Source organism: Sceloporus undulatus, chromosome 5 (genome assembly GCF_019175285.1).
Source record: "Sceloporus undulatus isolate JIND9_A2432 ecotype Alabama chromosome 5, SceUnd_v1.1, whole genome shotgun sequence".
Classification (NCBI taxonomy): domain Eukaryota; kingdom Metazoa; phylum Chordata; class Lepidosauria; order Squamata; family Phrynosomatidae; genus Sceloporus; species Sceloporus undulatus.
Window position 1 is genome coordinate 193,176,385 of NC_056526.1, and position 64,193 is coordinate 193,240,577.

General features: G+C 56.0%; 5 protein-coding genes across 9 annotated transcripts in view; 2 read left to right on the top strand and 3 right to left on the bottom strand.

Moving 5' to 3' along the window:
* Window positions 1-2,412, top strand: part of WBP1 (WW domain binding protein 1) — a 4,897-nt gene extending 2,485 nt beyond the window's left edge. Inside the window, exons 3-4 of the mRNA XM_042466992.1 lie at window positions 101-262; window positions 984-2,412. Of these exons, the coding sequence (XP_042322926.1) occupies window positions 101-262; window positions 984-1,636 (815 nt within the window). The 3' untranslated portion in view covers window positions 1,637-2,412. The remainder of the gene's footprint in view (window positions 1-100; window positions 263-983) is intronic.
* Window positions 2,413-5,745: 3,333 nt separating this feature from the next.
* MOGS (mannosyl-oligosaccharide glucosidase) lies at window positions 5,746-9,788 on the bottom strand. Its single transcript, XM_042466939.1, has 5 exons — window positions 9,724-9,788; window positions 9,018-9,436; window positions 8,464-8,684; window positions 7,800-7,993; window positions 5,746-7,683 (listed from the first exon to the last, which is right to left on the bottom strand). The coding sequence occupies exons 2-5, from the start codon at window positions 9,409-9,411 to the stop codon at window positions 5,961-5,963; spliced, it is 2,532 nt and encodes an 843-aa protein (XP_042322873.1). The 5' UTR covers window positions 9,412-9,436; window positions 9,724-9,788; the 3' UTR covers window positions 5,746-5,960.
* A 10,341-nt stretch (window positions 9,789-20,129) lies between these two features.
* On the bottom strand, window positions 20,130-30,418 carry LOC121930517 (programmed cell death protein 4-like). The gene is made up of 12 exons (XM_042466955.1): window positions 30,332-30,418; window positions 29,753-30,073; window positions 28,635-28,932; window positions 27,600-27,697; window positions 25,709-25,822; window positions 24,340-24,561; window positions 24,106-24,203; window positions 23,777-23,891; window positions 22,446-22,553; window positions 22,095-22,205; window positions 21,802-21,941; window positions 20,130-20,991 (listed from the first exon to the last, which is right to left on the bottom strand). Exons 1-12 carry the CDS (start codon window positions 30,380-30,382, stop codon window positions 20,940-20,942), a joined length of 1,728 nt encoding a protein of 575 aa, XP_042322889.1. The 5' UTR covers window positions 30,383-30,418; the 3' UTR covers window positions 20,130-20,939.
* Window positions 30,419-31,346: 928 nt separating this feature from the next.
* On the bottom strand, window positions 31,347-46,585 carry CCDC142 (coiled-coil domain containing 142). Of its 4 annotated transcripts, XM_042466924.1 has the most exons (12): window positions 45,428-46,585; window positions 44,958-45,039; window positions 39,743-39,908; window positions 36,910-38,340; window positions 36,262-36,348; window positions 35,915-36,082; window positions 35,651-35,808; window positions 35,174-35,314; window positions 34,681-34,795; window positions 33,065-33,242; window positions 32,751-32,959; window positions 31,347-32,039 (listed from the first exon to the last, which is right to left on the bottom strand). In XM_042466924.1, exons 2-12 carry the CDS (start codon window positions 45,018-45,020, stop codon window positions 31,759-31,761), a joined length of 2,997 nt encoding a protein of 998 aa, XP_042322858.1. In that variant the 5' UTR covers window positions 45,021-45,039; window positions 45,428-46,585; the 3' UTR covers window positions 31,347-31,758. The 4 variants fall into 4 exon arrangements, with proteins under 4 accessions (XP_042322858.1, XP_042322857.1, XP_042322859.1 ...); XM_042466923.1 differs by lacking the exon at window positions 44,958-45,039; XM_042466925.1 differs by lacking the exons at window positions 44,958-45,039; window positions 45,428-46,585 and adding an exon at window positions 40,723-40,842.
* A 1,243-nt stretch (window positions 46,586-47,828) lies between these two features.
* Window positions 47,829-60,710, top strand: TTC31 (tetratricopeptide repeat domain 31). 2 transcript variants are annotated; one of them, XM_042466941.1, is made up of 16 exons: window positions 47,829-48,693; window positions 49,544-49,782; window positions 50,100-50,183; window positions 50,789-50,851; window positions 51,172-51,351; window positions 52,020-52,151; window positions 52,329-52,383; window positions 52,608-52,698; window positions 53,974-54,115; window positions 54,202-54,300; window positions 57,027-57,096; window positions 57,311-57,440; window positions 57,733-57,807; window positions 58,054-58,156; window positions 59,508-59,650; window positions 59,967-60,710. In XM_042466941.1, the coding sequence occupies exons 1-15, from the start codon at window positions 47,853-47,855 to the stop codon at window positions 59,610-59,612; spliced, it is 2,409 nt and encodes an 802-aa protein (XP_042322875.1). In that variant the 5' UTR covers window positions 47,829-47,852; the 3' UTR covers window positions 59,613-59,650; window positions 59,967-60,710. The 2 variants fall into 2 exon arrangements, with proteins under 2 accessions (XP_042322875.1, XP_042322874.1); XM_042466940.1 differs by having other exon boundaries at window positions 59,508-59,608.
* Window positions 60,711-64,193: the final 3,483 nt, after the last annotated feature.

The following is a 64,193-nucleotide window of genomic DNA, read 5'->3' on the forward strand; positions in this document are numbered from 1 at the left end:
GTATGGAGGGCTGACTGTAAATGAAAGCAGGACCCTCCCTCCCTCCCTCTTCTCCTCCTCTGTCTCCTTCTCATCCTTCCCTCCTTTCTTTCCTTCTCAGGGTTCTGGCTTCTCTGGACGGTGCTGTTCCTCTTTGGCTGCTGCTGTGCCTATCGGCACCGCCGGGCCAAACTGCGCTTGCAGCAGCAGCAGCGCCAGCGGGAGATCAACCTCATCGCCTACCACGGTGCCTGCAACTACCCCCCGTCCATGATGGACCTCAGTGAGTGGCTCACACTGCACACATATTGGGGAGGGGCTGCTGCGCAGGTGGCGACAATCGCTGCTGAGGAAGCGGCTGGGGTCCCCTCAGCCCAAGAAGGGCTTGGGGCAGATGCCTGTTTAATGGTGGCATTCACATTTGCTTGCCAAGGCAGCCTTGAGCGCTGGAGGTTCAGCCGTGTGTGAATGTTGGGGACCACCAGGGACTGCTTTGTGTGTCTGAAGGTCCAGCCCAAAGCAGCTGTGCCAGGGAAGACTCCATACAGGACTCCCTTGTCCAAAACCTCCATTTCCCCCCACTGCCCATAGCGTTGACACTACTGGGCGCAAGGGTCACCCCTGCTGGCCAGGGTCTCAGGATGAAGCTGTCTCCCTCGGGGCACGGACAGTACTTGGGTGTTGCCCTGTTCCTGCCCAGCTCTGCCCCTTGAGGAGTGTGCAGTTTTCCTTCCCTCTCAGAGAGTGCCACATGCCTCTGTGATGGCAGTTGCCTTTTTAAGCTTCCTGACAGTGGATGGTGTGAGGGAAGCACGCTTGATTTTTGGTGGTGTCTGGGTGGAAGGAAAACATGCCCAAGTGGAGAGCATTCAAAGAGACTTTGCTGCCCCTGCTGTGAACCAGAAGGCCACCTGCCAGTTCATCTGGCCTCTTAACCCTCCCTGACTCTCATGGGCAACCAGCGAAATCAGATGAGCCTTCTCTTTCCTTCTTTCCCTCCGCAGGGATGCTGGCTTCCTTCAAGCTCCCTGCCTACGAGGAGGTGGCCCACCGCCCGACCACCCCGCCGCCCCCCTACAGTGCCATCCTTGGGGGCTCTGCCAGCCGCCGGGGCTCCAGCACCTTGACTCTGACAGGCAGCTCTGAGAACTACACCAGCTGTTCGTGTGAGTCCAGCTGCCTGACCTCTCCCAGCAGCACCTCCCTCTCGGCCACAGAAGCCAGCACGCCCAGCGAGGTGGGAGAAGCAGAGATGGACGGGGCAGGGGGCTGCAGTAGCAGCACAGTGGGCAGCTGGGAGCTGACCAGCCAGGTGGACACTGGCCCCACGGCCCCGCTCCCCAGGCACACACTCTTCTCCTCCAACGTGGAGCTCTTTGAAGGGGATCCACAGCAGGGCTCCGACAGTGAGGAAGGGCTGGAGCCCATGGAGGAGGGAGAGCATTCCAGGCACCGCCGCCTCACGGGGGACTCTGGGATTGAGATGGGACGTGGCCAGGAGGAAGAGGAGGAGGAAGAAGAGGCTGCCCGCCTGCTTGAAAAGGGGGGGACATGCTCTCCCTCCAACGCCGAGGCCCGGAGCCTGTGTGGGGGAGTGGCCGAAGGGGGCCCAGAGGAACTGGCCCCCTTCTCCTCCTCACCTACGCTGCCTGTGTGAGGGGACTAGTCCCGCTTGGCTGACTGCCCCTCCAGCTTCACGGGGCTGCCCACCCATCTGGTCACCTCAGAGACTCAGCCATAGCTGCCTGAGTGCCAGGCAGCCCAGCGTAGCGAGCAAGGGCTTGTACCCGCTGCAGTTCACTGTGGAAAATTTCCGCCTTAGCACCGACACTGCCCTCCGTTGCAGGCTCTCACACTCTCCCTCCCTCCCCGGCTTACACAGTGTGTCACGCTCCGTCCCTCCAGCTTTGTGACCAAAGGTCTGCTCCCCCTTCCTCCCCCACAGATGTTTGGGTGCTGGCTTGGGAGCCCATGGTGGACTTGGGGCCCCAGAGCCCTGTGGGTCTGGGAGGGCAGGTGTGTGCGGGGGAGCTATCTATCTGCTGGACCATAACTACCGTAGCAGCTCTCTGTGTGTGCGCGTATGTGTGTGCGTCTCCTGCTGCGCTCCATAGCCTTTGGTGCGAGGTGTAGCTCTTGTCATGGGGGCTGATTCCCCCGCCTGGCCCGCCTGCCCCCCGAGCATTTGCACTGGGCTTGGGCTTGGCTGGTTACGTGAGTGAGGGGTTCGTGTGGAGTCCGGTCTCCCCATCCCTGGTCCCACCGGACGGGGCTGGGGATGTGGGGAGCTGGCCTTCCCCTTTCGGGCTGCTTGATGCAGCTTGGTTGATCCATGCCCTGCCCACGCCTGGTAGCCTTTGGAGTGGGGATGCTCCTTGCCTCTGCTCTTGGGGCCAGCGGTACATGCTTACTATTAAAGAGATGTGGAAAGTCCTGGTCCAGAGGCTCTTCAATTGTGTGTCTGTGGCGCTTCTCTTTCAGCTGATGGCTGATGTGGAAGGATGCGCAGAGTGGGTGGGTATGGTGCTCTGGTTACAGGTCTTTTCCTGTTTGTCTGAGAGGAAGTTAATGGGGGCCCAGGGAGTGTGCTATCCTCATGCTTTAAGCAGGAGTAACCTGTAGCTTTAATGCCAGCCTTGCCCAGCTCTTCTGGCCTCAGCAGTTGGTGAACCTGCCAGCTGATTCCCAGCATTCGTTATTGGTTGCTGTGTTATTGATCATAGGTGTCCTACTCTCTTGCCAGCACCCTTTTATATCAGCTGCTAATTGCAGGGCAGGTGATGAGGTGACAATGGTCATGGCAACCCTGTTGTTCCAATGCCTGAGCACAGCATTCTTTTAATGCTTTGGGGTCCCTTTTTCAGCTCTTGATATTGTCAGTGAAGGGGGAGATCACACAGGCCTAGGGCTTGCGTCCCCCCCCCCCATAGGTGGCATTTGTGTCAAATGTCTTGCTGTTACTGCATCCCATCCTGTTCTTACGTCTGTATTTTTGAATTTCTAGTCCATTCTCCACAATATTAACTACAAAACAAACAAAAAGTCCTTCCTTTTTCTGAACATCCGCATAATGAGGTGGCATACCATCAGCTCAGTCAGATAAGGACCCACTTCTGGCACCGCCGGCAGTTTAAAGGAGAGGCATGTCTGTCAATGGAGTCGGGTCAGAGATGTGAGGGCGAGCTTGTGGTGGTGGGGGCCACGAAGGCCATCCAGTCCACACAAACCCCAGGCCAGTGCAGACATCCACACTGAACACGCATCCCAAGGAAGGGCAGTCTGCTGCTTCTCCAGCCAGTCTGTTCCAGTTTACAGTTGAACCTCTAGCCTTGGTCTTGTGGGAGGGAGAAGAATTGGAACCATTTTTTAAAGGAAGACAACCCTCTGCTTTGTGAAATGGCATTGCCAGGTCCCAGTTCCTCAATGGTGGCTAATGCCAGAAAAGGGTGGGACTTGCTGGCAAGATATGTGCAGTTAGATGCCAACTGAGATCCTGCATCAAGGAGATGCAGAGGAACACTCTGCCCCCCCAACACATAAGCATAGGTCTTTTGGACATGGCTTCCTGTCGCAAAGCTCCCCATCCGCCCCTCAGCTGTCAAGCCCCAGGAGGGTACTCCTCACATGGGGGCAAGGAAATGGGAGTGTGTGTGATGGCCCTTCCCCTCTGACCTCCATGGTCTGAATGCCCTCCTCTTTTCTTCCTTCTCCAGTGCTTGGCATCAGCAGCACCAACAAACCCATCCAGGGCAGAACAAATGCCAGGGGAATGCCTAGGGGTTTTGGACAGTTGTCATGCACTGCAGTGCATCCAAAAGTAGACCTTTGCAGACACATATGTGTGTCCATGTCACTAACAGGCATCAAGACACAGTGTCCATGGCAAATTCTCAAATGGGCAGGGCCATGCCAGGGAGCCATGGTTGCTCTTTGTCCCAGAGCGGAAGCCCACGTAGCATTGCAGGAGTGGAGGTTAGGAAATATGGAGGTATGCAAGTTGTTTCTCTGGCCCTGAAAATGATGCCAAGGCACCAGTGCCACCTGGCCAAGGTTTTCAGGAGAGAAATGCCTGGCACTCTGTATGTCTGCTGCAGGGGAGATGCTGCCCCACAGACATCAGGTACCTGGCTAGGACACCCAATATTGTCTACTTGCCGCCAGCAGCTTTGAGGGGAGAAAGGGGTCTCTAAACTCAAAGGTGGATTTTTAAAAAATGCACTTTTTGGCAAAGCGGGGGGGCGGGGGGGCAGTGCAGAATTCATTTATTGACATTTGCAGGAAGGCATGGCAGGCTAGTGAAATGACCAATGTCCAGCCCTATTCTTTAGCTTCTGGATGAAGACCATCTGCCTGAACTGTGGTCTCTTAATGGTGATGGTTTGGCCACATGGCAGTCACAGAATGAGATGGGAGCTGCAATGCAACCTCTTCCGTGTGCCAGTTCCAGGAAGTGGCCCATGGCACCTCTGTCCTTATGGGCTTTGGGGTTTCCTGCTCCCCCGTTACATTTATGCTTCTGCAAACCCCTGCCTCCCTCCCCTCCAGAGGAGATACAGTTTTTAATATCCAAATGGCACAACCAAAGAAGCAAGTGTGCCTTTGCTCCACACAAACTGCCAGGACTCCCTCCAGGAGCTTCTCCATCACCTCTTGGCAGCTATCCTGACTGCTCTCACTGCTTGGCATTCCCTTCGGACAGGGTGATGCCCACCAGTTCCATCCCACGCTCCAGTGGCCTTGTCTGCCTAGAGCCTATGCGGCTCTGTCCTGGGGCCAGTGCTATTCAACATCTTTATCAATGACTTAGAAGACACGAATTGGGAGCATACTTATCAAATTTGAGATGACACCAAATTAGGGAATGGCTAATACTCCAGAGGACAGGATCAAGATTCAAAATGACCTGAATAGACTAGAAAGCTGGGCCACAGCTAACAAAATGAAATTCAACCGGGAAATGTAAGGTATTGCACTTAGGGCAGAAAAATAAAATGCACAGTAAAGGATGATGGGGGAGACCTGGCTGAGTGAAACTATGTGTGAAAGGGATCTGGAGTCCAAGTAGCCACAAGTTGAACATGAGTGAACAGTGTGATGCGGCAGCTAAAAAGCCAATGCTATTTTAGGTGCATCAAAAGAAAGTATAGGTCTAGATCAAGAGAAGTAATAGTGCCATTCTATTCTGCTCTGGTCAGGCCCACCTGGATAAGACTGTGTCCAGTTCTGGGCACCACAGTTCAAAAGGACAATGAGAAACTGGAGCGTTACAAAGGAGGTGACTAAAATGGTGAAGGGTCTGGAAACCATGCCCTATGAGGAACGACTTAGGGAGCTGGGGATGTTAGCCTGGAGAAAAAGAGGTTAAGAGGTGATATAATAGCCCTGTTTAAATATTTGAAGGATGTCATACTGAGGAGGGAGCTGACTTGTTTTCTGCTGCTCCAGAGAATAGGACCCAATGGAGCAACAGATGCAAGCTCCAGGAAGGGATTCCAGCTCAACATTAGGAGGAACTTCCTGACAGTAAAGGCTGTTCAACACTGGAAACTCCTTCCTCAGAGATTGTGGTGTGAGTCTCCTTCCTTGGAGGTCTTTCAGCAGAGGCCGGATGGCATTGTGGGGATGCTTTGATTGTGATTTCCTGCATGGCAGAATGGGGTTGGACTGGATCGGGCCCTTGTGGTCTCTTCCAACTCTACGTTCTATGATTCTATGTGAGGGCTCCTTCCCTCTGCCATGCCCTCATCCGGAAAAAGACAAGAGCATTTCTAGCTTTTTATTTCACTTTTTTAAAAATGGTAAGTGGTCCTGGCACTGAAAAGAGGGCATAGCCCAGGTGGGGGTCCCATGAGCCTGCATCTGGGTTGCTCCTGCCCAGAGACCTGAGGAAGATGAGCGTGATGCCCACCAAAAGCAGGCAGGGGCAAGCCTGGCACGGAAGGGACTTCCACCATCATCCTCTCCTGCCTCCCCCTTGGCCCTCAGTACTCCTCGGCCATCATGAGTACCACCAGGGCTGACCAGCCAGTGAAGGGGTAGCAGCCCTGGCCCCGGCCACTGCTGTCATTGTACTGTTCCCAGATGTAGCCGCTCTCCTGGTACTGCCGGAAGACATTGCCAATGAGGTTGGTGCGCAACTGGCGGTAGAGAGCAGCTGCCTGGTCACGGTAGGGCCCCTCCAGCTGGCCATAGTGGTGCAATGCCCGCACTGCTAGGTAGTTGATGTTCAGCCAGATGGGGCCCCTCCAATATGGGGGATCATGCTCCGTGTTGTGCTTGAGGTAGAAAGGGCTGCTGCGTGAGAGGGAACGCAGGCCAAAAGGGGTCCACAGCTTCTTCTCGCTGCGCATGTCCGCCAGCAGGCTGGCCAGCCGGGGCGAGTTGGGGCTGAGTAGCTCCAGAAGCAGCGGGAAGAGGCTGACGTAGCCAAGGGCGCCCCCCACAAACTGCGTCATGGGAGGCTTACGGACAACGCGCAGCAGCTGCGGGGAGGGTAAGGGTTGGCCCGGCGGAGGGGGGCGGAGCTTCTCACGCTCCAGGGCCACAGCAGAGGTATGGTTGCCATAGTCGGCGAAGGTGCCGAGGGTCTCGGCCCAGTGGTGCTGGTCCAGCAGCTGGTTGTCGGCGAGAGCCTCGGCCATGTGCCGGTACTCCCCAGCTGGCTCCCCCAGTTGGTCGGCCATGTCCGCCATGACGTCTGAGATGACAGCCATCCAGCAGCGTAGGTCCAGGTGGCGCTCATCTGGGGAAGGGTGGGAGGCTCGTGGGTAGTCATCCAGGCCGGAGGTGAGGGTCTTGGGATTGAGGAACAACTGGGTGTCTTGGTCCCGACCACGCCAGCGAAAGGTGTAGGGCAGAGGCCCAGTCTGCGTCTTGTTGTACCAATCGTACCAGCTTTGGAGGCGTGGGAAGAGGCGCCGCAGATAGTCTCCGTCCGCCTCGCCTTGGGCCAGCAGCTGCCGTAGGGCCAGGAAAAGGGTAGGTGGATTGCCTGCACTGCTGTGCTGCACGACGAATTCGGGGGGGACCTTGGTGCGGGCCTCGTCACCCAGGATCTGCTCCCGTGGGATCCACCCCTCAGCATTCATGAGGTCAAGCCAGTGGGCCAGGACCTCCCGGCTCAGAGCTGGGTCCCAGCGGGCGATCAGGAGCTGGTGGAAACCCTCGTCCCAGAGGAAGCCACGGGGGAAGAAGGACCGGGAAGGCACAGCCGTGAAGAGGGGCCCTTCTGGGTACAGCTGGGGCTGGTCGGCGTGTGGGGACTGCACCAGGGAGTGCCCAAAGAAGTAGCCCATTCCACCCAGCATGTTACTGAGGGCAGCCCTGGCAAAACGCTGCTCCTGCAGAGAGTAGCCTTTAGCAGCCAGCCCAAAGGTCTCCTCGAAGCGCCGCTCAAAGGCAGCTGTGTGCTGGCTCAGCTCACTGGTCAGAGCCTCTCCTGCAAGCTGCCCAGGCCGGTCAGTGACACTTCCAGACTCAAAGACCACCTCCAGGCGGCAAGGCAGGGAGACGGTCACCTGGTGGATGAGGAGCTGGCTGCGTGGCTCTCCTCCTCGTCCCGGGGCGGCTCGATAGGTGTCCACACCAAAGTAGTGGCGCTTGGGTGCTCCCGGTGCGGCGTAGGAAAAGCGAGGGGCCAGGCTGGCCTTCACCACGTCACTCAGGCGGTGCAGCCCTTCCGCCTTCGCATCCAGGTAGTTATAACTGCAGGGAGGGAGGAAAATGACAGGCAATCACCAGGGGAATGCCAGCATTCTGCAGGATTTGCAATGCCACCCCACGCCTGACTCCCATGGTGGGGGCAGGCACAGGTGGGTTACCTGGCATAGATAGGCGCTGTGCCCGTCTCGGTGGTGGGTGGCCGGAAGGTGATGGTGAAGTGCCCCAGCTCCTCCGTCACGCCCGTCAGAGACGCCATGCGGGTCTTCTCCTTCACCAACGGCTGCAGTGCCCCTTGCCCATCGGTTGCCACATAGAACAGCAGGGAGACGAGCGGCGCCTGGGGCCCAGTCCTCTGCGCACAAGAAGGAGACAGCCTGGGTTTGTTCAAACACATGCCAGGACACAAAGACAACAGTGGCTCCCGCCTAGCAAATCCCGGGATCTGTAGTTTCATACCTAACATTAGCGCTGTAACAACTCATGAAACAGCAAAACCCAGGACCATGTAGTACAGTATGCTGCCAGGGCAACAAGTGGGGCCAAAGGGATATCGCTGCTTGCTGTGGAAAAGACCATGCTCCTCTGTCTTTTGCGCCTGCCCTCCCCTCCCCACCTGCTTTGATGGTTTTTGAGACGCCCCATGAATGAGACCCCAGGACAGGAGACTGGGAAGCAGACCCTGCTGGCGAGGGAGGGGTGGGCATCCTATCTGGCACCCCTTTCCATTGCTGCTGCATCCGCATAAGCCCCCGAGGTACACAAGGCCACCTGGCCCCCCTCCAGCTCTGCAGCTTGTAGGGTGGACCTCTTCCCTTTCCTTACCTCCGGCCGAGCCGTGACCCTCCAGCTCCAGTCCCCGCCATGATGGCCCCCGGGACGCTTCACAAACTCCGTCTGGAGGCTGAGGCCCACATCGCGGATCTCCTGGACCCCAAAGTGGACGCCGTCGTGGAGCAGCCAGCCGTAGCGGGGGAGTCCGTCGCTTTGCTCGCAGGTGTGGCGCAGCCGGACGTCCCCCTCCTGCTGGTGCAGCCACATCAGACCTGCAGCCGGAAGAGGGCACCTGGTCATTGTGCCACCCAGGACACGCCCGGGGGGGGGGGCTTCTAGACCTGGACCGAGGGAGAGGAAAGCGCTGGGTCTCTTAGTTAGGAAGGGGCACTTGGAGGGGGATCCTCAGTGAGGATGGGAAGGGACCCCTCTCGCCCTCCTTTCTTGGGGTGCCCAGGGGAGTGTTAGCAGTGGGCCTGAGGGCTGGTTCGACCAGATGACCTAGATGAGGGTCCGTCCAATTTGGTTGCCGCTTGGCAAGAGAGGAGGAGGGAGGGAGGGTTGTTTGGGGCCAGGGCCCAGAGGCAGGGCCCCGTCCGTCTCACCTGCCACCGGGGAGCGGGGGCTGCGGGTCTTCATCCCGAAGTAGACCTGGGGCCGGTAGGAGCCCCAGAAGAGTCCCGGGGAGGCGGTGGGGCTGCTGCCGTTGGGGTCCAGGGCCCGGGGGGCCGGGTGCAGGGTGACCACTTGGGCGGCCAGCCACCTTCGGGCGAAGAGGCCGTAGCAGGCGAAGGTGGCACATGCCAGGGACCCCAGGGCCAGAGCCAGCACCCCACACAGTCGCCCTGCGCCCCACGGTGCCCCTGACCCAGCCTTGGGGGCCCCTGGACGGTCTGTCCTCCTTGCGGATGATGGGGACGATGGCAGCCGCAGGGGCCCCTTCTGGCCCTGGGGCCGCAGCCCCCCGTCCGGCCCCCTCCGCCTGCGCTCCCGGGCCATGCTGCCTTCTGATGATGCCCAAAGCCTGAGGAGAGGAGAGGAGGAAGGGGTCAGGGGCCTTGTGGGTCACAGGGCCAGGGCAGGGAGGGCCTCCCGGGGGGCAGCCCCTTCCCTGGGGGACCCTTCTGTGGGCATCCAGACTATGGCTGGCTGCATGGCCCTCAGGGGCCCCTTCCTCCCTCGCACCTGAGGACCCCCCCCCACCTTCAGTAGCCATGGCAACCCTAGCCCCAGCCCACTCAACCGGAAGTCGGGTCAGACGGGGCCCCAGTGGGAGGAGGTCGCCATGGCAACCGGGCCCCCTCCTCTCACCTTCCGCGAGGCGCCCTCCTTCCCTGCCTCCCTCCGAGCTCCACGCGGCTCAAGCCCCGCCCCAAGCCCCGCCCTCGGACTGCGCTTCCCGGCATGCCTCAGTGGGAGGGAGGAGGGCGCGCGTCACTTCCTCCCCGAGGCCTGCTGGGAAGTGTAGTCCCTCCCTGCACTTGAGGAGGAGAAGGAGAGTCAAAACCCCAAGACAGAGCCATCCAGACCAGGGCTATTCTGCCACGTCGGAAGGCACCATCCAAGCGCTCTTCCTTGGGACACCCAGCCTCCGCTTAAAGGCCTCCAGAGGCGGAGACTCCGCGACTTCCTTTCTTTCCGGCAGTTGAGCTGGAATCTCTTTTCCTGGATCTTCCTTCCATTCCTCCATTGTCTCCTATTCTCTGGAGCAGCAGAAAACAAGCTTGCTCCCTGCTCACTATGACCTCCCCTCAAGTCTTTAAACAGGGCTATTATATCGCCTCTTAACCGTCTCTTCTCAGGCTAAACATCCCCAGCAATTCCCTCAGTTTCTTTAGACCCTTCACTGGACATGGTTCCAGCTTCTCAGCCTCCCTTTTGAATTGTGGTGTCCAGAGCTGGACATAGGTTTACAGGTGAGGCCTGACCAAGGCAGAATAGAGTGGCACCTATTACTTCCCCTGATCTGGACATTGTATTTCTATTGATGCAGCCTGGAATCGCATTGGCCTTTTTGGCTGCTGCATCGCACTGTTGGCTCATGTTCATCTTCTGGTCTCCTGGGGAGAGCAGCTGTTTCCTCAGAGAAGACAAGTCTGGTGGAGTCTCCCTCCTTGGAAGTCTTTAAACAGAGGCTGGATGGCCGTCTCTCCATGGGAGGGATTTGATTGTGAGTTCCTGCATGGCAGAAGGGGCTTGGACTGGGTGGCCCTGGTGGTCTCTTCCAACGCTACGATTCCATGATTCTAAAGCAAAGTCCGCCCATGAGTGATGTCCTGGAGGGGATGGTGGCCAAAGGCGAGGTCCGGGTGTCTGTCTGCTGCCATCGCAGGGGCCAAGGGCAATGCTGTTACTATGTACCTTCAAGTTGTTTCTGACTTCTAGAGACCCTAATGGGGCTTTCTGGCCAGGTTTCTTCAGAGGGGATTTGCCAAGGCCATCCTCCGAGGCCGAGAGGGTGTGACTTGCCCAGAGTCATCCAATAGGTTTACCTGGCCAAGATGGCACTCAAACCCTGATCTCCAAAGCTGGAACCATTGCACCACGCCAGCAATGCTGCTCCCCTCTGTTCCCCCTGAGCCCCATGGCCCTGCTTTGGATGCAAAAACAGCCCTTTATATAGCAGCCTCAGCCACAACAGAACTGCGGTTGGCAACCTGTTTCCATGCACTCTTTCCTGCAGGAAAAGAAACAGTGGGTGCCAGAGCTGGAAGCACAGGTTGCTCACCTGTAACGGTATTTCTTCGAGTGGTCATCTGCGAATTCATACAAATGGGTTTCACTGCGCCTGCGCAGTGCTGTTCGGATACTTCTAGAATCACTGGGCAAAGTACACTTTGCAACATATAGAAACTTTTTGGCGGTAACCCCGCCCCCCTCCTATAAAGCCCCGGTTCCCGCTCTTTTCCCCAGTTCCAAATTTTTTCCCGCCAAGTAGGCGATGTAAGACAGAGCCAAAGTGAGCAGGACACCGAGGGGAGGATGGGCGGGATTTGTATGAATTCGCAGATGACCACTCGAAGAAATACCGTTACAGGTGAGTAACCTGTCCTTCTTCTTCGTGGTCTCTGCAATTCATACAAATGGGTTTAGACTGACAAGCTTAGGTATACGGCGGAGGGAGTGTCCTGAAACCCAAGCTATGGTAAACCAAGGTAATTTTATTACAACAATAAACTGTGAACCATCAAAGAGTCAGTCCTGTTTTTTTTTTTTGTTTTTTTTTACACAACATATCAAATGCAGACATAACGTATAAGGCATAAGAAGGGTGTATAGGGTCACGCACGACCATACCCATTGGCATTGCGCAAACATAATTCACATTTGGAATGCAATCATAACTTTGCAGAACCTGAGGAAGAATTGTAAGGTCATGCAAGACCCATCTCCCTGGAAGTGAACCCAAGTGAGCGCATTATAAACCAATTCAAAGGCCCCAATGCATAACATGGCACAACACACAATAATAAAGCCCTCAATGCAATCCCGAAACCAACACAGCCCTCCCAAAGGCTGCGTCCCGAATGGCCCTGGTGTCCAGTCTATAATGCTTTATAAAAGTCAATGGCTGGGACCAAACCACAGCTTTGCAAACATCAGTTAAAGGGATGCCAGCCAGAAAGGCAGAGGATGCTGCAACCGCCCTGGTCGCATGTGAGCGGACCTTAGCCGGTACCGGTTTCCCCAACAGTTCATAACAGAGGTAGATGGTGCTAGCCACCCATTTCGAGAGTCTTTGGGGCGACACCGGCAAACCCTTTCTCGGTTCCAAATAACACTGAAAAAGTCTTTCGGAACAACTCAAACCCCTAGTCCTGTCTAAATAGAAAGCCAAGGCTCTCCTAACGTCCAGCATATGGAGGCTGCGTTCCTCCACAGTCAATGGGTTCGAAGCTAAGGTCGGCAACACAATGTCCTGACACATGTGAAAAAAGGAGACCACCTTAGGGAGGAAGGTGATATCAGTCCGGAGCACCACCTTGTCCTTGTGGAACCGGAGGAAGGGTTCATCCCTTCGCAGGGCACAAAGTTCTCCTGCCTGGCGAGCCGAGGTGATGGCCACCAGGAAGACAGTCTTCCAAGTTAAAAGTCTTAAGTCCGCTGTGGCCAAGGGCTCAAAGGGCTTGGACTGGAGGGCAGCCAGCACAACCTCCAAGCTCCAAGCCGGGGCAGGGGCAGAAACCTGGGGGTAGAGGTTATTACACCCTTTCAAAAAGCTCTTTACCAGAGGGTCCCTGAAAAAAGAAGGCAAACCATCATACTGAAAATGTGAACAAATAGCAGACAAATAACATTTGATGGATGCGAGGCACAGGCCCACCTCCACCAATGACATCAAAAAATCAAGCACCACTGGCACAGTGATGTCCTCTGAAGATAGATTCCTTTCAGCAAGGAACGAAAGGAACCTCTTCCATTTGGAGGCATAGGATCTCTGGGTTGCAGGCCTATGCACAGCACGGATCACCCTCCGCACCGAAGGGGGCAGCGACGTCAACGCCGGAGCCTCCAAGCCACCATCGGCAACGAATCGATGTCGGGATGTCGAACTCTCCCCTCTTGGAGGGTGAGAAGATCCGGCCTCGGCTCCAGCCGAAGGAACTCGCTGTTGGAAAGGCGCAGGAGCAGCGGAAACCACAGCTGTCTCAGCCACCACGGGGTGATGAGGATCGCGTCGACTCCCTCTCTCGACATCCTGGACACTACCCTGGTCAGCAGCGGAAACGGGGGAAAGGCGTAGATCGTTTCCCGGGACCAATCGAAGGTGAATGCATCTCCGAGAGGACTCTCGTGTCGCACCCGAGAACAGAACTGGGGACAATGGCTGTTGGAGGCTGTTGCGAACAGGTCGATCTGGGGAGCTCCCCACCGGCAAAACAGGTCGTCGACTGTTTCCGGATGAAGCCTCCATTCGTGGCAGGTTGATGTCCTGCTGAGGTGATTTGCTAAGATGTTCTCCTCTCCTGGCAGATGAATCGCCTGGAGGAGGATGTCTCTGTAGATGCACCAGTCCCAGATCCTCAACGTGATGTCCAAGAGAGTTCTGGATTTGGTGCCTCCCTGTTTGTTGACATAATACATCACCGTTGTATTGTCTGTCCTGAGCAGAATCACCTTGCCTGCGATGGTGGATTCGAAAGCCTTCTAAGCCTTTTCGACAGCCAGCATCTCTAGCGCGTTGATGTGGAGAGCACACTCCTCTTGCGACCACTTCTCCCTCACGCATAAGTCCAGAAGATGCGCACCCCAGCCCTCTAGAGATGCATCTGTCGTCAGGGTCATCTGTGGCTGAGGGTGGGCGAAGGGCGTACCTGCGCACACGTTTTGGGAGTCTAGCCACCATTCGAGAGAGGCGGTCACGGGTCTCGGTACGGTGAGCCATCTGTTTGGGGAGTCTGTCAAGGGGTTGAAGACGGAGAGAAACCAGGACTGAAGAGGCCTGAGGCGCAACCGTGCCCATGGAGTCACAAATGTCGTCGACCCCATGTGTCCCAAGGCGACCTGGATGGTCCTGGCCTTGACGCTTCTGTGCGTGCGAACGGCGTGCACTACAGTGGACAAAGCTTGGAAGCGGTCCTGAGGAAGATAGGCCGTAGACTCTTCGGAGTCGAGAATGGAGCTGATCCAACGGACCTGCTTAGATGGGGTCCAGTGCGACTTTTCCAGATTGACAACAAGGCCCAAGTCTGACAAGAGGCGTAGGCTGAAGTGAATTGTGTTCTGAAGCTCCCCTCTTGATGGGGCTGTCAGTAGCCAGTCGTCCAGATATGAAAAAACACTGAACCCCCTCTGATGGAGGTAGGCTATTATTGGGGCCATGCACTTCGTGAAGACTCGAGGGGCTGTGGCCAAGCCGAATGGAAACACATTGTAATGATAGGCGACGGAGCCGATGGCGAAGGCGAGGAACCTGCGATGGGATTCTCTTATCCCGACGTGAAAATAAGCATCCTTCAGGTCCACCGTCGCGAACCAGAGGTCCTGCTGGAGCAGAGGCAAAATGGAAGCCAGCGTTACCATGCGAAAATGTCTATACTTTAAGAAGGAGTTCAGTTCTCTTAGATCTAGTATGGGTCTGATTCCTCCATCTGGCTTTGGAACCGTGAAATATCTGGAGAAAAAGGCTTTGGGCCACAAATCCGGAGACAAGGGTGAGATGGCCCCTTTTTGCAGGAGGGAGCGCACTTCGTTGAGAAGGGTGCCCGAGGGGGCAGTAGAAATAAAAGCTCCGGTGGGCGGGAGCTCTTCAAACTCGAGGGTATAGCCCCTTCGGGCGATGTTTAAGACCCAGGAGTCGGAGAAAATAGAGGCCCATGTGGTGGCAAAGGGCCTAAGAATGTTGAGAAAGAACAAATTAGGAGGGGCGAAGTGCGCTGGGGATCTTCATGCCCTCTTTTTTCCCTGGTCTGGCTCCTGTCAGCGATTTTTACGATACCGAGACTGGTTGCGACGACCCGAGGAAGAGGACGGCTGGGAGGAGTAGCCCTGTCGCTGTGAACCCTGTTGGTGGAACTGGCGTTCCTGATAGGGAGGCCTCTGGAACTGACCTTGATGATGTTGCCAAGGACGAAGGCGTTTGCAGAAGGAAGAAGACCCCGGTGTAGACATGCCATGTTTTCGAGCGGCCGCCTTCATCCGAAACTTTTTGTTGAGCCTCTCGTCCGTGTCAGCATGGAACAAGCCGGAGCCGTCAATAGGCATGTCTTCAATGGTAGACCTCACACTCTGATTGAGGTCGGAGCCCCGGAGCCAGGCATGTCTCCTCAGTGCAATAGAAGCTGACATAGCTCTCCCAGTGCATTCGGTGACGTTTCTGTCCGCAGTGATCAGCCAGCTCCCAATAGAATGGGCCTCATCCCTGATTTCGGTCAAGGTCCGTTGCACCTCATCAGGGACGTCCGAAACTATTGGGGAGATACCCTCCATTAAAGTCTGAATGTATGCCTCCATACAAGCTGTATAATTGGTGGCTTTTGATGCCAGCGCTGCCGCCGCATATGCCTTTTTAGCCAGGGCATCTATCTTCCTGGCTTCTTTATCCACCGGGGAGGTTGTCTGACGTTGAGTGGAGGTCTGCTGGGCTCCCTCCACGATCGCAGAGTTCTGGCGAGGATGAGATATGAGCCACGGGGCATTGGGGGCAGAGACCTTGTATAGTGACTCTATCTTGCGAGGAGGCCCCAGGAGTGAAGAAGGAGAGTCCCAGGAACGCTTGAGGATTGTCTCTAGGGATGGGAGAAATGGAACGCATGGAGGCGTTGGGACCCGGCCATGGACCCGCCGTTCCACAGGGTCTGCTGTGTCCGCATCAGGGTAGACCAGTTCAATGTCCAGAGCCCGGGACATTTTGATAACGTGTTCCGCGAAGGAACGCACGTCGTCTGATGGAGAAGCGGCCTCCAGGTAGTGAAGATCCTGTGGCGACTGGCGCGGGGGGTCTTCGACATCTGAAGCTTCCTCGGAACAGACCGACGCGTCCGCCTCGGAATCGGAGGAGTCGACCTGAAGAATGACCTTAGACCTGGGCCTGTCAGCTGGCCGTGGTGCGGGCTGGATCAAGGCCGCTCTGGAAGCGGGTATTGGGTCCGAACGCCCTTCCTCCCGGTGTGGACCTTCTTGAGGGCGATCACGGGGGCGATCACGTGAAGACACTCTGGACATCGCGACCTCCTTCGGCACCTTAACATAGAATTGGTCTGCTTCAGAGTCGTAAAATAGTCCATCATCGACTGGAGCCTGCACTGGAGACAGGGGAGCTGGCGATGGAGACCTCGGGGGACGATCAGCCCGAGCCGGAGAACGGAGTCTTGGAGATGGAGACCTTGAGGGTAAGCCCCTAGAAGGAGACCTCGAGAGTCTGTCACCGGCGTCCTCATCATCCGAAAGGAGGAAGGGAACGGTCGCCGTCGCAGAAGGTCCCAGAATTGAAGAAGGTTGATCATCATCCCTGGGAGATGGTCTCTCAGAAGCCACCAGTGGGGTGTCCCGCCTTGGGACTTCCGTCCGGGGGCGAGGGCGAGCCGAACGCTCCGCCTTTTTTTATACATCCGGCCTCTTAGACGGGGAAGGATGAGGATGATCCTTGGTGTGCTTAGCCTTCTTAGCAACTTTAGCCTCCGACGCTGAATCCGATGTCCTCTTCTTCTTGGAAGACCCGGGCTCCCGCGGTGCCTCGGGAGGGGAAAAAGGGATAGGCGACTCCGTGAGCCTTCCACCCGACCTGGGTGCATCTTCTTTGCGGGAGGCTGACTTTGCCTTCGAGGAGCTCTCCCTAGCTGAATCCGAGCCGTCCTTCGGATTCGATGGGGCCGCCTTATGGGACTTGTGTTCCGAGCCTGCCCGCGAAGCCTTTGCAGGGGTCTCCTGCCCTCGAGATGAGGTCGAGGTGGCGGCCGTACCCACAGACCCAGATTTGTGCGGGTACTTGGTGGGTTTGGAGGTGGCACTGGGCCTTTCGGGGCCACGGGCCACATTAAAATCGGAGATGGGCTCCCCAGAAATAGAAGCTGTCGACGGCGGAGCACTTGCCGGGCCATCACGGGTGGAGAGAGCCTGGGTAGAAACAGGAGCCACAGGGGCCGAAGACGGACGAGGATCCCCTTCCCGCATCTTACCCTGGGTTATCGCCAATGTCAGACGCGATTCCCGGTTCTTCCTAGCCTGGGAAGACATAGATTTGCAGAGAGGACAAGCCTTGACATCATGGTCCTTCCCCAGACAGAAAAGGCAGGAGGTGTGGGGATCCTGCACCGGCACCTTTCCCCCGCAGGCCGCAGACATTGCATTTCTTAAACGGAGGAGACATCGTTGCTGAAGTTCGACAAAGCAAAGACAAAATCCAATAATCAAGTCAACAGTCCAAAAGTCCAGTTAGACGGGGGAAGAAGAAACGCCAAAGTCAAAAAACAGTCCGAGTCAAAAACCAGTGATCCAAAAACGAGCAACACGAGCGAAGTTCCAAACAGCAGCCAAACGCGGCGGAAAAAATGGAACTGGGGAAAAGAGCGGGAACCGGGGCTTTATAGGAGGGGGGCGGGGTTACCGCCAAAAAGTTTCTATATGTTGCAAAGTGTACTTTGCCCAGTGATTCTAGAAGTATCCGAACAGCACTGCGCAGGCGCAGTGAAACCCATTTGTATGAATTTGCAGAGACCATGAAGAAGCAGCAGCCTGTTGTTGGTTGTTGGAGACCAGGGTTCATTTCCTGCAATGGCAAAGCTCCCCTTGGCAACAAATCTTGCCAAGAAAACCCCATGATAGAGTCGCCATAACTCTTCCATAAGTCAGAAATGACTTTAAGGCATGCAGCACACACACCTTTTTAACCTTTGGGGCACTCTTTTTGTGTCGGCTGTATTTCAGAAGAAGGAACTGGCCAAACCACCTCCTGAGTATTCTTTGCCTGAGGAAATCCTGTGGAATGAATGCCCTAAACAGACAGGGACTTAAAGGCACAGGCGCCATGCTGCGCCCTTCTGAAAGCTTGTGAAATCTCTTGCTTATGCCTTTTGCCCAAGTGGGCGATGCAGAGCGGCACAAGGTGGGCTTCTTTCATAATCCCCCCCCCAGCCCCAAGATTTCAGTGCCATGCCTCTGACCCTGGCAAATGTTTCCCTGGGGAGGACACTGAGCAGCACCCAAGAGCCCCATGGAAACCCATGTTGGCAAGGAACAGCTTGGGGCACATGGGGCTGCCTGGCTCTCTCAAGAGGCCTCTTTCTAAGGTTTGCATGCCAGTGGCACCCAGCTCCATCATTGCTTTCCACCACAATCGGAGGCAGAAGCGCTTTGGCTCAAAGCCTGGGCCTGGCAGCAGTCACAGAAGTGGATGATTAACAGAATCCTAAGGTTGGAAGAGACTCCCAGGTCCATCCACTCCAGCCGCCTTCTGCCAGGCAGGAAGGCCCAGCGCATTGCTGGCGGAGGACCATCCACTCGCTTTACAAAAATCCAAGCAAAACCACCACAAGCCAATGTCAAACAGCTCTTAAAGTGAGAAAGGTCTTCCTATAGATGGAATCTCTTTTCCTGTGGCTTGCCTCCATGGCTCCATGTTCTAGTCTCAGGAGCAGAGGAAAACAAGCTTTCTCCATCTTTAATAGGACATCCCTTCAGATGTTGAAACAGGGCTATCTTCTCATCTTCCCTTCTCCAAGCTAAACGTACCCAACTCACTAAGCCATTCCTTATAGGGCTTGGTGGTTTCCATAGAATCACAGACCCCAAGGGCCCACCCAGCCAGCCCCCTTCTTTGGCCACAAAGGGAGACACCATCCAAGGCCCCCCCCCCCGACGGATGGCCATCTAGCCTCTACTTAGCCTCCAAAGGAGGAGACCCCCCCACACACACTCCATTGAAGCAGTGCAAAAAGGGAGCACAGTTTCAACCCAAAATGATGGCATGTGAACACAAGGGTTAAAATGCCTTGGAGAGATTCGTGAACCCAATACATAATAGGAGCAATGATCCCATATGCATCACATCTTCTCAGGACAAAAAGTAAGTCTGAATAGGGCCTTACTGTCAGGAAGTTGTTCCTAGTTTAGGTGAAATCAGGTCAGGTCCCTTGAATGGCAGCCCAAGGGACAGGGATCCTTCTTCGCACTCACGCCTCTCCCGAAGTTGCAGGTTTGCAGCTCAAGTATACTCATGGACTCCATTAAAGCCAAGGAGAAAGGCGATGTGGATTCAGTAAATATACAGTTGTGGCCTGTGCACCAGTTGTGTCTGTTCCTTGAGATGCCATCTGGCCCCATTGGCGTATGCCCATTTCATCACGATTGGATTGCTGCAATGTGCTCTATGTGAGACTGCCTTTGAGGAGTGTTTGGAAACTTCAGCCGGTCCAAAGAGCTGCAGCCAAGTTACTGACCAGCTTCAGGGCGCAGACACAACTCCCTTGCGGCAACAGCTCCATGTTTCTGCGCCTAGTTTGAAAACCTGGTTAAGCCCCACAAAGCGCTACACACCTCAGGTTCAGGCTCTCCAAAGGGCCATGTCCCCCTGCATTGACCCAGAGATTCTCTGGGGAGAGGGCTTCTCCGTGTGGCTCCACCTTCACAGATCCAGCCGATGGGAAGCCCAGAGACGGGCTTTTTGGTGGCTGCTCCCCTGTGCTAGAACTCCCTTTCCAGGGATCCTCCTGGCTCTTTCCTCCAGCAAATGACTTGTTTTGGCAGCGCTTGAGGGACTGAGGACTCAAGGCTCTTTTCCCAAGAACCATGTGCTGTATTGTCCGCATTTACCATTTTTCCTATTTAATGGGTGTGTTTCTAAATTGATTCATATTTTAGTGTAGTATAGGTCTTACTTTTAGATGTTTCTGTTTGAACTTGCAAGCTGCCTTGTGTCCCAGACATAGGCAAAAGACAACATCTAAACCAACAAAATAACAACTAATGAGGATGATGAACTCCTCCAGCAGCTTGAGAGAAACCGGGCCTGCGGTGCAGCGATGCTTTCATGGCCCTGTTGCCTTCCTTCCTCTTATGTCCCCTGCCACCACAGTTGCCCCTTTTCTTTATGCCTTCGTAGGTTTCACAGTGTGTGGTCCCAGTTTCCTTACTGGAGAGGCATTCTAGCTCCAACCGATCTTTTCCCCACCTCTTGGGGGAATACCCAAGAGAGCACCACTTGTATCTCATGCGCATGGAAAGTGCCTGTCGCCGCTGTGTCCCGCGTCCCAGGAAGTGACAAGGAATGGCCAGGCCTGCTGGGTGCATTTTTGTTTTTATTTTCCATCAGTCACCCCTTCCCCACCACCTTTGCCCGCTTGGCCCTGCTCCTTTGCCCACCTGCTCTGCCAGCCTTGCCTTTCCTCCAGCCCAGCCTAGCACCCCTCTCTCCCCGAAACCTGCAAGACTTGTCCCGCATGCCCTGAGACGCTCCCAGCAGCGCAGCCTGAAGAAGTGGCAGTCCATGCCTTGGCCCCCTCCCCACCACCGGGGCCCCAGCAGCCCCCTTCCTTTCCCAGCCTCAGCCCACTCTGTGGCTCTCAGCGGTGCTTGGCACATGCAGGGGGTCCCGGGTGATGGGGATCTGTTCTACCACAACCAGGGTCCCCATTGCCCCCCACAGCACCAAACTGGAGGGGGAACCGCATGAAAACCAGTACTGATTCAAGCAGGCTAAGTACACTTCAGGACTGGGAGCAGCTGGAGGGTGTGTGCGTGTGTGCATGACTGTTTGGAGAGGGGGGCTTTCTTGGGGGCAGCTGTCCCAGGAAAGGCATCTCCGGAGGCCCAAGCCACCTCTGCCCCCTGAAAAGTCTGGCCCATTGCCCTCCCTGCTTTCCTTCCTGAGATGTGTGGGGCAATGGCAGCAAGACAAAGAGGGGGGTAACGGCTGGAGGGGCCTGGCAAGAGAGCAAGCATCCCCTTCCCCCCACATTCAGCCCATAGAGACCCCTCTCCCTCCCGCCAGGTGCACTGCTTTGGGGGTGGTGAAGCAAGGGGCCCTGGCCCATCCTGAGGCTGGCAGGAGTGGGGGGGGCCAGGGAGGCAAGGCTGAAAGTGTGGTCCAGTTACTGCTTAATTTGGCCTCCATCCCCTTCACTGACAAACCGCTTGCGGCCCCTAAAAGAGAGAGAGAGAGAGAGAATGAATGAGGGTCAGCAGAGGGGTACTACAGGGGACAGCTCACCTCCTGGCCCTGATCGCCCTCACCCCACACATCTGCAGGCTGCCTTCTGCTCCAACCTGCAAAGGCCCCACCTCACCTCCACTACCCCTCTCAAGGACACTGGCCACAGAAACAGAGACCAGCAACCTCAGAAGGAACCCCCCCCCCCCCCCCCCCCCCAAGGCCCCCCCCCAAAAAAAAGGGGCCCCCGACCCAAAAAAACCCCCCCCCCCCCCCCCGATCAGGAAAAGGCTCTCCTAAAATGGGGGGTTTACAGAGGAAAACAAATAACATCAGAGCAAAAACGCTTTCTGAGACTGAGGCAGAAGACTAAGGCTGGGATCCTGCTGGTGAAGATCTTACTCAGGTGTAAGCTCCACCAAGCAATAGGCTGGATCTTTTCATTCTGCGCAGACCGACCTCACCCCAGGTAGTGCCACTGCCCATCAATGCACATCTGCACTGCACACTGTGCAGGTGGCACACTGGTGCACCCTGCTCATGTTGTGCTATTGATCCACAATACACTTGCTTATGTGTCTCAGCATTTGGTTCCACATTCAGCTGCACAATTCACAGCCTGCAGTTTGCAGGGTGGCTGCCTAACTCTGAATGTAAAACCATGCACCATCTCCGCATTGAAGGGTCTTGGCCTGCGTCTCCCACCACTCACTTTGAAAAGAGCTGTACCATTAAGACGGGCAATGGGGAGGCTCATCCCTCCTGCCACACACAGTGGCCAGAAGGGCAGAGGCCGGTCTTACCGGGCAGGGCAGGTGTCCCTCAGCTGCTTGGTGATGACCCCTTCCTCGAAGCAGAGGTCCACCAGCCGCTCAAGGATGGTGTGGGCCAGCGGCACGTCCAGACTGATGTCCCCCAGCTCATCATACACCCGCTGGAAGCCCTGTTGGGGGGCCACAGGAGGAGGGGCAGGAGTCAACACAGACCCCCAAGGCAGGGGCTGCCTGAGATTGGGGCTGCCGTACCATGCGGGAGGACTGTGCGCTGATCCCGCCTTCCATGTTCACCCTGACATTTAGGGCCACCGTGCCCTTACCCGATTCATCTGGTCCAGGGTCACCAGCCCCGTCTCCCACAGCACCTTCAGCAGCTTCACCATCATGGCGACCGCCGTGTCCCCAGAAGACTCCAGCACCATCACCACAGCCTGGCACAATACAGGGAGAAATGGCCCTGAGCGCCACGTGGAGAGGAGGGGTCCAGTTCCTGCCGGCCATCTGGGTGTCAGCCACAAAGCCTCACTGGGCCATTGTGGCTGGCAGCCATCACGGCTCCTCGCCCCTGGGGCCAGTCACCCAATGCCCAAGATCGGGCCACATCCCTTCCTCACACTCACACTCCTGCACAGAGGGAGGGGGATGTGGGTCTGTTGGTACCCCTCCTCTACCTCATAGACGAGCTCATGGTGGAAGTGTGGCACCTCCAAGTGGCGTAAGCAGAGTTCTGCCTCAGATACGTCTCCTGACAGCAGGTACTCCCGGAGCAAGAGGTTCATCTGTGAAGGGAAGGAGGAAAGAAGAGGGTGGCTGGAGGCCCCAACAGCTCCAGAGCGCCTGCCTGTCTAACTATCTGTTCACTCGGGGGCAGCCAGTGCCCAAATAGACTCTCCCTGCCCTTGACCTTTAGAGGTGCCAAGGCAGATGTGGGCAAGGCCATCCCAATAGCACTCCCTCCCTCCCTGACCAGTGGCAGGAGTGCGGCCCAATGAGCTGGTTCTACAAAGATTTTCTCTCAGTGTGCCAGGGATTGGGACGTGCCATGTCTGTGCCATATTATCACTGTGTTCATCCTGTTTCCATGTAGATGGGCAGCTGATGGCTTGCAGATTGCCACTGATCCAAAGACCATATTCCCAGCAGACCCAATTTACAGCAGACCGACCCAAACCTTCCTGAGCCTGTCAAGCTGCACTGAAGACAGCCCAGTCCCTCTGACTCGCTAGGCTCTTGCTCTCTGCTGATTTTGGTGAAGGGCATCCCCTGAGAGCAGTTCCACATCCGCCATTCCTCCAGCCCAGGCACACGGAAGGAGAGGCCCGGCTTCAGAAAAGGTACATTGTCACGGAAGTTCTGCCCTGGCCAGAAACAGCGGGCTCCAGCTAAAGAGGAACCAGCACTTTGTGGCCAGAGTGGCACATGCCTTAGTTACATCCTGTTTGGACTACTGTGACTCACTCTACTTGGGGCTGCCTCTGAAGAGTGTTTGGAAACTTCATCTGGTCTGAAGAGCTGCAGCCAGACTATTAACTGGGGCAGGTTAGAGATCCCACAAAACCCCATTTTGGCTGCCAGTTTGTTTCCAGGCACAATTCAAAGTGGCTCAAGTCCAGGTTATTTAGTGTGAACCGGTCTGGGCTCTGAGATCCTCAGGAAGGGTCTCACCACCATTGCAAGCATGACTGGCTGGAAACACGAGAGACAGGGTCTTCTTTCCTGTCAATCCCCACCCAAATCTGTCCCCAAAGGTCCCCTGTGACCCTTGCCAAAGACAGACAACCTCCACTGGCCCTGAGCTCTGCTGATAGATGCCAGAGGCATGCTGAGTGCATAGACTGGAACTCAAGTGCTCAGCCCCTCCCCTACATTTTTAGGTAATGTTACTTGCTTTTATATGGTTTTATATTAGAGATTTAACGGGACAGCTTATCTAGGGGTTTTTATTGGCAGCCTTAGGTCCCTTGTTGGAAGACAGGTGAGATACAAATAGTCATAGACTCACTTCTTTAATGAGATGCTTGACAGGCCTCTGGCCTCCTCCTACGCCCCACACATTGTCCAAATGGTTGACATCTCGTTTGATGCGCAAGAGGACAGCAGCACGATCCAGAGCAGCCCTATTGGGAGGAAAACAGCAGTCAGGAGCAACAGCAGCGGTCCAGAAGGCAGGGCAGATGGGACTCAGCACCCTCCTGACCCTCCTTCAGCTCCTTCTCACTCCCAGACTCCTCTTGCCCAGGGAGAGCCAGCCCGCCTGCCCCACAGCTCTGAGCAGACCCACAGGCCAGAGCAGGTGCATGGGCAAACAGCTTGAGCAAGCGCGGCTCTCACCGAGCGTGCTCACAGTCGACGCGCCCTTTGTAGCGCTCCAGGAAGTCAAGTGGCAGCGCATGGTCAGCCACAGCCCGGGCGATGAACTGGCCCAGCATCTGCACAGACAGACAGGTGGACAGACGGCGGGTATCAGGGGCCAAAGCGCACAGCAGCCCTTCAAAGCCCCCTCCCCACCAACCCCCTCCCGGCCTGGCTTCTTTTTCTGGAAGGTGACAGAGGGGCCTGGCCCACCTGCGGGGCCTCCGGAGTATCAAGGATGAGGTCTGGTAGGTCATGCAGCATGCTGTCAAAGGCGGTGGCGATGTCCTCGGGGCCCAGCACCTTCCCCACAAGGTCCGAGAGGAGGCGGGAGGTCAGCTCCCGGTGGCTGGCCTTCCCCTCCAGAGAGAGAGAGACTGCCAGGGAGGAGACTGCCGCCTTCTGCCCACCCAAGTTCAGTTCCCGAAGCAGCTCCTGCAAAAGGGGAGAAGGCACCTCTGGGTGGGAGGGCTCAGGCAGAGGCCCTGCTAGGACATAATTTGGACTCCTAGAAGAGTTGGAAGAGACCCACCAGGTCCTCCCATCCCACCCCATTCGGACTCCATCAAAGTCCTCCTTGTGACAGATGGCCACTACAGAATTATCACATGATGATTCCACTTTAACTGCTTCGCTTCTATTGTACTGAATCCTGGGATTTGTCATTTAGGCAGTCAACAGGCAAGCAATATTTAGAGTTTCCAGCCAAAGAGCTCTTCTAGTGCACCCCCCCCACACACACACACAAAAAACTACCAACCCCAATGTTCCCTAGGATGGAAGCACTGCAGTCAAGAAGGAATCCTAGCACCTTAGTTGTGTGTTGTGAATGGCCCCAGATGCCTCTGCGTAAGGCCCCTCCTGGCACCAGCCTAGTTTGTTGCTGGCTGGCCTTCTCCTATACAACTTGGGGCTGCATCTTCCCTGAGGAACTCTGGAGTGCTTCAGCCCCAGGGGCAATTGTGACATATTTTTGACACTCCGGGGGTCTGTTTCAAGCCCAGGAGAGTCCTTGCTTTCCAGACAAGAAGTACACCTGGAGTCAACCTCTGCTTCATTTCCTGTCTAAAGAGATGGCCTCTCCAGGGGCCAGGACAAGGGGAGCTTGTCAAACCCCAAGTGCCAAAACCAACCTGCTCAGCCCTTTGGACCCTCCCAAGAAGGTGGCTGGTATCCAAGCCCAGGCCAGTGGAGTGAACAGGCAAGCAAAGGGGCATCCAAATCCCTGGCGCTGCTTCTCCACTGAGCTCAGCCTTCCCAGCCCCTTTTTACTGCTTCCCCAGTCCTCCCCCCGGAGCCCTGCTTTGGTTTCCGGCAAAACCATTCATTCATATATTTGACTGACGTCTGACCTTTCTGCTTATGCAGGACCCAAGGAGGACAGACTGACTGGACCAGCAAACCACACAGAGACCTTGGGCTAGTTACATTCGCTACCGAAGAATGGAAAGTCCACTTTCCTCTCCGCTGGGCTTGTGAGCTGCCACACTCAGGCGGTCAACGTTGGCTGCAAAGCCCGCTTCCCACCAGAGAGGTTCTCCCCCCACATACAACCTTTTTGCACCCCTCTCCACATACTCACCACAACCTCCAGGGTGTCTCCATGTTCAAAGTACTCCAGCACCATCGGCTGCACCGTTTTCTCCAGCTCCCCTGCCTCCAACTCAGGGACCACCGTGGCGTAGACAGTGTCTCCCTAGGAAAGGCCAGGGGAAGGGCACAGGGTGGTCAAGCATGCCTTGCCCAGCCCAAGTCTAAGGGCACACAGCAGCACCACAAAGTGCCCAGGGGTCATGGGCTGCAAATGGCCCAAGGCAAACACAGCATGGGTCCTTGGGAGGCAGAGCGCCTCTTCCAATCTGAGGGGGCTTCAGAATTCAAAAGGACCTTGACTGACTTAAAACTGGGCTGAAGTTAAAAAATTGAAACAGAGACATATGCCAAATTCTACATTCAAGTCATAGAAATCAAATGCTCAGGTATAGGATGGGGGATACTTGGCTCAGCAGTACTGCATGTGAAAAGGGCCTCAGGGCTATTGATGATCATGCGGTAACTTAAAAAATAGGCCATGTGATGCTGCAGCAAAAAAGATGAATGCTGTTTTAGCCTGCATGAATCGAAACATAATTCTGAAGTCAAGAGAATCGATAGCTCTGCACTGGTTAGGCCTTATCTGGACTCCTGAATTCAGTTTTGGGTGCCCCATGTTAAGACGGATATAGACAAGTTAGAGCAGATTCAGAGAAAGGCAACAAGGATGATAAGTTTTATGAGGAGAGGTTGAATGAGCTGGGTTTGTTTATCCCGGTTAAGGAAGGGCTGAAGGGTAACACGGCCCACTTTACATCTCTCAAAGGCTCTTCCAAGAGGAGGGGAGCAGCTCTGTTCTCTGCTGCCTCGGAGGTTAGGACCAGATCTAAGAGGTTGAAGTTACAGGTGGGTAGATTTTAATTCAACGTTAGAAGGAAGGTCTTAGCAGTGACACTAGTTTGCCAATGGAGCAAGTGGCCTAGACAAGCGGTGGGCCTCTTCTCTAGGCCCCTCCTAAAAGTGGATGGACAGTTGCACCTGCTGGGGATGCTCTAAATAGAGACTCTGCCATGAGTCGGGGGTGAGACCCTTCCAACTTCTAGCCATAGAAGACACTGAGTCATAGAATCACAGAGTCGGAAAAGGATTACTGGGTCCTTCAGGAGATGGACACTAGCCCCACCAAGTGCAAGGCCTGCCCAAGCCCCAGGCTGTGTTTCAAATGGTGGACATTGAGCATGTGCTGAATGCTCTCCCTCAGCAATCTAAGGCCAGCAGATGCAGATGGAGTCCCAAAATAATGCCAAGGGAGTGTCAGCACCAGCTACCTTCCCAGCCCCCTCCATTGCTTCCTTTATATTTATTGCCACACGCTTCTGCCTGTGACTCCTAAAACTCAGAGGTCTTGATGCTGAAAGTGGAAACAGTTTCTTCCAACTCTGTGATTCTCAGTGTCTTGGCCATGGGCAGCTGATTCTATGGGTCAGCTGCTGTTTGGCTTGCTGCTCCCCTCCCCATTCAGCCCTATGGCCACCATATAGGGCAATTATAGAATCCTATAGTTGGAAGAGACCCCCAGGATCATCAAATCCAAATCCAAGCCCTCCCTGTGGCAGATGGCCATCCAGCCTCTGCTTCAAAACAGCCTCCAAAGCAGAGGACTCCACCAGCCTCCCACGCAGCCACGATTCTGTCAGGTGTAGGGAGACCCCAAAGCCTTTCCATGGCTGTGCCAGCAATCTCCGAGGAAAGTCTGTCCTGCCCAGAGTCGGAACTGAGCAGAGAATGGCTTTGCTGCCTCTACTGTCCAAGTGTTACTTGATCCCACAGAAGGGTCTCCTGGCCTCTGGTCAAGGAAGCATGGCTGCCGTAATGGGACAGAGGCAGAGTAGGGAACAGAAGGACAGAGAGACCTGGTTCCCAGGGGCCCCAAGGCGTACCTGTGCCACCTCGTCATAGTTGGGATCTCGGGCATCGGGCTCCTGGTAGCTGTAGACCACGCCAGGCGCTCCCCACACGCCTTTACCCCCGGCCCCACCTGGAGCGAAGAAGAGAAAGAGGGAAGAGATGGGGAGGGGGCACAGAACAAACAATGAGAGGCAATGAGAGGAAATGGCCATCTCTAATAGATGAAAGGTGGCTGCCAAGTGGGAAAAAGAGTGGCCTGAGTCCCATTTGTACTACAATACTATGATCCCACCCCAACATCCACGACTGCCTTCTAGGAACGCCTGGGGTTTGTAGCTTGGGAGGCACCAGGACTTCTCACAACAATGCATGGCGGCTAAAGTGGAATAAGAGTGCTGTGACTCTGTAGTGCAGATGGACCCCTTGTTTTTTGCTGCTGAAATCAGATGACAGGGAAAGAAGTTCAGGGCTTCATCTTAGGAAGAACTTCCCAATGGCAAGAGCCTTTGCACAGCGGAATGGACTCCCTGAAGGAGTGTGGCAGATGTTTTGAAAGAGGGGCTGGAGGCCCAGCAATCAGGAATGGTTTAGCTGAGGACTGCCTGCCCCGGCAGCGGGTCAGACTAAGTGACTCCTGGGGGTCCCTTCTGCTTCTGCTATTCAATACTGGGCAGACCATGTTGGCAGTGGAAGACACTCCCTTGGAAGGTGTTGCACTCTCTATCTTTGGTGGCCTTAAAGAGAGACTGGGCCACAGACGCTGGCAGAAGGGCAGCAGAGCAGATGTCCTCCGAGTCCTTTCTAATCCTAAAATTTAAACACTGAGAACAGCTTCTTCAGTGTAGAAACTGCTTGGCAGTGGGATGGATGGGCCCTCCTTCTTTGTGGGTCTTTAAATAACGATTGCTGGATGGCAGTGATACTTCAGCGGCATCCTCCTCCCTGGAGCGGGGCTGGACTGTATGGCCCTTGGGGTCAGCCCCACCTCCTGGGACCCTCTCCAGGCCGAAAGGGGTGGGAATGTGGGGGTTGGGTGTCCTGATGGCCAGCTGGATGACCAGCGGTACCTTTCTTGGGCAGCCCGCGGCCCTTGCCCATGCGGGACTTGCGGTCGTGGCCCTTGCCCTTGGGGCTGCTGGGGTCGGGGCCTGGCTCCCCAGCCTCCGAGAGGGACTCCCGGTTGGCATCGCGCGAGGAGGTCCTGCGCAGGCGCCGCTTGGCCTTGGCCTTCAGCCGGGCCTCTTCGTGGAGGGCCTTCTCCTGCGGGGTCCACGACCGGGGCCCTTCGCCCGCCTCCTCCACCAGCTCATCCTCCTCCGCCAGAAGCACCCCTTCGTCCACGCCAAGGAGCCCCTGGTCTGCCACCTGTGCAAAAGAGGGGAGGAAGAGAGCTCAGCGCAGGCAGGGGCCTGAGAGAGAACCAGCGTGGCCCCTGGCCCTATGTTTGTGGAAGGGGCACAGTTGCCCACCCCTGCCTCCCTGCCTGGCCAGGCTCCAGGCCTCCCTCTCCTGGCTGAAGAAAGCAGGTGAGGACTGATGGGAGCTGCAGTTCAGCCCCCGTCTTTCTCCCAGAGTGGGATCACCTAGCCCCCGCCTCCTTCCTGGGATCAGGCCAGACCAGAAGAGTGATGGGAGCTGCAGTTCAGCTTTACCCAGAGAGGAAGCTGTAAGCACAGGCAGAGATCAGAGAGAGAGGGGGGGCCCTGGCGCTGCAGGAGGCCCTCTGCATGCGCCCAGGAGCACTGCTGCCTATTTATGTGCTTCAAGGACTTATAGCCTGCCTTCCTCCCACAATGGAGTCAGCTAGGCCCCTACTTCCTTCCTCGGAGCAGGCCTCCTTCTCCTGGCTGCAAAGAGCGGGTGAGGAGTGATGGGAGCTGCAGTTCAGCTCCAGCCAGAGAGGAAGAGAGGGCCGAGGGAGAGCGGCCAGGGCTGCCCAGAGGCACTGCTGCTCGCCCGCCCCTCCCTCCCTGGTATTGGGGGTCCCAGGTGAGGATGATGGGAGCTGCAGTCCGTCAGTCCGAGGGAGTGCGGGGCGCCCCCTTCCGGCCGGCGGCGGAGGGAGGGAGGACGAGGGGAGTCCTGCTGCTGCCGCTGCTGCCGCTGCGGGGCCGCTCCCTCCCTCCCTCCTCGGCCTGCCCTCCGGCGCTGCTCCGGGGCTCCTCCTCCTCCTCCTCCCACTTGCCGCGGGGAACGGGGCGCGGTGGCCCCGCAGCGTCTCTCCCGCCGCCGACATCGCAGCCCCTCGATCGGGTCCTCCACCGCACCGGACACGGACCGACGGACGGAAGGAAGCCGGGAAGCGAAGCGGAGCGGACGGGAGGGAGGGAGGGAAGGCGCCTCGGGTCCGGTCGCGTGGCGAGGGCCCTCTCCGCTCGGCCGCGCCTCCTTCTGCTGATCCTGCTGCTGCTGCTGTTGGCGGAAGTGACCTCACGACGGAGGGGGCGGGGCCAGGGCGTCCGGAGTGCCTTTCCGGTCTGCTTCGCTGAGTCTCTCGCAGCGCCACCTTCCGCCCAAGAAAGGGAATGCCAGGGCCAGTGCCAAAGTTTCAAAGGGCACCGAACCCTCCCCAAAGTGAAGGGCCCCCTCCAAGAAGCCCTGCTCCCCGCCGCCTGGGCTCAACACCCCCAGCAGCATCTCCCTCCCGAAGCCTCGCCTCGAAAGGAAGGGCTTCCAGGCCCTTTCTCTGGACACTTTGGACCCTTGGCGCCAGACCTGGGCTCAGGACGCCCCCCCCCCCCGAGGCCTGGCCAAAGCGGCCTACCTCGGTCCCTCTTCCCCATCCCTCCCTGCAGCTGCATGGCCTTCTCTCCATCAGTGGGTTGTAAGAAGCAGGACTGCTATGCCAAAGGCCCTCCTTCTGCCGCAAGAAGCCAATGCCCCCCCCCCGAATGTGTGAGTGGCAGAAGAAGCCGCCTGCCTTCCCCAGAAGGCCAGGGGCGCAAAGGCTGTGGCTACTCAAGCGCGGGCATCCCCTGCGCAAGGCCCCTGCGGAGAGCCACGCAAGGCCTTCTCGCCCTTTGGGCCTCCTCCAGGTTGCAAGCGGCAATAAGGCTCCTCAGGCAGACTGGCACTTCCAGAATGAGAGTCCCAAAACGCTTTGGCAGCTCTCCATTATGTGAGCCTAAAGGCCTGAACAGAAAAGGCGTCCTGAAAAGATGGTGCAACCTTTTGTGGGCCAGGGCTGGCTTCGCCAGGGAAGGCACACAGACACAAGCGCACCAAGGAGCAAAGGGGCCTGAAGCGCCAGCCCCCATCTCTCTCCCTCTCTTTGGGTCTGGGACCCCGTTGTGGCTCCCTCATGTGCTGGATGTGGGTCTCCCACCAGCCCAGATACGCCTGTTTAAGAGGCTACATGCCGTCTCCTGGGGAGGCGAGTGCATTGGCAGCTCACAGAAACCCCAAAGCAGGCCCTCATGCTCTTCCCCTTCCTTGGCAGTGTGACCAGACCCACCCAGCTTCTCCTGCCCAAACCCCCTGCCACCCTACAAGGGCAACCAGCAGCTCAGTGCCACTTCTGCATTTGCATTATGGAAAACGGATAGCAGACCAGTTGGTGGCAGCTTCTGCTGTGGAGGGTTGTGGTGATGGCAGAGAAAGGCAAAGTGAGCCAGGCATGTTTCTCCCCTCTGGCCCTCTCTCTGCATGCCCTGCTTGTGCTACAGGGGAGGATAGTTCGATGGTCAGCTGGTGTTCAGCTGCCCACCTCTGATTTGAGACTGTGGTCCTCACCACACACGGGGCCCAGTGGGTTTGACCACAGCTTGCCATGTTCAAAGTACGGAACGACCTTTTATTTTCTCAGATGCTGCTACACAACAAGCTCACCCGCGTAGAACAGCCTTGCTCTAGCTGCCCTGGGCTGGTCCCCAGGGGAACTCCTTCCTCCTGCAAAGACCTCTCACTGCTGCTGCTGCCACCGCTCTGTGGAAAGCACCGGAGGCCATCTTGAGAAGGCGACTGAGAGAGGCCAGGCTTGGAACAGGGACACCTCTTTTAGCACCTTCAGCAGAGAACAAAGAGCCTCCATCACAGAAGCAGCGGCAAAAAAGGTCCATGCACCTCGGAGCATGGCCAGGGCATCTCAAGAGAGTCTTGCAAGGCAAGTGTGGGACAGAGGCACTTGGAAGGGAGGCTGGCAGCGCCACTCCATGTGGGGAAGAGGCCTGGTGGTCAAGCCCAGGGCCAGAGTCAGGACTCGGAGGTCCTGCTCATGCAGGGCAAGGTAGGCACCCTCCAGCGGCGGCCCCCATGCAGGCGCAGCGCCAGCCACTCCTGCTCCGTGGGGCTGAGGTACGTCTCAGGGCTGGAGCCGCCCCCTTGCATGCGGCTCAGCAAGTCCCCCACGGCTGCCGTCCCCGCCCCTGGGTTCTCCAGAGGGACTGCTGGATGGGCTGGCAGTCCATCCAAACTCTCCAGGCTGTTCAGGCTGCCTGGGCCGCCATCCTGGGTGCGAATCCCATCTGAAGAGCCTGTGGAGGAGAGAGGAAAAGCAGTGGCTCAGCTCAAGGTAAGGTGGGGCAGCAGGGCCTGGCAGGTAAGGAGAACCCAGGAGTCAGGGTCAGAACCACACACTGCCTGTGTCCCCATCATCAAAGGAAAGGAGAGCAGCTCAGCCATCAAGCAGGCATACTCAGAGGCACTCTTTCATTCACCTCTTTCTTGCAGTGTAGGACTGCTTCATAGAAGAACCATGGGTGGCATTGCCTCCCAATCTGCCCACCCCCCGCAGCCTGATCCTGCCTATGGGTGAGGAAACCTGCCCCATCCCAGGATCGCCCATTTGGATCAAACCAAAGAAGCCAGCCCCAACATGATGGACAGAAGGACAGACAGACAGCCTCTGCCTCACCCGCCATTTTAGACACAGCTGTTACACAGTACTTTTAGAGCATTCAAGGTACTTCACACACCACCACTAGGTCTTGGTAGAGACCCCAGTACCCTACCCTGGGGCTGATGCAGTGAGAGGAGATTAAGCCGGGGGGCTTCAATGCCTTCAATACCTGACATCTGTACACAGCCCTCACAATTGAGCACCCAGCCCCGGTGCTGAAGGCAGGCTGGCCCTGAGCCATGGAGGCTCCCTTCCGCAAAAGGCCCTTCTGGTCCCTCTTGAGCTCTGCCTGCGCTGTGCTAATCAGGCCATCTCCTTGCAAGGGGGGGGGGGAAGGGTCACTCACAGCACTTCTGAAAGGCCCCCCAGGTGTGGGAGGGTAGGGGGGCTTTGCTGGGCTGCTGGAGGAGGCAGGCAATGGCGTTGTCCATCTGTTGGAAGACCCGCAGGGAGAGGACAGCCTGCTTGATCTCAGGGGCCAGTCCGGAGTCCTCCGACTGCAGCAGTTCCCGCACCAGGTCAAAGTCCTGCTTGAGCTGAAGGGCCCCCTGGAGGCTGGGGTTGGGTTGGGGGTCAGAAAGAAAGGCTGCCCATCAGATGGAGTGGAGCCCCCACACCCCTCTCTCTCACCCTGCCCACCCTTGGGGGCCACTGACTCACCTGAACTTGATCTTCTGGGCAAGGATATAGTCCATCCAGGCCTCCAAGAAGGCCATAGTGACCTGGCCGAGCGCTGGCTCCTGGGCCTCTTGGGGCAGCAGCTGGATCCCCGTCAGGACCTGGCCCAGCACCGTCTGGACAGCGGCTGAGGCATACTCGCTGGGGATGGCGGGCAGCTCTGCCAAGAGAACAGGAGGGCTAAACCATAGCGGGCTCATAATGTCTTCCTTCCTGCCCTTCCTCTCCGCAGGGCTGGCAAACGGCAGGAGAGCAAGAGCCCCCTCATCCTGCTCCTCTTCTCCAATGATGGGACCCAGGACCTGCCTGCCCACTGCCTCTGCGGGGGAGATTGTAGCTATGTCAGAACTCCCCTGCATTCATATATTCATGGATCATTTATATATTCATTTGGGGATTCTGTCAGAGGGATTATTAGTTTAGGGTTTTGTTTAGATGTTATTTGATTAAGGACATAATAGGTTTGATATATATTGGTTAGTTAGAAGGTACTAGAAGGTGATAGATAGATGGCTAGCTTCTGTGCTTGCTTATTAGGATTGGAATGTTACAATGTTAGGGAGTTACCCAGCCAGGCCGAGACTGCTCTTGTTGTTGGGAGGGGTGAGTTAAACCTTAAGAGTTATGCTACTACTTATAGACTGTTATAGTAATATGTTCCTGATATTAATATGTGTTGTTGTTAAGCTTTATATGCTACCCATGTATGTTGGGTTGTGGGATGATGGGATATTAACCATTCTTACCTCTACTCATAGGTTGTTAGGGTTTTATATTATTCTAGTTTAGTAGGAGGGATGTCTGGGCTTCAAGGCCACAGGTGCAAGGAGGAGATAACACTTGGTGAGAACTTAATTGTTTTGGGAACAGGCCGAGAGGCCGGAGGAGAGGACACTACGTCATCTGGGTGGAGATTCCTCACTGCGCGGGAAAGACTGATCCAATTAGTTAACTTTATTGCTTAATGGGGGTGGGTCTGCTCGTGGGACTATATAACCCATCTGTAACTCTGTATCTTCATTCCTGACAAAGAAGTCACTTCTGTTGCCTATACCTTTACCTTTCAATAAAGCTGTTACTTTTAGGAAGCACAGCCTCTTGTTGTTTGGGGGTGGCAATTGGGAGCCTGACAAGCTATCAACAGAGGCCTCAGATGACACCTGTGGCCAGAAGCAGCCAGCTGTGGCTCCAGGGAAAATCAAACTCCCACAGGCTACACGGGTGCCAGCCCAAGGCAGTTGCTGGGTTGTCCAAAGAGGGCTAACATGAAAACAGACCATCCTGGTGAGCTGTCGTCTCGTGCCAGCCAGAGCGGGCAATGGTTTAAGAGCTCAGAATCACAGGGTTGGAAGGGACCTTTGGATCCAACCCCTCCTGTCCCACAATCTCTGTGCCACATAATGGCTGCCGATTGCATGCAGCCTGGAACTGCATACCCTCCTGCTTGGGCACTCCAGGAACCAGCACAGAGGGAGGCACTACTTCCAAAAGTGTGGAGAAGGTTCCTCTGCTGTGCCTTGCAGCCATGGCTACCCACACCTCATGACCACAGGACAGGGTCATCCTCTTGCCCACTCCCACCCATCATGGTGAGATACCTGATCGGAGGGCGAGGCGCCAGTATTTGCCCAGCGGCATGGTCTGGCCAAAGATCTCAGCTGACATGCGCTTGCAGTCCAGAGAGAACAGCTTCAGCACATTGTGGGTGAAATGCTGAGGAGGAGAAGGGGAGCCGTGTGTGTACTTGAAGCAGAGTACTGGAGTCTCTCCCCCAATGCGAGAGGCAAGAACCACCACCAAACACATTGCATAAGCCCCACAGACAGGGAGAAGATGCTACACGCCACACACCAGTCAAGAGCAAACACAGCTAGACACAACCATCTCCCCTGAACAGGCCTGAGGTGCCAACCCTGAGGGTCCCTCAGACCTGATTAGAACCAAAAGCAGATTTGCGAGGAAGGATTCCCACTAAAGCAGGGTTGAGGGGCCTGTAGCTGGACCCCAACTCCCATCAGCACGGCTGGATGGTGGGAGCTGCAACTCAACACATCTGCAGTGCTGTGGATCCCACACAAAGGCTTCACTTACTTTGATGCTGGTGGCCATGGCATGGACTTGCTCACTCAGCTCCTGCTCCTGATGAGAGAGGAGAGGCCGTTGTGTCTTCTCGTCCTCAGCAAACGCCCGGTGCACCAAATCTGACATGTCCTTTGTCTCTACCATCAGGAGCTGTGGGTAGAAGGGGCCAGTCCTCAAACCTGGTGGCATCCCAGCCTTGCACACTCTTCCTCAGCCTGCCAGGAATCCCCCCACCCACCCTTTCCCTTCCCCTGGGCGTTGGGCACACAGGCTGAAAGTGTGGAGTGAGATGCTCAGACACTGGCTTCTGAAACAGCCGTCCGCTGGGAGGGAGCCCTGAGGATTCATCCTACTCACGCACAGGTTTTGATGGAATTTGGGATCTTTCCCTCCCAGGCCAGACTGACAGGGACAGAGGAGGAGGAAGGCCACTCCCACGGACTGGACTCAGTGGTCAGCACTCCCCAGTCCCACTTTCCTACTTGCCTGCAAGTCCCCCTGGGTCACAAGGAGGAACTGGCTGAGGGACCATGAAGCCAAGTATTGGTAGGCCTTGCTCATGACCCAGAAGCAGGAGGCGTGAGCGATGGCCACAGAGAGCGAGAGCAGCTCCAGGCGGAGGCTAGCGAGAAGGAGATCTTTGGCTGCAAGGGAGAGGAACGAGTCGGCGGGAGCCCAGGGGCTGGGGATGATGGCACCCAGACCTGCTGCAGCTAGAGACAGCTGCCTCCTCCGTCCCCCATCACTCACCGGCACTTCCATCAGGTGGGACGTCTAGGCACCTCAGGCTGAAGGCCAGCGATGGGTAGAGGCTTTGCAAGAGCTGGGCAGTCTGGCTGCAGGTGGCATCTGTGCCTGGGCCAGCAGGCTTGGCCATGCATTTGTCTGTGAGACTGGAGCCCAGAGCATGGCAGAAACCTGGTGGAGCAAGGCTGGATGAGGAGAATGGTTGGCAGTGCCCTCCGCACCCCACCCAGAACGACACAGCGCAAGCCACATATTTGGGAGAAGAAGACCCCCTGCCTCCCCTACAGCCAACTCACAGCCTCCCGAATTGGCTCCCCACCGCTGTTCAGCCCCCCCACTCAGTCTGTCACCTCGGTCCCAATGCTGGCTGACATCTTGCAGAAGCAGGTGCAGCGCCATTGCCCTCAGCTCCTCTGCGCTCTCCCGGGGAAGGTGGGCTGCAAGGCAACATGGATGAACATTCAGGGAAGGCCCAGCCAGACAAGCAGGAGGAAAAGGCACACAAACAGATGGACGGGCCACCGATGAGCCACTCAGGGGTTGAACTGGAGTCTCCCAGGGGGCCCCCAGTGATCCAGGTCCCTGCAGGGGCCACATCTTTCCCTGGAATTGCTCCTGGAAGTCGGGGGGGGGGGCTGTGTGGCTAAGAGTAATTAATTATTGTCCAAATGTGGCTGGAAAACATTTGGGGGTTTACTCAGCTCTTCTCTGAGCAGAAAGGTTACAAGCAAACACTTTGTTCACAAACGGCGCTGCCTACCACATAGAAATGCTCCTAACAAATGTGGCCAGTCTCTAATTCTGTACCAAAGTGCACAAGAGCAACCTCTGCAATATGATGCTGATTTTGTGAGATTTTGATTGGGTCGGCAATTGATGGAAACGCCTGGAGCTGGGGGGAGAGGAGAGGTGGTCTTCAGGGGCCAACCATCAGCAGGGCCACGAGGAGAAACTGGGGCCCAGATCCCTCACCCCATCCACCCCATGCACACACTCACCCTGTGCCAGTGCCTGGCTGAGCTGCTGGCCAAGGGCAGCCCCTGCTCCCTCCTGCCATCGAGGCCAACGGAGCTCCAGTTGGCGGTCCAGGGAAGCCGTGACAGCTCTCCAGAAGAGCACCTGGAACTGCTTGTTGAGCCCAGTGGCCACCTCAGCAAAGGAGGCGTCCAGCCAGTGCACAGACTTCCAGCCTGGCAGCGAAGCCACCTTGGGGGACTCTGGGAACAGAGAAGGCTTCTCCCACTTGGGCCGATTGAGGACACGGTGGTGCAGGCTGTGAGTGGAGGCCACCAGTTCCCGCAAGAGCGGCAGCACCGCTGACGCCTCCTCCTGGCACAGAGACTGCAGTTCTGTGCTGAGTCCAGAGGGACCCTCACCCACCTCTGGCTCCAGCCAGGACTGACCATGGCCCTTCCAGGGCGCTGGTTCTGGGCTGCTGGGCCCTGTTGGTGGCGGTGGTGGCTGCTGCTGGAGAAGGAGCTGGTACAGCCTCTGGCCTGCCAGCAGGCCCCGCTCTGCCGCCAGGATGCCCAGCACCCTCTCCATGGGAAAAGTGTCCTGGGAGCTCCCAGGAACCCTCCGCACTCTGGCTGCAGCTTCTCCCGGCCCGGCCCCTAGCTCCAGGAAGGACTGTTGTAGGGCCCGGTCACCCACCACCTGGTTATAGATCTCCAGGCCCTGGAAGAGGTCAGAGAGTGGGGCAGGGGGCCCAGAGAAGGGAGTGGTGCTGGCAAGGCAGGCCACTGCACGCAGGTAAGCCTCCAGGCAGCCTTCCAAGACTCGGACCGCATGCAGGGCCAGCAGAGAGAGAGCGCGCTTCATGTGCTGCACCACCTCTGGCCGCTGGAGCAGCAGGGGCCGCAGCCAAGGGTCTCGGCGGATGTGCTGCCGGAGCCCTTCCCAGTGCCCGGCATGGGTGCGCATCTCCTCACACAGGCCACGCAGCAGACGGGCCCAGGAGGCATTCTGCTGGCCGGCTGGGAGCAGGAGGCAATGCCGCACCATCTTCAGTTGTCCCACGAAGTCAGAGGCAGCCTTGAGGCGGCAGCTATAGTTCCGGATGAGGCGCAGATGGTGGCGATGCCGGAGCAGGGCGTGGAGAGTGGCGCAGTGGCGGGCAACACTAGCCCGGGCAGGGTGGTAAGAGAAGGCACCCCGGGCGGCGTCTGGAATGGCTGGGAGGACATGGCCGCGGAAGGTCTCTGTCTGGGGATTCTCCTGGACACACAAGCAGCGGCTGAGGCCCAAGAAGCTGCCCTCCACCTGGGCCAGGCGAGCCAGCCCCACAGGTGAATCCTCCTCCTCGCTGTCATAAGTGCTTTCACCGGCCTGGGAGGGGAGCAGGCGCCAGAGGCCAGGATTCACGTAATGGCGCAAGAGGGCCTCCGCCTTCTGGAAGGACCTGGCCAACGTTGTTAGCGAGCCGGAGCCTGCATTAGACAAGAAGGATGGACAGATGGATGGATACTTTCCTGCAAGGTGACCCCCCCACGCACCCTGTGCTCCCCACACCTGCAAAGACCTCCTGAGGGTCAGTCACCTCTGCTGCTCCTGAGGGGACCTAGTTTGCCTGCTAATTCCAGGGCTTAAGCTGCCCTGCTGCTTGGATGAGCTGAGCGGCAGGAGGGGAGCAGAGGTCATGCAGAAGAGATTGGGATGGATGACCACAGCAGTGGCAACACACCATGCCAGGAGGAGGAGGAGGAGGAGAAGACCTGCCACCAAGCAGGAGCTGGTGCCCACCCCTCTTTTCTAAAGCATTGCTGAGGCATGAGACAATTGGGGCAGAACTTCCTCCCAAGAGAAGTCAGTCCAGCCCCAGCTTTGCAGAGTTTTAGGGTGGCCTTCAGCCCCTAAAAACTGCTTTAACAGCCTGTGGTCTTAAAACAACCCCTGAAGAATTACTACCTTTTAATATTCAATTAATCTTCTTGGAAACGTTTTTACTTGGATACTTAAGATATTGTTGCCTCAGGGGTCCTGGCAACAGAGTAATGCTTTAAATAAATGAAAGTGTGTGTGGGGGGAGGTTCCTTGTGTGTCTTTGGGCAGGAGAAGGGCGCCTTCCCAGACCTCTCTGGTCCAGATGTCCACCTCACAGGGCCCCCATAGTTGCTGCCCGCCACCAAAATGCATTTCAGCATCGGGGGCTTTTTGCCTCCGGTGGGGTTAGAGAATACATTTTGGGGGGTGGCCGACTGAGGGGGGGGGGGGGGGCTGATTCTCTCTCCTGAGATTCTCTGGGAGCTGCAAGGAAAGCCAAAAAGACCCCCACCTCCATGGCAACAAACTGAATAAACTGGAAGCGGCCAGTTTCTAGAAAAACGCATTTTGTGAAGTTAGGCTGGTGGATTGCAACCCATTTAAAGGTAAAATGCCCCTGCTGCACATTTCTTGGAAATCAAATGTCTCTTTTGAGAGCAGAAGAAGGGTCACTTGGTGGGTCCAGAGTAGCCTTGGGTCCACATGAGGTCCAGGGCTGTACCCTGCCATCTCTACTCATAGTGACCAGTTGCCCTGGACAGCTGCAATTATCCCCCTTGAGGGGCTCTTTCTGGGGGCGGCAGGGCATTAGGAGGTGGGGCATTAGGAGCCAGTTCTTAGGGAGCGCTGGTGGTGCAGTGGTCAAATGCCAGTCCTGCAGCCAAAAGGTTGTGAGTCCAGTCCCAGGGCTCCAAGGTCCGCTCAGCCATCCATCCTTTGCTAGCTCAGCTTGATGGAGGCAATTGGCTTACAGACCGTAAACCTCTTAGAGAGAGCGCTGAGTCCGCTATCAAGTGGCACAGAAATGTAATTGCTCTTGCTGTTCTCCTTCCTTCCACCTGGACCTACCTGCGTCAGCTGCCTCCCCACGTTCCCCACCGTCTGCCGCCCCGGCCCTCTTCCTGGGACCCCCCAGGGCCCCCAGAGGCGGCAGGATGGACCCTGAGGCCTGGGAAACGCGCGACATGAGGAGGAGGAAGATGGCGTTCAGGCCCACGGCCTCCGCCTGGATCACCTGCAGCAGAGAGAGAGAGGAGGGGAAAGGGTGAATGTGGTCCCTGTGTCTCTGACTAAATCCAAAGGGGTTTGCCTTTGCCTTCCTTTGGGCTGAGAGAGTGGGACTCAGGGCTTCCGTGGCCGAATGGGGAACCGAACCCGTCTCCAGAGTCCTAATCCACCATTCAGACCGCTCTGCCATGGTGGCTCTTGCGGGCTTTGGCCACGCAGAACTAATGGAAGTGTGACAGGCGAGGAAACACCTCTGGGCTGCGGTCATTTGGGAGAGCACTTCAATGAAGGGCCAAGCTGCCCGCAGCCTCAGGGAGAGGAGGACGGCTGGGCCTGGCCCTGGCCCCTTCTTCCCGCCGCCATTCCCTCCCCTCCTCCTTTTGCATCATGTCTGTTCAGACTGCAAGCCTGAGGGCAGGGAGCCCTCCATCTTTGTAAAGGACTGTCTGTCCAGCGCTGTGTAAATCTATGGCGCTAAATAAACAACGCTGAGTAACAAGGACAACAACACGAAGGCAGTGGCAGCCCAGAGACCCCTGGCCTGAGGGTGGCCTGAGGGTGGCCCGATGCTGGGAAGGGCCAGTCCCGGCCTGGGCAAGCCCTGCTATGGCCCCATTGGCTGAACTGGGGCAAGCACTCTCTCTCAGCCTGGGGCTGTTCTGACTCAATCTGGCCCTTTCCCCTTGGAGCCCGGCCTCCTCTTCCCGCAGCAAGAGAAGGAGGCACAATGGAGGCTGCCTGCAAACAATGGAGGCCAGCAATCGCCAAGCGGCCGAAGGAGGAAGGGCAGCCACAAAATGGAGGCCCCCGCCTTTGAACACCTTTTGCCAGCCGGAGCAGAGCCTCGACACGTGTCTGCTCCCAGGGCCCCCCTGGGCCCCTCTTGCCCCTTGGGTAACCCGTCCCGGGCGAGGGTCTGGCCGAAGGGGCTGCCCGGGACACGCGACACGCGACGCGTTCACACGTGCGGGAGGGGCCTGCTGGCGTCATCCGGGGACTCCTGGGCGGGGCTGAGGGAACCGGCGCCATGGCAACCGGCGAGGCCTCCTCTGCCCGGGCTCGCTCTCCGTCTCTGCCGGCCAGCCAATCGCAGCGAGGGGTGGGCGTCACGTGACGCGAGAGAGAGGCGGTTCCCCGCGCGGCCGGCAGGGGGCAGCCGAAGGAGGCGCCTTCCATCCTTTGGGCCTTTGGCTTCCTTATCCTTGGCCTTTTCCAGGTGAACTGGAAGGCTGCTTTTATTGTTTTAAGGGCTATTTGCATTGATCTAAATTCATCTGAAGCCAAAAGTTAAAATGTAAATTTAAATAAATGTATATAAAAATAAAACTGTTTCTAAAAAGTTTTAAAAGTTAGCATTAAAAGTTACATTTTGACCTATTCTTTTAAAAGCTGGGCCCTTCCTTCCTTCCTTCCTTCCTTCCTCCCTCCGCAGCACTTGTCCTCCAGCATTGCAAAGGGACGGGTGCCACGGCCCCTTTCTGCCCAAAGGCAGATCTTTGGGGAGCCTGGGGCCGCCCTCTGCCCCCCAAATGGCTGCCCCTGGCCCCCAGCCTCCCCTGGGAGCAGAGAGCGGACCAGGGCCCTGAGGGTGCTCCAAGGGCATGCCAGCCGTCAGGCAGACCCTTCCTGGGCCGAAGCAGCATTGGCCAAGCCAGCCTTCGGAGGGAAGGAGCCCACATGGCCCAGCAGCCTCCCAGCCGCTCTTCCCTTGTGGGCTCCTGTAAGGGCTGCCTGGGTCCCTTGGGGGTCCTCTGTGTGCGCCTTGCCCCTGGGGCCCGCTGGGCCACCATCTCCAAAGCGGCACCAGGTCATGCGAAGGGAGGAGGCTGTAGCTTGAGGGAAGGGATGATTTAATCCCGGCTAAGCCACCAGTTTAGCGTGTGAGGCTGGGTCAGGCACCCAAGCGCCTGGCCGGAAGGATCCGCACTCGCCACCCTTTGAGGGCCACATGGAGCAGAGGAGCCCAGGATGGAACCAGGCCAGCCAGCCAGCCCCACTGTTATGCCACACCGTGCGCTAGGGAATAAATGTTGGCATCTCAGCAGCCAGACAGCGGCTGCCACACCGGCGGCTAAATCCAGCCTCTCCAAGACTTCATTTAGCCTCTGCTGGAGCGACCCAGAGGAATGCAGCAAACCTGCTGGGAATCATGGGCCCCATTTGCAGGAAGGCATCTCCAGAAGCCATGGTCAGGGGCCCTGGGCCACCTCACCTGGAAAGAGTGCCCAGGCGGCTGCACCTGGGATTTAGGACTCCAGCCCCAGTCCTGTACCCACCTTCAGTTGTAGAGCTAAAAGTACACCTTAGAAATAAAGATGGTTCATCTTTTTAGCATGCAAAGGGGTCTTGTAGCCCCTTTGAGACTGAAAGACATTGGGAGCAAAAGCTATGAAAACTACAATGGCCCACCAAGGCTTCTCTCTTTCTCTCCAATGGTCTCCAAGGGGCTGCAAGACCCCTTTGGATGTTGATCCAGACTAACACAGCTCTGCCTTTGTAATCTATTTAGTGAGAGATATAATTGGGGCAGTTTGTTTTAAACATTTTGCACAGAGGGAGGTGGACTCCCAAAAGCGTTCCCTGCCTACTGGCTTCCCCAAATGCACCTTGAGGATACAGTCTATGAGCCACAAAGAGCACCAGCAATGAGGAAAAGAAAACTGTAAATCAAGCTACACAGTGCCTTACGATTACAGACCATCCGCACTGGAGAAATAACCCAGTTTGGCACCACTTTTCAGTGTCCTGGCTCAAGGCTATGGAATTCTGGGAGCTGGAGTATGTTGTGGGGCCTTCCTTCCTTAAGCTCTGCTCCTCTCGGGGCCCACAACAAACTCCAGTCCCAGAATTCCATAGCCATGAGCCAGATTGCTGAAAAATGGTACCAAACTGGGTTATTTTCTGCAGTGTGGATGCAGCCAAAGATGCCAAGAGGGCAGGTGTGAAGTGACATTAGGCATATTTTGGGGGCCAGGGCTGTTCTGCAGGGAACCTCCACACTCCCTGCCCCAAAAGTGGAGGTACCCCACAGAGCACCATGCATGCGCCCCTATGCTTTGGCGCAGTGCGCCTCTGTGTGCCTGCTTCTCCATCTATCTTTTTACACACAAACCCGTTAATGAAGAGCATAATCCTTATTAACTCATTAACCCCAAATCCCCAGGAAAGCAGGCCGGAGGAGGAGGGGCAGGCGGGGAACGCGAGGTTCCTTCCAAGCGATGGTTTTCTGCTAACTCTCAGCTGGAACCCTCCTAATTCTGCAGCCAGCTTGGTCCAAGTCACGGCCAGCTGGGCCTCGCTGGCCCCTTTTTTTACAAGGGGTAAATAAAAGGCACAAGATGCCCGCCCCCCCCCCCCCCTGAGCCCCTGCCCCTTCCTGCTCCTAGAAGCCTTTGCTTCCATGGGTCAGCAGCAGCACCAGGCCTGCCCCATTGCTGGCACCAAGACCCCCTCTCTGCTGCTGCACCCTCCTGAGGGGAGGGCTGGGCTGGGCCCTGGGGGCACGTGGCCCAGCGGCCCACTCCCATGCTTTTTGCTCCTTCTGCCTCTCTATACACCATTTAGCATTCCTTTAACCGGACTTGTTTATCTCGGATCGGCCTTTTTAGTCATCAACACACTTGTAGAAAGCGTGGGATGAGTCCTTCCTGAATCTTCGTTTGCAAAGAAAAGCCAGAGAGAGAGAGAGAATCCTCCTAACTTTGGCTGGTGCCACTTTTTCCTCTTTTCATTCTGTCATTTACTTTGGGGGTCTGGGAGGGTAGAAGTGGGGTGAATTGATGGAGGGGTCTTCACGCACAACCACCCTCAGTCCCACTCCCACCGAGGATTCAAACACACTCGCAGGCACACCGGCCAGTCCCTGTGCCCACCCCACCCCTCCTCTCCTGCTGAGCCTCTTTGGCTTCTGGACCCCCTGCCCCACACATCTGCCCTCAGGAGGGGGGCCTTGGGAGGCATCATCCCACCACCACAAGGCCCTTCTCTCCCTCCTTCACTGCCTATAGCTGGAGCAGGGCCTGTCCTGCAGTGGCTCCCACCCAAGAAGGGCTGGGCTGTCTCTGGATGCCAATCTGTTGCTGCCAGAGCCTTCCTCTCACCAATCTGATGAGCAGAACACAGGATACCCAGCTTCCCCCTCAGGAAACTACTGAAAAGGAGACATATTTGCAGAGTATCCCTGCATCCCACGCATCCTTCCCAGAATGTGGAAAATCCTAGGGTGGCACATTCTGCGTTGGCACAATGGGAAGAGGAGGGACTGGCATCTCTGTCACCTGGCACAAGGCCACCTTGCCCTTGAAGCTCATGGAAAACTCTGCCCCTTGAACCCTCAGTGGGTCTGGCTGCCAAAGTCCTGCCTGGGGCTCTGCCTGCCCCAGCTGTGGTCATTTGTCATTTTCCTGGGGGACAGTGGTGGGGGGATTAGTCTGGGCCATAGGGGGTGCCGCCAGTCTCCCCTTCTGGAGAAATCGATTGTCCACAGCCAATGTGCGTGACAGCAGTGCCACTTGTGGCCTTGAGTCTGTCTGTACATGAGCCCAGAAAGGGCAACACAGAGTGCCAAGACTACTCTGCAAAACCCATTTTCCCTGAGGGCCAGGGCCAGCCCTCTTCCTCCTCTGTGCATGGCTGCCTAGCAAGCGGAGGCAAAGATGGGACCCCATTGCATTCCTTCTGGAGAGGATGGCAAACTCAGCGCAAGAGAGGCTTCCCTGGGCTTGGACTTGGGGCCTCCCCATGCCCCCCAGCCTGAAATGATCCAAAGCGCAGAGCAATGCTTCTCAGGGACCCAGAGAGAAATGGTGTGAGCCCAGCTGGGTCAGAGCTCATATTTGGGGTCAGGTGGGGGTTTGCTGCTCTTCCCTGGGCTGAGGTAGGTCTTGGTGGAGGGGCATGGTGGGGAAGCAACGGCAGGGTGCCAAGTGCCCTGGTTCAGCCACTGGAATGACGCTGGCGAGGGTAGTGATGCCCGGGTCTCTGTCCCTGCCTCCAGCAGCAGCCCTTGAAGTGGACCTGGCCTGGCTCAGGTAGGCAGCCTCCCTTCCGGCCTTACCTCCATCGGAGGCTTCTTGCCACTCCTGGTCAGGGAGCTTTCTTTCTCCTCTTCCTCCATCATGGCCACTGCAGGTTATCAGCTGCAAGAAGGAAATGAGCTTATTGGCTTCCCTGACAGTGGCCTTAATCCCGCTGGACAGTGGCAGTCATTGGCTTAAGGTGGAGGGACACTTCTAGGGGGAGGGAGGCCTCTCCTGGGGCAGCCCCTCCTCCAACCCTCAGGCCACTCTCTCTCCTGGCCAGGAATGGGAGGGTTTGGGCTGCTTTCCTGGGCAGCCTCCAGGGCTCTGATTCCTTCCAAACCCAGTCTGAGGTCACAGCCTCCCCGGCATTCCTGCCATGACTCTCGCAAGCAGGTAAGGCCAAAGAGTGACCGCCGACCCTCATGGAATCAGACACTTGGAGATGTCCAAGTACCCCCAAGAGCCGGCTTACCCAGCATCCCCCACCACACACAAACACACACACCAGGACAGAAATGCATCCCTGGCACCAGTGGTCATCCATCCTCTGTTCAAATGCCTCCAGTGGAGGACAGTCCGCACCCCTCTGCGGCCAAGCTGTCCACTGCTGAATTGGTCTTGCCATCAGTAGATCTTTCCTCGCATTTATTCAGGATTTCTTTGCTTGTCAGTTTGTATCTGATTGTAATTTTTATATTGTATTTCCCCGCTGCTGTTGCCGCCTGGGTTCCCCGTAATTGGGCGGGATACAAATACATTATTGTTGTTGTTGTTGTTATTATTATTAGTTGAACCCATTGGCCCAGCCCTGCCTTTTGGAGAAGCAGAAAACAGGCTCACTCCATTTTCCAGGTGAAAGTCCTTCAGGTATTGGAAGACGGCTGGATCACCTCTGGATCATTCCTTCTCCAAGCTGAAGGTTCCCAGTTCTGCTGCCCATTCCCTGCAGGGGCTGGTACTTCCAGACCCTTCAACCTCCCGACTTGCTCCTCCAGATGTGTTCCAGCTGCTTCTACATGGATCTGGTCCGGACGTGTCTTTCCTGCTGCAGCATCTCAGAAGGGCAGAGGTTGCCATCAGCAACTTGATCAGCAATACTTTAGCTGGAACCTGTGGGTAGTTCAGGTCTTCAGAAAGGGTGACCGTTAACATTTGTTTTTGCTGCTAGGTACGGAGTGGATTCAAACTACAGGAAAAGAGATTCCACCTAAACCTTGGGAAGGACTGGACTTGGAGTGGCAGAAAAACCCATTGCCTTGCATGCTTTTAGTGGAGCCAAAGGCAAGAGTTCTGAAAACAAGTGGATTTCCTGCATGGCAGAATGGGGTTGGACTGGATGGCCCTTGTGGTCTCTTCCAACTCTATGATTCTATGAGTCGCATGGTAAATGGGAGTTAGAGTCACACCTTCAACAAGGAGGAAGAGATTGGCCTGGAAAGGAGTTTTCAGAAAGGCTGCCCAGGCAGCGCCATCCCAGGTTGGCAAGGAGGACCCCCTTCAGGCCAGGCCAGGAGGGCAGAGAGACTGCGAGCAGGAGAAGGGTGGCCGTGTGTCCTAACTGCAAAGGAGGACGGGGAAATGAAATGCATAGATACAGGATTATGGGGGACACCTGGCTTAAGGAGACTTTTATGGGTGAAAGGGATCTAGGGGTCCAAGTAGACCACAAGTTGAACTGAGTCAACAGTGCGATGCGGCAGCCAACAAGGCCAATGTGATTTTAGGCTGCATCAATATAGTGTCTAGATCAAGGGAAGTAATAGAGCCAGACTCTTCTGCTCTGGTCAGGCCCCACCTGGAATAATCCTGTGTCCAGTCTGGCTATAAAGATGAGTAGGAATACATTGAGAAACTGGAGCCATGCGTCCAAAGGAGGGTGACTAAAATGGTGAAGGACCTGGAAAGCCCTATGAGGAAAGACGTAGGGAGATGCTGGCCTGGAGAAGAGATGGTTGAGAGGCAATACGATAGTCTTGTTTACGTATCTAAAGGGGTCTGACATTAAGGATGGAGCAAGCTTGTTTTTTGCTGCTCCAGAGAATAGGACGCAATGGATGCAAGCTGCAGGAAAAGAGATTCCGGTTCAACATTAGGAAGAACTTCCTGAGAGTAAGGGCTCTTTGATGGCAGAACACAGAGTTCCCTCCATGGAGATTGTGGCGGAGTCTCCTTCTTTGGAGGCTGTCTTTAAGCAGAGGCAGGATGGCCACCTGTCAATAGGGATGCTTTGAGGAGAGTTCCTGCATGGCGGCAGAAGGAGGGCCTTGGACTGGATCAGGGCCCTTCCTGGGCCTCTTCCAACTCGTGGCTCCTTCTTCTGCCCATGAATATCACTAACAGGACAGGGCCCAGAATTATGGAACCAAGCTTCCTTGGAGGCCTTTGAGCAGAGGCTGGATGGTCTGGAGAGGGAAGGAAGGACCCTGGAGGTCTGAGGGGAAGGAAGGACAGGAAGGTGCCCCCATCTTGACAGGACTTGAAGGGGGGTCCTACTGAGGAGGGAGGGAGTGCCCTTGTTTCCTGCTGCTCCAGAGAACGGGAACCAAGGGAGCAGTGGAGGCAAGCTCCAGGGAAAGACCCCCTCCCTCCTCCTCCTCCTCGGCTTCCTCCATGGCAATGACCGGGGATGCGGTGGGGCCTTGGGCCCTTCTGACTTGGTGCTCTGCCGCATCTCTTGGCCTTTGGGCCTTCTTTTCCGGTTCTTCCCTGGCTGCCTGTCAGAGTGAGGACCAGAATCCTGGACAATTGACCAGTCGGCTTCTTTAATGCAACAACAGGACTTTATTGAAGGCTCCAAGATCAGCTTCTAAGCTGAGACTGACCCCTCCCAGCCAAAGCACTCCACCCCCAGCAAAAGCCAGGCAGCAGGACCCCTCCTTCCATCCCTTTGCATTCCAGGTCTCTGCAGGGCAGCCTCTCAAGGAGACGAGATGACCCCCACCTGGTCCACCCATCTCCAGAAGCCATGCCAAGCGCAACCCATCCCCAGCGTCCCCAGCTTGACTGCATCTGGTAGAAGACTTCAGGATTCTGACACTGCCCTTCCAGCCTTAGCCTCCTCCGGGTTTCTTGGCTTCCTATCCCGCTTCCAGGCCAGTCTTTTCCCGGCCCTGCTTCTCTGGGCCGGGCTTGTGCCGCCGGTCCTCCGACCTCCGGGCTCAGCCTTCCTGTCCCCTTGGTGCCCCGCCGCACGGGGCCTGACTCTGCGCTTCCTGCCTGGGGCTTCCTGGGCACTTCTTCCGGCTCCGCCAGGCTTTCTGCGGCTTCGTCCTTCTTCTTTGTCGCCCGCCTTTCCTCTCCTCTCCTCTCCTCGGGGCTCGGGGCGGGTGACAACACGCAGCCCTTCAAACACAACCGCTGCGCTGCGTCTGGGCGCCATAGCCATCTTTCCAGGCCCAGGACACGGATCCAAAGCGAACGCTGAAGGGCCTCCGGATCCGGGCGGAGAGGGGAGAAGGCCGGCCTTGCCCACAGCCAAGATGGCGCTGGCGGCCACGCCCTCCTCGGGGAGCGAGGCCGGAAAGAGGCCCGACGCGTTTCCGGTCCCGGGAGGGAGGGGTGCGGTCTGCGCCGGAAGTGGTGCCGCTCTTCCTCTTCCGGTCTCCCTCGCTCGCCCGCCTTCCGGCTGCTCCGCCATGATCCTGGCCAGGGGCCCCGCGTCCTCCGCGGAGAACGGAGAGGAGGCTGCGGCGGAGCTGGCGCTGGGCGGCGCCGGGGAAGGGGCCTACCTGCGGCACCTGGCCTTCCGCCGCGCGGGGGAGCTCTGCCCCGGTGAGGAAGGAGGGAAGGCCTCCCCGAGGGGCCCCGCTCGCTTTGCTCGTCCTCGGGAGCCCTGGCCGCGGAGGAGGCCCTTCTTGGCCCCTTGGCACCTCTTCGGCCGCCCCTCTCTCCCGGCTGAGGCTGCCCAGCTGGCAGCCACCCTCCTCTGGCGCTCCTGGGGCAGCGCTGGGCCCAAGGGACAGGCGGAGCAGGCCTTTGGGGAGAGCGGGGCCAACCGATCCCCTGAGCAGCTTCATGGCTGTGCTTCCGTGGCGGTGGCCTGATGCCTGGCTTCGCTCCCCTGTTCCCCGTCCAGGGCCTGGGAGGGTTGGATCTCAGGGCTCTTGGAGACACAGCCCCCCAAAGAGCCTGGCCCTGAGCCGCCTGGGCCTTGATCGCTCAGGACCAGCTCCTGGAATTGGCCCCAGAAACAAAGCGGCCGCCAGGGAAGCTGCTTCCCAAAGGGAGCTGCCTGCTCCCTATCGCTAGCCCTGGCCAGCCTTCTTTCTTTTGCCCAGGCGGCTTCCAGGAGAAGCCCCAGGGAGAATGCGTTGGAGTAGCCCAAGGGGATGCAACCAAGACATGTGTCGCTGCAGCCAGATCGGATGCCTTGAGGAACGGATGCAGCTGCCCACTGCTTCTAGCCCTGCAAATGCCCTCCTGTCCGCTGCTGAGAGCGGGGCTTCCAGGCCCAGAGTCCAGGAGAAAGAGATTTCAGGGGGAGCGTAGTAGTGCCTCCCTTTCCTTCCTTCCTTGCTTCTTCCCCCTTTGGGCAGCTTCCCAGACGGAGGAGGGGGTTGCCATCCGCTCTGCCTCCCTTGCCCACCCAAGCGCTCACGCCTGCCCCCTGCTCCTTTTGCAGTCGTCAGCGGAGAGCTTTGCTGGTACTGCGAAGACGACGACTACAGCTCTGAAGACTGGGGAGACTACACAGAGGAGGAGGAGGAGGAGGAGGGAGAAGAGGGGGCCTGGAATGCCCCTCAGGGAACCTTCTGCGGATTCAAGAAGTTCTTCCTTTGCAAGCCACCTTCTGACTCGCCAGCACACGCCGGGCCCACCTGCATCGTCCTGCCCCAGCGGCAGCAGCAGCTCACAGTTGAGGTGAGGCAAGTGGGAGTGCATTGCCCAGCCCAAGATGGGCCTCCTTTTGGCTCACACTCTTGTCTTTTCAGTGGGTGCCCTTCATTGTTTGCCATCAATGTTGTCTTCATCTCCTGTTCCCTTCCCAGAACTGATGTTCTGCAAACTCTGAAACTCTGGTTTTGGTCACGTCTTGTTGTCCCCTTTTCCTTTCCGTGGCCCATGCTGGGGTAGGCGGGGTGTGAGCATAGTCTAAGTGTGTGGCATGCATGTACACACGCATGGCGTAACTCCTTGGTGTGAGCGTGGGCTCCCTGCTCATAGCCCTGTTTCCTCAGGAGGCAGAGAGAAATGCTGAAGAGTTAGTTGCAGAGGAGGAGCGGATCAAAAAGAAGGCAGAGAAGAAGAGGCAGAAGAAAAAGGTAAGGCCTGATCCCCAGCACCTCTCTGTGCGTGAGTCAGACTCTCCCAGGCAGGGAGCTGCTGTCTGATGAACTGCTGCTCTTCCCCCATCGGCTGGACACCTGCCTTTCCATAGAATGACAGAGTTGGAAGAGACCGGTCCAACTCCTTGACATGCAGGAATACACCGTCAGTCCACCTTCCTAACAGATGGTCAACCAGCTTCTATTTAAAAACATCCAAAGAAAGAGGCACCGCTGCTCCATTATGCTTTCCGTTGTCGGACAGCTTTTACTCTCAGGAGTTTCCTCCTCATCTTGAGGTGGAATTTCTTTTCCTGTAACGTAAATCCATTACTCTTGTGTCCTATTCTCTAGAGCTGCAGAAAACAAACTTGTTGCCTTCTCAGTGTGACATCCCTTCAAATAATTAAACGTGGTTATCGTGTCACTTCTTAATTTTCTCCCCAGGCTAAACATAGCCAGCTCTCTCAGCAGCTCCTCATAGAGCTTGGTGTTTTCCAGACCTTCCACCATTTTAGCCGCCTTCCTCTGAACACTTTCCAGATTGTCCACATCCTTTTTGAATTGTGGTGCTTGAACTGAATTGTTTCTCTCTTCTGCAGAGGCAAAAGGACAGGAAGAAACAGGAGAAGCGTAATCAGGAGCTGAAGTCCAAGAATGAGGTGGTGAGTGACCCTTGTGAGCTTTCCCAGGGGGAGGTGGCCTCTGCCCAAATAACCGGTGGATCCTCCTGCCTTGCTTAGCGGCCTGGTCCCTTAGTGATCTCCCTAAGAGCAGCCTAACCTCCCACTACCAATGGTGTGCGTTGACCTAGGAATGGTTCTGCCAAAGCTAGGCCTGGTGGGTCAGAGGCATGGCATGGAGAAGGCTGCATTGATTTCCTGGCTCTGCTATGGGGAGGGTCTGGTACAGAGATCCCACTGGGTTTGCCGGGGAGGCAGGTGGCTCTCTGCTCCCCTCACTGGTTGTGACTCTTTCTCTGAAGGCCGAGTCTTCACATGGCAGGGATGTGGACGATCAAGGCTCCTTTGCTGCTGTTCGAAGCGCATCCGGTGCTGGCTCCCCTGATTCAGCAAAGGAACCCACTGAAGCTTCCCCAGGCAAGAGCCCCAGCGGGGGAACAAAGGAAGAGAAGGAAGCGACAGAGGCAACAGCCGTAGTGGAAGTGAGTTTGAGCTGGTGTGGACTGTTGCCCTGTGGCCTTTGTATGGTGGGGCTGACAGGCAGCAGAGGGGGCTTAGCTAAACGGTGGGGAAGGGCAGCGAGAGGATCTTTGTGGGTAACTGAGCTGCTCAGGTTTTGGGCAGGTGATGGTGCAAATCTCTTCAAGAAAAATACAGCTTACTTTTTGTTGAGGAGATGGAAGGAGACCTAATCACTGGTTTGTATTACTTGGTTTGTTAGTCAGAGAGCGGCATGGCTCAGTCCATCTTGGCCTGCTGTGAGGAGCAGAATACACCGCCCCTCCTCCCACCCCCAATTGAGATGCACAGTCACAGAAAGTGTCAGATCCCCCCCCCCATGTGCTCTTGATCTGGTTCCTCCCCTCAGTTGTTAAATGTTAGTGGGGAGGATCCCCACAGGGCTGGGGAGACAAGATTGCAAAACACGCCTCTCCAGGCCTTAGCCTGGTGTGGAGAAAATGGCCATCAGTGGGCAGTTGGGGATAGGTGTTTGGCCACTTGTTGCTGGTGGTGGTAGCTGTGTGGCAGGAGCTCATTCTCCACCTTTCTGCCTTTCTCTGTACCCTCACACAAGCTGTTTCCAACTTGGATGACATTTGGCCCTAGAAATGGAGAAGGCTTATTGTTCTTTCGCTTCTCTTGTTCGCAGGAGGAGCTTGATCTGAGCAGCACCTTTGTTTCAAAAGCTCGCCTCAAGGTCAGCACCAAACCATTGCTGCCCAAGAGGGAGAAAGCAGCCAAGCCTGACAGGAAGGAGGCAGAGGCAAAAGTGAAGCTGGAGGTGAGGCCAGGCTGTGCCCTGAGGCCCAGGGGAAGCACTCAAGCTCACCCCATGTCTCCCATTTATGCATGAGAGTGAGACAGCTGAAGGGGGCAGGTGGGACCTGGTAGGCTTTTTATGAGGCTGGAGGAGGCCCTTCTCACCCGAGCCCTCACTGGTTGCTCATTCCCCTTCCAGGCCCCAAGGACAGGACTTCAGCTGACGGCAGTGGAGCAGAGCATGGTGCTGGCAGGTGAGCATGTAGCATATCCAGGGCCTTGTTCTCCCTCGCACCTGCCTCTCCTCAGGAGCTCAGAGTATTGGCAGGCCTGACCCTCTCCCACTTTCCTAGAGGGTTTCCAGGTGTACTTAACAGGAGTGTTTTGTCCTTGGAGCGCAGAGCACTGGACTAAGTGCTGAAATGGTTTTCTTTCATGTTTTCTTTTCCGTGATTCCCCCCCCCCTCCAACTTTCAAGATTGTGGTAACGAAACGGCAAAGCAGGGATGCTACCAGGAGGCTGTGCTGCTCTTCACAGAGGCTGTCAAGTTGAATCCCCGGGAATACAGGTGAGATGGAGGCTAACTATGGAAGTGTCCAGAACCAGGCTTTTTGCTCACTCACTCGCTTGTCCTCTGCAGCACCTCAGAAGGGTTGCACTGAGTACTAGGTGGTCAGCAATATTAGAACTACCTGACATTGCTAAGTGCGGTGGCTCCCACATGTCTTCTCAAGGCTAGTTTGCCTCCTCTTCTTCTCTATCATCCTCTGGTTTCCTCCCCAAAACACACATACACACTGATTTCTGACCTCTGCAAGAACTGGATCTCTGCTAGAATGCATTGCTCTCAGAAGCTTGGGAGTCGGATTCCTGCTTCTTGTAGGGGGTTTAATGCCCTGTCTGTTGCACTCCCAGACAATCTCTGCTCTGTGGAGGAGATCTAGGTATAGGCATTGCTGTGCTAGGGCATCACCTATGGAACCAGGATGCTGAGCATCTCTCTGGGAGTGGGGAGAAACCAATGGATAGGCCAGTGGCAGAATCTGGCCCCAGGGAGATCTCTTGGAGGCTGCTCTGACATGGCCAAGTTCCCTCTTAAAAATTGCCTCTCAAACTTTTTTTTTCCAAGTTCATCTCCAAAATGCAGTGGCATTTTGCCTCTTTGCCCAGGCAGCTGCTCTTTGGGGGCGGTCACTTTATTTTGGCTGCCATCTAAAGGTCGCAAGCCAGAGAGGGAGTGAAGAGAAGACTTCTCCCCTCTCATTCATAAAGCAGCTGTAGTTCCACACGAGTGCTCTCTGGGGAGGGGCCTTGCTCGAGTGCCCCAACACCTCAGACCCCCCCTGGGGAGCTTCATGTCTCTAGCAAGCCTTGCCACTCCCTCCCATTTGTGTGGGCCGTGGGCTTCTCTTTGCCGATGGCTTTTGCAGGGAGATATTAAGGCTTCCTCGCTAGATAGTTGCCCACCAACCAGCTGGGATTTGGTGGGGCAGGAGAGAAGCATTTGTTGGAATTCTTGGCTAAAACTGTGTCCTTCTCCCCAGCTGACTTGGTAGTCCTTTCCCTAAATGTTGTTACCAGGGATTAAACTTCCTTTCTGTTTAGGAAAAGGCTGCCTGGAGAGGAAGGGAGTGTTGGTGGTTCAGGACAGAGCCTCTGTCCAGGTGCAGGTCTGGGTAGCTCCTCTGCTGGAGTCCCCTGTGACCCTGGGGAAAGGGGTGCCTGTGCTCCCCATTGACTCCGGCTGCTTGTCCTTGAGCCTTGCCTTTGCAAGTCTAAGGCTGTGAAGCAAAGGGATGCTGGTCCTTCATGGTCTCCCTTTCTCCTTTCCTCTCCTGCACAGGTTCTTTGGGAACCGTTCCTTCTGCTTTGAGAGGCTGCAGTGCTACGCGGAGGCCCTGCAGGATGCCCAACTGGCCCTCAGCTTAAAGCCTGGTTGGCCTAAAGGCCTTTTCCGCCAGGGCAAGGCCCTTATGGGCCTGAAGGTACCAACCATTGGGGCAAAGGGGCTAGAGGGGAGCTGTGAAGGGTGAGGGTGCAGCAAAATGACTCATCCCTTTGCAACCCTCAGAGGTATGCAGAGGCAGCAAGAACCTTTGAGGAGCTCATGCGGCTGGAGGATTTCCGGAGCGATGCAGCCATCCAGCTGAAGCGGTGCCACTGTCTGATGGTGAGTTGTGGGGGTGAGGTGATTTTGGGGGGAAGAGGAGGGGAACCCACTGCGGTTGGAAAGAGGGGTAGATATGTTTTTAAAAAAACCCAGCACAGCTGCCCTGCTAGGAACTGTACCCAGTGGTCCACTCTGGTGGGTGGGTGCTGTGCCAGGGCAGTGCTAAGGAGCCTTAGCCCCAGCAGCCTGACCAGCAAGGCAACCAGGAGGGGCTGGGTAACGGGTAACCCACCCACCCTGCTTTTTGCAAAAAGAAGCATTGGAAGATTTGTCATGTTCCAGGTGGGGTGGCAGCAAGGACGTAGCCGGGGGGGGGGGGGTTGGGGGGGCGGGGCCCCCCCCCCCCCCCCCCGGGGGGGTTTAGATGCCCCTTCCCCCCCCCCTCCTCCTCTCCATTAAAACCACGGAGCTCCGAGAGGGAAAGGGGGAAAGACAAAGCAAGCTCTTTCCCTTTCGTTTCCATAGGAGTCAGTCTGGCTTCCACTCCTTCTCCTTCTCCTTCCCCCCTCCTCCCTTGTGTTTTTGCCAAAATAAAAGTCTCTTCAAGGGAGGGAGGAGGTGAATCAAGGCACTTTAAAACTCCTCCGTCCCCTCCATCAAAAGCACAGAGGAGGGGAAAATTCACCTCTGGGAGCAGGGCAGGCTGAGAGAGAGAGGGGGGGGAGGGAGGGAGGGCGGAAGAATGGAGGGGGGAGGAGGCTCTCCTGCCGGCCCTGGCAAAGCCAGGAGGAGCCCAAGTGCCGCCCCTAAACTTCTGTTGCGGGGCCTGAGGGGAGGGGCCAAAAAGCCCTGGAGGAGAGGGAGCGAGCGAGGGAGGGAGGGACAGGAAGCTGCATCAGGCTGCATCCACACTCAAGAAATAACCAGGTTTGGCAGCGATTTAACTCTTTTGTGGCTCTTGGCTATGGAATTCTGGGAGTTAGCATGTTCTGGGGTCCAGATATCAAGGCTTGGCCCTTTTCTGCTCCTTCCAGCCTTGTTTTTTCTCATTTTAAACTACACTTAGCTGGGCCCTTTTCAGCATATCAATGGGGATGCTTTGATGGAGAGTTCCTGCATGGCAGAATGGGGTTGGCCTGGATCAGGGCCCTTCTTGGGGTCTCTTCCAACTCTAGGATTCTAGGATTAATTAATTAACCTAAGGACTCAATCTAAAGGTCTGAGCTTCTCTGCCCTCCTGCCTTGGAAGCAAAGTCCATTGGAAGACCTCTGGGTTTTACTTTGCAAGGAGTTTTTATTTTCCTTATTTTTGCCTTTTTAAAGGAGTTTCCCCTAAATGCTGCCAGAGGATGAATTGGGGCTCTGGAGTCCTATGGCCCTGCTCCAGGCAATGCTAGACTGCAGGCACCATCATCCAGCAGCACCACAGACTGCTGGGAACTGCAGTCTAATAAGGTGCACACTGCAGAAATAATCCAGTTCAACACCACTTTAATGCTATGGAAAATCCTGGGATTTGTTGTATGTTGTGGCACCAGAGCTCTCTGACAAAGAAGGCTAAATGTCTCACAAAACTACAATACCCAGATGTTGTTGTTGTTGTTGTTATTTTCTTATATCCCACCTTTCTCCCAATATACAGACTCAAGGTGGTGATTTTCCATAGCATTAATCTATAGTATATCTTTCTACAATGTAGATGGACACCTCCATTACATAATTTGTTTGGGGATGCTTTGATTGGGATTTCCTGCATGGCAGAATGGGGTTGGACTGGATCAGGGCCCTTCTAGGGGTCTCTTCTAACTCTATGATTCCATGATTCTGTAGCACTCTGAGCCTATTGTGATTTTAATAGTTTTTAAAGGTATAAAGTCTTATAATGCAAGCCATGCACTGATGGACTATTGCACAATAATTTTGTATTGATTGATTTTATATCCTGCCTTTCTCTCAAAACAGGATTCTCTTAAAGGGGTTTGTTTTTTATAAGAAGAAAGGAAGGTATAATGTCTTGGAATTTAAAATTATGACAGACAGATAGCTAGATAGATAGATAGATGAGTCTTGGAATTAAAAATTGTGTGCATGTGTGTATGTAGAGTGTGTGTGTGTGTGTGTTGGAATTAAAAATCCCTCTTGGAAGTGGGAATGAAATGTTGTGTGGATGCAGCCTGGGTTCTTAGCTCAGCTCAGAAGTTGGAATGCAGTGTCTCAAAGCATGAGCAGAGTGTCTCTGAGCATGAACAGAGTGGCTGCCGCTCATTGCTTGAACAGCTGCACTTTGCTTTATCGAGCTGAATTTATCTGATGTAAAACGCCTTCAGAGGAAGGACTCAGTTTGCATCTGCACTGAAAAAAATAATCCAGTTTGATGCCACTTTAGCTGCCCTTGGCACCATATTGTGGAATGCTGGGACTTGTAGTTTGTTGTGGCACCTGACAGAGATGGCCAAACAGCTCCTCAAAACTACAAATCCCAAGATTCCATAGCAGCACGGAGCCATAACGGAAGTTCAAGTGGTGCCATTCTAATGTAAACGCTTGACCCCCTTTTTGTGTCTTGGGGGGGCTCTTAGCCTCTCAAAATTGTGGCACTTAGTCTGGACCCCCCCCCTTCCCAAAATCCTGGCTACGTCCCTGGTGGCAGCATTTTTAATCAGGAGTGAACCGCACCTTGATTTCACTGAAAACATGACGAAATCTCCCTTCTGTGGGCATTGCAGGGGGCGTTGAATTTGCCCACAGGTCTTTGATGCTGCTCCTCCTGCACTTTCTGTCAACAGGAGAATAGTTTTGATGGCTGCCTGCCAAGATGGAACATCCTGCCCAGAGAACCAATGCCTCCTTTGCCCGGTAAGCCCCACCACCACTTATCTCCAGGAAGGGATGGAGGCCCTGCTCCAGCGCACACTCCTTGGGTGTAAGAGGGTGGGGTTGACCTGGGGGGCTTGCAGTCTGCAAATGGAAAGAGAGTTGGGGTGGAGGGGGCTTGTGGTGGGGCCCAGAACCTGTTGCCCCTAAATGGACTGGTCTCTCCTCTTCCACTCCCCCCCCCTTTCTGGACAAGGAGAGCAGCAAGGTAGGAAACCTGTCACAAGCAGCAGTGCCCAGGCAGGAGGGCGCCTGGCATCGGTTGTGGTCACCAACTCCTCACGAAGCAAAGAGCTGCTACCTTCTGCTGCACAGGGCCCCACCAGGTAAGTGTGGGGGGGGGGGAACACCAGGAGCACTGGGGAGCAGCTTAGGTTGGAGGGAAGTGGGGTCCGTGCTGCTTTATTGGCGTTGTGCTGCCAGAGTCGTTGTGGTTGTTGAGTGCCTCGGCACCTTCCCCACCTCCATCATGCCAGCTGCAGCACAGAGGCCAGAAGGCCAGTTCAGGAAAGGCTAGGGAAGCTGCAGCGAAGGGCATTAGCACGTGGGACAGAATGGTTGTCCCACTCTGTGGCCCAGCCCTGCCATCGGAAGAATGACTGGCCTGCTCTGTTTCAGGGAATGGTTTACTGTGTGGGTGGGGAACCTCACCCCAGAGATCACCGAGGAGATTCTGCTGCACTACTTCCATCCGTAAGTGTGCCCTGTCTCTTTCCCCCTTCTGTGCCTTCTTTCCACCTCCTCTTCCTCCTTGTTTTCCTCCCAAGGCCTCAACTGTGCAGCCACCCTCCAGATGACCACAAAGTGGACAGGCTGCCTAGAAAGGAGACTGTTTCCCTGGTTGTTTCCCCCCTCCCCTGCACATACACTTTCTCGGCAGTTGAGGGCAGGCAGGGCGGGTCTGCTGGTGCCACGATGCCCACTCTCCTTTTGGTGCAGGTTTGGACCCATCGACTCCATCCGCCGGCTCCCTAAGAGGTTCTGTGCCTTCATCAACTACACTCGCCAGGAAGCAGCTGAGGCAGCCTATGCAGCACTGCAGGTCAGTAAGTGGCAGGGTTTGGTGCTGCCTGGAGTGATGGGAGACCCTGGGACTAAAGGGGTGACCTTGGTTGAGGGGCTTGGCTAAGGAAATAATTGGAAAATACAACTTCCGGTTCCATAATGCCCATGTACACTTAACTCTGTGGCCGAGCCACATTTTGAATCCCTTAAGCTAAAGGTCATGTCCTGTGGCCCAAGAAACAATACCATAGAGGTAGAAATGGTGCCAAAAGGAGTAAGCAGAGTGATTCATGGAAAGGAGAAGTTGTGGGAAATTTTCTGCCTACAAATAAAGAGCAGCAAAGGCAGGGATGGACCTCATGCAGCTTCTTGTTATGTGCTTTTACTAGGGCTCTCTCCCAGGTTTGTTATTCACAGGGTGATTGCCATCATTGCTTCGCTCTGAGGCTGAGAGAGTGTGACTTGCCCAAGGTCACCCAGGAGGTATCCATGGCGGAGCAGGGATTGGAAACCAGATCTACCAGACTCCTAGTCACCATTCACACTGCGACGCCACTCTGGCTCCCACTAAACTGGCAGGATATAGATTTACAGAAGTATATATGAAGGTGGCAAGGGACTGGAGGAGTTCTCCCTCCCCTCTTCCTTTCTTCCCTCTTTTCTTTTCTTTTCTCTTCCAAAGAGCTTGATCTCAGTATCACCCGGTTGAAATTGTAAGATCGTTACCTCATTTTTATACTCCCTCGTATACATGGATGTAGAGATGTATTCCTTGTGTATAGATAGGGTGCTAGAGCCAACGTGGTGCAGTGGTTTGGGCACTGGACTACGCTTCTGGGGATGGGCTTTTGAAAACTTGATCAGCCATGGAAACCCACTGAGTGACCTTGCGCACGTGACACACTCTCAGCCTTAAAGGGAGGCAGTGGCAAACCTCTGAACAAATCTTACCAAGAAAACTCCATGACAGGTTTGCCTGCAGGTCTCCATAAGCTGGAAATGACTTGACAGTACACAACAACAACAACAAATGCAGGGGCACATAATGATGCTGTGATGGAAACGGCATCCTCTGGCTTTGATTTCAAACAGGGAATTGGGCAGATTCTTGGCAAGGAGGTTAGTGTAGAAGTGTGGTTGTATGGAGCCCCCTTCTCTTGGGACAGTCTGCCAGTGAAGCCTATATCGTTTTCCTCATGGTCGCTAAAACCCCTCTTCCCCCAAAAGAATTGGGGATTGGGGCATCTGCTTTGAAGGCACATCCACTCCGTTGCCTCTGGAGGTCCTCCCAGGGGTACTGCCCTTTGGGCAGGTGCCTGTTGAGGAGTGGCCATGTCCAGCTCCAGCTTTGACCGCAAGGGGTTCATTTTGCCTTTCTTTCCCTCCAGGGTTTTGACATGGGAGGAATCAAGCTTGTCCTACAGCTCAAGCACCCCGTCCACGCCACTCCGCCCCCCACCAAGGCACCTGGTGGTGCCCAACTGAAGGGGTAGATGGGGGTCTCTGTGTCACAGGGGCTGCCAAAGTTAAGGTGAAGGAAGGATGGGTGGGTGGTGGCCATACTCATGAAGGGAGGGAAAGGTTTCCTGGCAAGTGGATGTTGAGTGCCCCTGTTTCCCCACCTGATGCGGAGGGGCTGCCTTTGTCTTGGAGCCCCAGCGCCAGTGGCAGGATATCTTGAGAGAGCCACCACTGCCACTGCCTCGTCTGCCTGAGAAGAGGCCTACACTGCAGGGAGACTGGGGCAGGAGGGACAGTGGGAGACATCTTCCTGGCCAGCACAGAAGGGAACAGAGCAGCCCTGGCTGTGTCCCAATCAACAACCTTTCTCTCCTCTTGTTCTCCAGACAGCCGTGGCTTTGACAAGCTGTTCCTGGCTCCACAGCCTTGGACTCCCTTTCAGGAAAATCACCTGCCATGCTTGTGACACAGGATCCAAGCCCAAAGACTTCGCCCAAAGATGCAGGACTTTTTTGGGGGGTGTTACTCCTATGTGGGGCAACATTTTGCAGGAAGAGGGGCATCTGCACTCTCAGGGATGATGTGCCAGCGCATAGGTGGGGGGCTGGTGCGGCCAATCTCTCTGTGCGTTGGAAAGGGGGGAGTTGGGGCCTTGGTCCCCATGTGCTGCTCTCCCTCCTGACTGGCTTTAACTCACGTTGAAGTGTCCACTAAGGGACAGATTGTGGGAATGGCATCTGGGATTGGTGACTTCTGAAGTAGTGTCTGGGGAACTCCCCATCCCTTTGGGAGATGGGAGTGTGGGGTGCTCCTCCCGCAGCATGGCTCCCTGGGCCTTCCACAGCCCACCTTCCTCCTACTGCCTCTGTGGGGCTTCCTCCCTGATACTGCCTCAAGGGGCCCTTCTCTTTGGAGCTGGGGCTCACCCCGCCAGGACTTTGTTTGTTTGTATACACATGTGTGGCATGGCCCTTCGAGGGGAGCAGGCCTGGCCTTGTCCCCGAGGAAGGGGTGGGTCAGAGGGGGTGCCACACTGTATGCCCCCGGCTCCTACTCATTCAGTGCAGGGATCAGGGCCCTCTGCCACCACGTTTTTTTACACAGTTCACAATAAACTTATGGAAAAACCACTCTTGCCTGCTTGGTTTCTGCCTTCAGCTCTGGCCTAGTAGGGGGGGGGGGGGGTTTGGGGGCCTGGAGGATGCCAGCCCTGTCAGAGACACTCCTTGGGACAGGTTCCATCATGGAGGGTTGTAGGCTGAATGGCAGCAGCCTTCCTCCAGGCCTCCCCTACCCTGGAACCATCCCACTGGGTTGGAGTGCACCTCCCATCACCCCCAGTCAGCACAGGGGCTGCTGTGGGTTGGGGAAGGCTGCCCTTTGTGGTCACCACTTCTGCTGTGTGCCTTTGCAGTCGGCCCGTAGTTGTTTCCACCTCTTCCCTGCATCCAGTTTTTACTGCCCCCTTTCGAGCTTCTTGTTGCAGCTACTTTCTTCTGTGACAGTGTCCCTCCTGGACTCTTAGAGCATCTTGTTTAGCTATCCTGGAATCTGAGGAGGAATATGGTGCAGTTTCCTATGTAAGATTGCTCTGACCACTGCTCCCAAAGCATTGTAAGTACCGTGCTACAAATCTTAGGATTCCTTAGGATGGAAGCTTGAGTTAAAAGTGGGATTCTCCTGCTCTAACTGTATGGTGAGGCCAGTCTCATATCTCTCCCAGGATGGAGTCTCCTCTTTGTAGGCGTCAGGGCCTTGCCCTGGCCGACCCTTGCCTTGGCACCTGCTGCTTCACAGTTGGCCTCCTTATCCTTCCAGCTGCGGAGCTCACCTCAGTCCCTCCTTGAGCCTGTGTCCTGATAAATGCTGTCTCCTTCTGCCAGTTCGGCCCAGTCTTTCTCCTCCTCTAGTGCCAGCTCATCCTCACGTTGTTGAGGGCTGGGGCACCCTGCCAAATAGGTACCACCTTATATGCTCTGTAACAAAAAAAATTGCCGGGAGCAAATAGCTTCTGTGGTACATGGAGTGGTGGGATGGATGGACAGCCACATGCAGGAAACATGGCTTGGAGCCCCCTTGGCTTCTGTGGCCAGGGAGGGGCCCTACCTGTGCCATCTATAAACCCATGCAGGACCAGAGAATGGCTCATTTCCACCCCACAGCTGTAATGTGAGTTCTCCTTGGCTGGGGGCTGGTTGGGCGGAACATGGCAGCTGCTGTCATTCCATGCGCCTTGCCTTTCCCACCCGCCCTGATTTCATGGGGCTCTGTTTCAGGTATCCATGGGTTTCCGTTCCCAGGGCAGGAATTCCCAGCAGCTGGGGGAGCAGTGCAAGCCATCCATGCCTCTTTCAAGATGCCTGGCTCCTCAGTTGCCTTCTCAGGGGTGAGATTCCTGCCATTCCTTCGGGGACTCCAGATCCTGGGCACCACCTCAGAGCTCCAGGGGCCTCTCTGGTGTATGGCCTTTTCTCTCCTGCAAGGGCACAGGACCCCTTTATGGCCCCTGGCTGGAAGTGAGCCCCAAACTGACATCAGATCTGATCCTAACCAACAAGGATGACTTGGTTAATGGGGTGCAAGTGGTGGGATCCTTCGGTGGAAGTGACCATGTTCTCCTGGAGTTTGTAATACAGTGGAAAGGAGAAGCCAGGCAGAGTCAGACACGCATCCTAGACTTTAGGAGAGCGGATTTCAGTAAACTTAGAGAAGTATTGAGGGCGATTCCATGGTCAGAAATACTAAAAGATAAAGGAGTTCAGGACGGATGGGACTTTCTCAAAAGGGAGATACTGAAGGCACAATTTCAAACAGTTCCAGTGAGAAAGAAAAACGGGAGACGTCTCAAGAAACCAGGATGGAAGACTAAGGAACTTTCAACCAAGAAGAGTTTGAAACGGAAGATGTCTAAGAAATGGAAAAAGGGGGAAATCACAAAAAAGGAATTCAAAGAAATAGCAGGCATTTGTAGGGTAAAGTCAGAAAAGCTCAAGCGCAGAACGAACTCAGGCTTGCTAGAGAGTTTAAAAAGAGTAAAAAGGGCTCTTTTGTATATGTCCGCAGCAAAAGGAAGAAGGAGAAAACGGTAGGTTCACTGGGTGGAGAAGATGGCAAAATGCTGAATCAACAGAAGTATAGATCAAACCCTCTCTCTCCTGCTTTGGTCAGGCCTCACAAGTGAAATGCACTTGAACAAATGAAATGCACAGATACCGAATGAGGGACACCTGGCTTAACAAAACTCCGTCTCCATCTATAAGTGGTTTTGGAATACAGTATGAGAAAGGTGAGTCTAGTGAAGGATTTGGAAAAAGTAGAGCAGCAATAACAGAGGGACGGACTCCCTCAGTCCATTGAGGGTCTTTCAGCAGAGGCCGGTTTAGGCACCTCTCAGGGGTGCTCCAGTTGTGGAGAGTTGGCCCAAACCACCTCCGGATGCTGTTTGGCCAACGTATTTCCAGTCTCTCTATTGGCCGTGAAAGCTGGACAGTCAGGGAAGGGGATCGGAAGAAAGTCAACTCATTGCAATTGTGGGGCTTTGCAGAGACTAGGATTTGAATGTTGGGACAGGACAAGGCTGGGGGTTACAAAACAGGACACCACAGAGGGACAACGTGGTTGGGCTGCAGTTACCCAGCCCTGTGTCTTTGCTGATGGAGAGGAGGCTGCCCTGAGGGTTGCCTGCCTTCTCAGCCTGGCAAAGGAGAAGCCACGTTCTGCAAGACCCCTCCCCAAATGCCTGGGAGACTCTGAGAGGGGCCAGAAGGGATGGGCCCCCTCTGCTGTTTGGCCCAAGGGCAGGCAGACAAAAGTCCAAGCCATGAGGTCTCTGGCCTGGGCTGACCAACTGACACCACACACCGGCACAGAGGAGGTTTTTGGCCCTCCAGTGTCAGGGCCATGGCCAGTGAGGGAGGGTCAGTGCGGAGGAGTCCGCTGTGGTCCCAAATGCGCCCAGAGACCCTTGACCCTCAGCCTGAGTATGAGTCAAGCAGTGTGGATGCTGCAGTCTAAAAAGGCCACAGGCGATGTAGGCTGCATCCATAGAAATCTAGTGTCCAGATCAAGGGAAGAGACAGTGCCACTCTCCTCTTCTGCTTCGGCCAGCCTCACTGGAAAAAGCCTTGTCCCAAGGAGGGCTGACCCCCCCGGGCTACTGACCCCCCCCAAGGCAGCGGACAAAGCACACGAACAGACGAAAACAACTTCTTCGCGTGTCCCTGGATCTGTGGAGCTGGAGGAATGATAGCAATGGCGTCGCGGGGAAGAAGAGGAGCAATTAATCACCAGTTAAAGAACTTAAGAGCAAACCGCGGCGAGTGTCAGGAAGAGGGCCCGAGTCGTCACACCGGACAAATGGAGCGGAAGGGGAGGGGGAGCTCAGGGCCCCTCTCTCCCCCGCGCGCCGCCTTGAAGCCCCCCCCAGGAAGCCCAGGGACCCCGGACCTGGCCGCGGGGGGGGGAGGAGGAGGACTGGCTGGAGGGGGGGCTACATGGCGGGAAGAAGCGCCCCCCCCCGAAGGTCCAGAGGCTCCTTCTTTGGGGGCTGGTTTGAGTCCATGTTTTTAATTGATGCCTGCAGGACGTAGCTAGCTAGATTTGGAGGAAGGGGG

Coding starts and splice junctions, on each gene's coding strand:
- TTC31 (XM_042466940.1), top strand. CDS start 47,853: ATGACCCCCACCTGGTCCACCCATCTCCAGAAGCCATGCCAAGCGCAA. Junction 52,152..52,328: donor AGGCAAAAGTGAAGCTGGAG/GTGAGGCCAGGC, acceptor TTCCCCTTCCAG/GCCCCAAGGACAGGACTTCA. Junction 54,116..54,201: donor AGGCCCTTATGGGCCTGAAG/GTACCAACCATT, acceptor TGCAACCCTCAG/AGGTATGCAGAGGCAGCAAG.
- LOC121930517 (XM_042466955.1), bottom strand. CDS start 30,382: ATGGAGAGAAGGCCATGCAGCTGCAGGGAGGGATGGGGAAGAGGGACC. Junction 30,074..30,331: donor GATGGGGAAGAGGGACCGAG/GTAGGCCGCTTT, acceptor CTTGGGCGGAAG/GTGGCGCTGCGAGAGACTCA. Junction 22,554..23,776: donor TCAAGCATCTCATTAAAGAA/GTGAGTCTATGA, acceptor TTCCCTTCACAG/ATGAACCTCTTGCTCCGGGA.
- MOGS (XM_042466939.1), bottom strand. CDS start 9,411: ATGGCCCGGGAGCGCAGGCGGAGGGGGCCGGACGGGGGGCTGCGGCCC. Junction 8,685..9,017: donor CCCCCGCTCCCCGGTGGCAG/GTGAGACGGACG, acceptor TTCCGGCTGCAG/GTCTGATGTGGCTGCACCAG. Junction 7,994..8,463: donor GGGTCACGGCTCGGCCGGAG/GTAAGGAAAGGG, acceptor TCTTGTGCGCAG/AGGACTGGGCCCCAGGCGCC.
- CCDC142 (XM_042466922.1), bottom strand. CDS start 40,169: ATGACCGCAGCCCAGAGGTGTTTCCTCGCCTGTCACACTTCCATTAGT. Junction 36,349..36,909: donor CAGCCAGGCACTGGCACAGG/GTGAGTGTGTGC, acceptor GTTGCCTTGCAG/CCCACCTTCCCCGGGAGAGC. Junction 32,960..33,064: donor GCCCAGAAGATCAAGTTCAG/GTGAGTCAGTGG, acceptor ACCCAACCCCAG/CCTCCAGGGGGCCCTTCAGC.